Genomic DNA, 58,583 nt, shown 5'->3' with positions numbered 1-58,583 from the left:
GATCTTTTCTTTATTGAATTACTTGTGCAACTTTGTCGAACATGAATTGGGCATTTGTTTTTGTGACTTTATTTCCAGGTTTGCTATTCTGTTCCGTTGATACATGTCCATCCTTCTGACACTACTACACCATCTTGATTACCTTAGCTACATACTAAGTATAGAAATCAGGTGAGCTGATTATTCTTACCTTATTTATATTTTCCAAAATCATTCAGCTATATCTAACTACTTTGCCTTTTCACATAAATTTTAGAATAAACTTGTCTATGTCTAAAATAAAATCTTAACAGAAATATTTATTCCCCTCATGGATATGAATATAAAAACTTCAGAAATATAAATAGAATTCAGCTACATACACCACCACCAAGTGTGATTTATTCCAAGAATGCAAGTTTGATTCAGTATTTGAAAATCAATCATTATAGCATATTAAAAACCAAAGAAGAAAAATTAAATCATCATATCAATCCTTGCCAAGAAGGTATTTGCCAAAATTCCATACATAATTAAGGCATGGATCGTTTTGAGTTTATCCTGTTTGTGGTATGGTCAGTTTCTTGAATGCACAGGTTTATGTTCCTTGCCAAATGGGAAAGTTTCTTGCTATTACTTCTTTAAGGATTTTTTATTTCACTTTTTTCCCTCTCCTTTGAAAATGGCAGGAATCAAAGTGTTAGATCTTTTGTTATAACCCCACAGGTTCCTGAGATTCTGTTCATTTTTTTTTTCAGTCTACTTTCTCTCTTTTGTTCACACTGGATCATTTTTATTGTTCAATCTTCCAGTTCACTGTTCTTCTATCCTCTCCAATGTGTTACGGGGCCTATTTACTCAGTTTTCCATTTTGGTGGTTGTATCTTTCAATTCTAAAATTTACTTTTGGTTCTTCTTTATATATTTTATTTCTTGGCTGAGGCTTTCTCCTTTTTTCATTTTTTTTGTTATTGGTTCATAATGGTTATACATAATATTAGGATTCATTTTCACATAATTACAAATGCATGTCATACAATTTGCTCCAATTTAGTCCTCCATTCTTTCACTCCTCCTCCTCTCTCCCCCTGTTCCCTTTTCTCTACTTTTCTGATCTTTCTATTTATTTACATTTTTTCACTTGCTTCAACATATTCATAATTTCCATCTAAGCATTGTTATCATGGTTCCTTTAAAATATTTTTCAAATTGGTGCTATATTTGTAATCACCTTAGTGTTGGCACTAATTGATCGTTTTCTTTCATTCAGTTGAAATCATTCTGGCTCTTGGTATGATGTTGAATTTTTTTAAGAGTGGGACATTGTTGCATTGAGATTCTGGATTTTATTTTAACTAGTTTTCTTGTGTTTCTCTCTCTCTCTCTCCCTCACCCCCTCTCCTCTCTATCTCCCCTAACTTATTTAATCTAGTTAGTAAAATAAGTTCCTTTAAGATTTTCTAATTTAAGTGTAATATCAGTAATAGACTAATTTGTGTTCTCATTACTGTTAATGACTCTAATTAGAGATCTTTGCTTCTTCAGAACTTGTACACCTAGACCATCTTTTCTATCATGATGCATACCCATCCACTAATTTTAGAAGTTTTTCATAACTGAATTTTACCCCTTAATTGTGTTCCAGGAGTTTTTGTTTGTTTTGTTGTTGTTTTGGTTTGGAACATCATGGGCTTTCTTTAGGCCCTACTGGGGTCGTCTGTTGGAAAAATGGATACCTCTACATGGGTACTGGAAACTTCCTTTTCAGTCATATCATTATCACTTGTAGTGTTACTCTCTGGTTTCTTTTGCTTTTTTAGCATAATAAGCTTTTCTGAAGATCCTCCTCTCTTGTTCTATTTTATACTATAGAATGAAATGTTTTTACCTAATTTTTCATATTTATTTAAATACAACTTGTTGGAAATAGTGGTAGGGAAGTTCAACTGTTCAATTCTTACTCAAAGAATCAGTTTTGAATTAAAGCTATTCTTAATTTTAAGAGCTAATAGTAACTTCAATTTTTATTTCCTTTTTATTGTGAAATTAAAGAATATAAGTTTAATATGAAAATTAAAGTTTAGACAAAATAAAACCAGGGTTATTGCATTTACTTTTAAAATTTGATTATATCATTCAAAAATGTATATATTGTACATAGTGCATTTTTGACCAAATGGAATAATTCTTTCTTAATTCACAAAAGAATCTGGATGTACCCCTTATATAGAGAATTAAAAGGTAACTCAAGGATTATAAATGGTTTTAAATATGGGCTGGCATAGCAGACAGGCAAAGGGACAATCTTAATTTTTGCCTGCCTTGATACTGTTAGGTGAATATAGAAGTTCCCCATTCAGCCTCCATTTACCCCGGAGTGTGGGTGGGAAATCCTTATTACTGCCGGATTGAGAGTTCCTCCACTGACACTACGTTGTGGTGTCTCGCTGTCATTGGATGATTTTGTGTGTTCTGACTCTTCACTACATCTCCTCTGATCCATGCCAAGTGTAAGAGGAAGGGGTGCTCCATTGTGGCTAGGTAAGGAATAGAAATCTAGGTTCCCCATCTGATTTCCACTGACACCACCAGGGATGATGGTGGAACTTCATTACTCCCTGGGGTGATGGCGGGATGAAAAGTCCTGCCTCACTGCTTGACTTTTGTTGATACCCTGGTGGGGACACGGGGAATGACTCACCATAGTTCAGTGGGTACATATATTTACGCTTCCACAATGACCTTGTTTGCATGGGTGGAAGTGGGGCCATAGTTTTCTCTGCAATATTTCATAGAGTAGAAAAGTCTGAATTTTTCTGTCTATGAGGCTTCCTCTTCCCTGGTCCTGTCTGTGCCAGTTGATATTTTCCATCTGCGAGCCTCTTCAGTTCCAAATATGGAATATACAATGCAAAAAGGAAGCCTAGGGGACTCACTACTTCGTTGTTTCTTGAGTTCCTAGGTCCCTAGCTTGTCTTCTTCTCCCCACCTGTCAAGTCTCCTTCTTATGTAATATCCAGTGTTTTATTTGTACCAAGTAAAGGAAATAAGGACAAGTACTTTTACTCAGTCTTCTTGGAAGTAGAACTCAGTCAACAAGGTTTTCTGATTAATGTATTTTGATTAACAAATAAGCAACCCTAAATAGCTCAGAAAAAAACATGGACACACTCAAAATATATATCCAGAATCCTCTTATTCAAAAATTTATCTGATTACAGCTAAAAATCTTCCAAGGGCTCCCATGACCTTCAGAGTAAAAGCAGAAATGTGTACAGTGGCTTACAGGGCCTTACATATTATCTACATGTCCTTGCCTCTTATTTCTACCCTTCACTTCTTCTAATGCAGCCATTATGTTCCTGTCACATGTTAGGCCCATCCTCACCTCAGAATCATTGCACTTGCTCTTTTCACTGTTTTTGGAACACTCTCAATCCAGTTATCTTCATAGATAGCTCCTTTACATCCTATAGATCTTTGCTCAAGTATTACTTTCTCAGGCTTTCCCCAACTGCCATATTTAATACTGCAACCCTCTGTTACTCCCTTCCCCTCAGTGTTCCTCTTCTTACTTTATTTTCTCCATAGCAATTTCCCCTTCTAATATACTATAAAATTAACTAATTAATTTTGTTTGTTTTCTGTCTCTCCCCATTAAAATATAAGCCCATACTTTATTTGAGCATAGAGTTTATCTGCTGTTTCAATTCTATATTGACCACATCAAGAACCATGCCCAACCTACAGTAAGTGCTCAGCATATATTTGCTAAATGAATAAATGACCTAGTTCCAGGCTCCATCAAGGAAGAAATATTTCATGGCACACTAGTAGCTCTAGTGGTCTGATGACAGCAACTCTAAGAACATAAGATGAACCTATTATGTGTTCCTTTTGAAGCATTTGTACATAGATCCCTGTTCTAATGGTATACTACTCTATTACTTAGATATTCTTTCTTCCTCCACTTCCTTCTGTCTTTCTTGTTCTTGAACTGCTACCAACAGTAAGTATTTTTCCCAGAATCTCCAGATTTTTTTAAAGGAGAATCTGATCAATGCAGTGCCTTATCATCAGGGCTTGTCTTGACAAAACTCTTAAAACCAATTATGCCATAGGCTAGTAGTCATGGAGCTCCCTTGGTTCAGTCATGGGTCAGGTGCTATATAGTCACCTTTGCTAGAAAGACTGCCTAACATGAACCTCTACACAGCAGCTGGTGAACAAGGCAGAAGATCAAAGAAGAATAGATTCTCTTCTAATGTGCTAGACCCGTTGTAGATTTGTAAAAAGAAAAAGAAATTATAGATTTAAAAAAATAAAATCTTCAAATATTTCCTTTGACAGTTACATCTACTCAATCGATAAGCTACTGAGCCCACACCTTAGAAAACAGAAACAGAATCCTGGCTCAACACTTACCATACAGGATCCTTGTCCTCTCAGACATTCTGGCCAGGAAAGGACTTAGGTCCTTGAAGAAGTTAAGAATTTATGTAGTAAGTTTTCTTAGCAAACAGTTTGATTTAACTCAAATTTCACTTTTTAAATAAAAATGAATTTCAATATAGAACAAGTAGAAGGGCTTTCCTCTTGGGTTTAACCAGTTGTCAGAAAAATGACAAAACCTTTTGCTTTGAAGCATATCCTGGAGGGACCCCATGAGACCCTTGAGAGTCCTAGCAGGTGGGGGGATTCTGCCTCAGATCTTAAGGCTCCACTACAGTGCTTTTTTGAGTTTTCTTGGAAGTTTATAAAAACAAAAGAAAAATGTCAGACCAACTGCTGCCCGGCATGACAGGTAAAAGACAGCAGTTCAGAATCAGTGTGGATTTTGGATTTTTGGAAGGAATTATTTTCCTGGCCCTACTCAGGGAAAAGCTGTTTCCAACATACAGGGCAAAATTAAACTCATTGTGTAATCTCATGCTTTTTCTATGACAAGACAAATACATCATAAACAAACTATTCAGTGACAAGCAGCTTTCAAAACATAACAAAAAAGATGAGAAAAAAATAATATTAAGCCCATTTTCTTCTCTGGGAAATTTCTATCACATCCAACAGCTGTTTGTTATTACGTTGTTTGGTGAGCTTTTTCCCTCGTCTCAAGAGATGAAAGGGAAAAGTCATTATAAACAAACCATATAAAATGAAGCCCAAAGACCAGTGGAATGATTTAATATGAGTATATTTAATTTTAGAGAAATGGGACCAATTTTAAATTTCAGCCAGCCCTTTGGTTTTCATTTTTCTTCAGAATCATTCTCTTTCCCTCATGGAGCACAAAGTATTGATTATTAAAGAAACCTTTTTCTACTTTTCATTGCACACTTCTGAGAGTAGAGCCCAAGAGTTTGCCTTTGGTTGGTGACACATAGGCAGGTGCTATTAAGCAAATGCACATGCAAATAGGGAAGCCTTTCCTGTTCTTCTACCTTGTGTAACATTCCTTTATAATTGAGTGAGTTTTTTTAATTCCCCTGATTAGAGAACGGCATTGCCCGAATTGAAAGACAGTAGCATGTCTGAACTCGATGAATTATCTGCTGATGAGAACAGAATGACAAGCGATTACCAGGCCTTTTTCATCTCCATTTGCCCAATTATCTTACTTGTCTAATTTTCCTGGATAGAAAATTAGGCCAATAAAGTTTTCAAGACAGAAATTTGCATCATTTTAGTGCAGCTAATATGGATAAAACAATAGCCAAGTAAAATAATCAGGACACAATGTCAACATTATTATACTGCTTTGCTAATGTGTTGTGTACTTTCTTCAGAGCTGTGTGAGCCAGGGTGAATCTGGCACAATCATTAATCAAAAGGTTTAAATGAGGTCAGGCCCCATGTTCTTGACTTTCCCCTTCTCTCTGACTCTAATGATACGCCGGGGTCATAAATTCCTGAGAAACGAAACTCCAAGTTGCCCAGCACCAAGCCTCAGAGAAGAATGCAACCCTGTCAAGTGCTGCTAGTGAAGGACCTGAGACTTCTCTGACACAATGCAGCAGTGCAGAGTGGAGGGGTCTGCACTAAACCCAAAGCTTCTTGAGGGCAGAGACTGTGACCATTTCCTCTCCATAACTTTAGTGCCTAGAACTGTGCCTGCCACATGGTAAGCCAACAATTAAATTTTGGCAAAGGTGAAAACATGTTGGAATAAGTTATCTTTCCCACTCCACATATGCAATACTCAGCCTTCCCTTTGATATCTTCCTTCTACCAAGAAATGTTTACTTTACACAGCCAACATCTAACTGGAAGCACCAAATGTAAGTGGAGCACACTACCTGCCCCTTGTAGACACCATCTAACACTCACTATCTCCCCATACTTAAAAAAAGCTAGTGTGCTTGCTCTCTCCATGTTTCCCAATACCTCCCACTATCAATATTTGCTTTTTCAACTCCCAGCACCAGCTTCCTCTTTACCCCATTTAATTCAACTCCCAAAGAAACAATGAAGACAAGGGATATTCTGGGGGTAGGGGAGAAGGAACTTGAAATTTTTCATTTTCTACTTTGAGGAACAATTTGTCAAAAGTGGGGACTGAATTACAAGTCTTGAACTGTCCTGTGAACTCTTTGGTGTGAAGGCATGGATTTAAGACTGCCTGGTTGCTATGGTGACTCCCTGTCCAACAGGAGGTTCTGTGCCAGCCATGGAGCTAATCAGTTCTTAACCTTGGATTCAAACATCAGTTGCTCAAGGCTAGAAAGTTATGGGCACAAGCTGATAATCATAATTGGGCTGCTCATACTGAATGTTTTGCTTACATTGAAGAAACTTTCTCACAATAAATCCTTTTGACATTTAAATCTATAAAGTACATGTGCTGAGCTTATTGTGTGTCACTACCTCCCTACCAGGGTTGTAGTAAATCACCAGGACCCAGCTTTTTCTCTGTTTGTGTGTCTGTTTGCCTTTTCTCTATCTCCTCATTGCCCTGTTTGGTACCTGAATTAATGGCCATCCAGGTTGTGGCAACAAATACCATCATTCAGATTCAGAAGAGAAGTGCTTGACTGGATTTTAGGATAAAGGAGTAAAAATACCTGAATCTCATCATAGTAGCAACAACTAAACATTTAATAAATGATGTATGCATATAAGATGCTGTTACTGTTGAGGCTTAAGATGGGAAACATTTCTTGGTGAGGGTTGCACCAAAGGAGTTCAGCTGTCCAACCATGAAGAAGACTCTCATTGCATGATCTTATTGTCACTTCACCATGACTTGGAGCTTAGCTATTGTCTGTGCAGTTAGGACTTGGATGCTGAATCATACGAAAGAAGACCGCCAGATTCTAACTAAGAAGTCAAAATGTCTACCATTAATTTAAAATTGGAAATATAAGTGGTAACTGGATCAGATACTTATTTGAACCTGACCAGTAAATTCTCTCCCTGTAGACAATCCACCCAGGAGACCAAATGATGGCATCGCCTGATGAGCATGAGGCTAGATCAAAGTGAGTCCCTTGCCTTTCTTAGCCTTATGCATCAGTTTCAGTAAGAAGGAAACAGTAGTCTTAGAAACTGGCCATACCCTCTAATTTTCATTTCTTTTCTAGGCTTTAGTGCTAATCTACCTCTTTTTCCCCTTTGACTACTACCTTGTATTCGTGTGTGTTAGTACATTAAATCTATATGTAACGATGTATATTGGCTCTAGATTATGATTTCTGGTGTATTTTAATGCACCTGTGTCAATTTCATCTAAATATTCACAGAATTGACAACTTGGAACTTAATGGGTTAAAGTCAGATGAGTCTTTAATGGTGAGGCTAAAGACAGCTTATCTGTCCATATGATGAAGGGAATTAAGATCTAGACAGACTTTTAATCCTTTCACAGTATAATAGTTTGCCAGAGCACAGCAACTTATGAATTTTGCATAGTCAAGATTATTAACTGTACTTTCTGAATCTTTCTCTTAGTGATTTCTTTGTATATTTATCTATTGATTTAGAAAGAGTTGTGTTAAAGCATGATTTTGGTTAACATTAATATAGCTCTGTAAATCTTATTTAAGGGCATTTGGTTAGCATATTTTTTTCAACTTTTGTATCTTTATGTTTTGGGTATATTGTTTATAGGTAGCATGTTGACAGATATTTTCCTCTACTTTCAAAATATTTATCTTTTAAGTTGAGAACTTAGTTTATTTACATTTGCTGAGGTTATTGAAATATATGAAACAAATTCTATTGTATTGTTTTCAATTTTTATTACTTTTTAAAATTCTTTTATATCCCTTCCTCCCCTTTTCTCCTCCTTACTTGGAAGTTGTTATCCTATTTCTTACAATGATTTTCCTAGGTATTTAACAATCATATTTAAATTAGCCTAAAGATACAAAGTCTATTTTTACTCCTCTTTAATAATATAAAGATTTCAAAACACGTTGATTATCCTTTCCTGATACATATGTTATTTTGGCCTACATTTTCTTTAATCCAGAAAAAAATTTTAATTTTTATAGTTTTATTCAATGCTTATTTTCAATTTATGCATAAATTTACAATTTTCTTTGGTCATATTTTTTTTTTACCACCACTCAGACCTTTCTTGAATCAAATTTCTTCTTCCTATAATTTCTCCTTAAATGTTCATTTTAGTAGTTCTAATAGTTGTAAACTCTATGAATAAAATAAGACTAAATTTTTTTTAAATGACTTTAACCTTATTTTTGAAGACAGTTTAGCTAGGTAGAAAATTCTAACTTGTCAGGTATTTTATCTCAGCATTTGTAGGATTTTATTCAATTACCTTCTGGCTTTTGTTGCTGCCTTTGAGGAGTCAACTGTCATAAACTAGTAATTTCTTTAGAATGATCTGACTTTTTTATCTGGCTACTTCTAAGCTTTTCTCTTGGTCTTTGGCATTCTACAGTTTAGTGATAAGATATCTAGGTGTGGATTTATTGGACTGAACCTGTGTGTTGGTTTATCCCATTTTTGGAAAATTCTCAGATATTTTGAATGTTGCAATTCTCCCATTATTTGTATTCTCTTCTTCAAGAACTTAAGTTAGATCTGTATAAAAATTCTTACTCTGTCCTCCAGGTCTCTTTAACATTTTTCCCCATTTTTTTATCTTTGTCTCTTTATACTGCACATCACATGTAATTTCTTCAGTTCCTATTAGCAATTAGCTACTCTAACTTATTTAATCTCAAACATTATATATACTTATTTTAATTTTTAATTTAGTATCTATATATTTATGTTATAAAATATATTTTTTAAACTTGGTTAATTTTGCCAATATATTCTCCCCTCTTCATATTTTTTTTAAAGAGAGAGTGAGAGAGGGGAGAGAGAGAGAGAGAATTTTTAATATTTATTTTTTAGTTCTCGGCAGACACAACATCTTTGTTGGTATGTGGTGCTGAGGATCGAACCCGGGTCGCACGCATGCCAGGTGAGCGCGCTACCGCTTGAGCCACATCCCCAGCCCCTTCTCTTCATATTTTTGATACCTTCTTTTATTTGAAAAAAATCAAATAGTTACACTTACACCTTATAATTATATCTTGTTAGGTCTGTACCGAATTTAAAATAATGAATAAAATAAAACTTCATCTGTTCAATGTTTATAATATACTGGAGATGCAAAAATGATTATGACTAATAAAGTATACAAAGTTGAGAAGCAGTTAATGTGATTTTGTAATATATAGGGAGGAGAAAGAATTCACAAAATGCTACTGAAGAGCAGATCAAAGGAGATCTCATGACAACCATGATGTTTAAACTAAATCTCAAGGATGGGAATGACTGACCACGTTAGGCAGAGGAAGTTAAATCACAGGGTCTTGAAAACATATTGCATGCTTGGGGAAGACCAGTAGTCCTTGGTGGTGGGTGTGTGGGAGACATTGTGAATGAGTAGAATTTGAAAGGTGTTTGAGATCAGGGCAAGGGACACACAAGATGCTTAGAGAAGTAGTTTGGCTCTTTACATCTAAATAAGTGCTTGTGAAATGATCATTCAAGAACCGTGGTATATAAGAATCACCAGAGCTCTTAGTAAAGATTTCTAAACTCTAATAAAAGAAAAAAAACTACTGTCAGAATTATTGGAGTATGTGACTTATATTTGTATTCTTAATCAAATTTTTAGGTGATTGTTAATTATCATTGAAGTTTTTTCAATTAATTAAAAAATTTTAAACAAATGGAGCACAACTTCTCATTTCTCTGGTTGTATGTGATGTAGAGTAATACCATTCATGCAATCATACCCGTACATAGGGAATAATGTCCATCTCATTCCACCATCTTCCCCTCTGCACACTCCCTCTCCTCTCTTTCCTCCCCTCTCCTTCCTCCTCTCTGCCCAATCCAAAGTTACTCCATTATTCCCTTTCCCAACCCCCATTATGGATCAGCATTAGATTAACAGAGAAAACATTCAGCCTTTGCTTTTGGGGGATTGGCTTATTTCACTTAGCATGATATTCTCCAACTCCATCCATTTATCTGCAAATGCCATAATTTCATTCTTCATTAAGGCCGAGTAATATTCCATTGTGTGTATATACCACCATTTCTTTATCCATTTATCTATTGAAGGGCATCTATGTTGGTTCCACAGTTTATCTATTGTGAATTAAACTGGTATAAACATGGAGGTGGCTGCATCACTGTAGTATGCTGATTTTTAGTCCTTTGGATATAGAAGGATGATGTATATTGGCTCTAGATTATGATTTCCACTGAGGAGTGGGATAGCTAGGTCAAATGGTGGTTGCACTCCAAGTTTTCTAAGGAGTCTCCATACTGCTTTCCAAAGTGCTTGCACCATTTTGCAATCCCACCAGCAATGAATCAGTGTATCTTTTCCCCACATCCTCACCAGCACTTATTGGTGCTGGAATTCTTGATAATTGCCATTCTGATTGAAGTGAGATAAAATCTTAGAGTGGTTTTGATTTGCATTTCTCTAATTGCTAGAGATGAAGTTGGACAATTAATCTATGCAATGAGAATTAGTCTTTGAAAAGAGTAATGGTCTAATCTGAGCTGTTTTAGACACATTCCTGATAACAAGCAAAAGACTTGAGGAAGAAAAGTCAATTACAAAGCTTTTGAAAGACACTGCAAGCCCAGATGTGCAGAGAAAGAAAATATGAGATATAGAAATAGAATCCACAGGGCATGGTCCTTTAACTGGGTAAGTACCAATGGTGCAGGATGAGAAAGAGGGATTTGTAACTGCCCAAGTATTTTATGTTGTTTTCTTCTTCTCCATTCTCACAGTCTGTTGGCTTAATCATTAAACTAGGACTAAGATGACTGTAGCCATTTTGAGTATCATGTCAGAAGCAAAAATCTCAGAGAAAGAGGAAGATAAATCCTTTCTCTGTAAGAGCCAGGCATGATGGTACATGCCTGTAATCCCAGTGGCTCAGGAGGGTGAGGCAGGAGGTTTGCAAGTTCAAAGCCAGCCTCAGCAAAAGCAAGGTGCTAAACAACTCAGTGAGACCCTGTCTCTAAATAAAATACAAAATAGGGCTGAGGATGTGGCTCAGTGATCAAGTGCCCCAGAGTTCAATCCCCAGTTCCTGATAAATTAACTAGACTCTCAATCTCTTTATTTAAACAAGAAAAGTTGCAGTCATAGTCTTTAACTTTTTTCATCAGACTTGTGAGAGAAGAAAACAGTGCCAGTGAGTCTTTCTGATATGAGGTAATAATCTTACACATATTTATATTGTTTTAAAACCCTGGGATGTTGATTATAACAACACCAGGTCAAGTAAGATGCCAACCAGAATTGTGAATTTTCCTTGTTATTATCATAGAGCATGGCAACAATCTTTAAAGTCTTCAAAGTCTTAGGAAAATCTTTTCTTGCAATGACACTTCCAAGGACAAATTTATATTAACAGAGAGAACAGAACAAGCTGCTAACAGTTATGAATATTCACACAGGTCTCCTTGTTGCACAGGAAACAAGATTGATATTCTTGTGAATGTTCTCAATTTAATACCTTATCAAATCAGACTATTTGAATTTGTTTTATGATGCAGAAAGCTTGTTTCTATCTTGTACTTCAGGAGAGAGGGGACATCTCTTCATCTCTTTTAGACTCCTTTTGTTAATTGTGAAGACTTTCATTTTCTTTAAGGCCAGATTCAGGAACTCCATTACTTGGCATAAAAAGTAAAAAGCCAACCTAAGACTCATTTTTATTTGCAGAAATGAAATAAGGCATGAATAGAATTTTATTTATTAGCAGTGAAAGAAGGAACATATAGCATCAATCTTCCACATTCTGATTTTGCAAATGAGGATTGTGTTATTGTCCCCAAAGTGTCAAAATTGACAAAAGAAAAGTCAACAAGTACAGGTGAAAGTATTTCTTTCTTAAGGTATTCAAAGGTTTAAAGACTTAGAGAATGATGAGAATGAAGTGCCCCTGGCAAAAGAGCAATTTTCCCTCTTCTCCAAGTCCTCTAAACAAGAGGCTGCAACTCCTGCCTCCCAGTTAAAGTCTCACTGTCTCACCTCTTCATTTTCTTTTTTTCTTTTTTTTGTTGTTTTTGGGGTTTTTATTTTGGTACTGGGGATTGAACCCTGGGGTGCTCGACCACTGAGCCACATCCCCAGCTATTTTTTTTTTTTTATTAGAGACAGGGTCTCACTGAGTTGCTTAGGCCCTTGCTAAACTGCTGAGGTTGGCTTTGAAGTTACAATCCTCCTGCCTTAGCCTAAAGCCACTGGGATCCCAGCCATGCACCTTGCAGCCAGCTCATGGTTCCTTTTCTCTAAGGTGTGCTCAGAGTTGACCTCTATGTGTCATATGATTTTCATCTTCGCTGGAACCATGTCTTCCAGGGCCTGCTGGGATTGATCAAATTATTTTGGATCAATAACAGCTTGGTGAATATTCAGTGAGTGATATTATCGTCAATATTTTGATATAAGATTGAGAGACTAGATGAAGTGTTAATAACTAAGCAATTAATTGTTGGTCTTTTAAAAACAAGGTTTTAAAATAGATATTTATTTAAAATCTGTAAATGTCTTACCCAATATTTTCTTCTAGGTGATTTTCTTAAAGTACAATTTTATCTTTTTGATTGAATTTCCTCTGAACTTGTGAATATAATAATAATTGTATACAAATTTAGTTTTCACTGTTATATAAAAATCTAATTTTTAATGTAGAAAAAATTATACATTTGTGAGAAATTTTAATATTTATTTTATCAAAACTTCAAAACTGCCTTTTTTTTTTTTTTTTTTTTTTTTGCTGGGTATGGTGTCGCATGCCTGTAATCCCAGTGGCTCAGGAGGCTGAGGCAGGAGGATCATAAATTCAAAGCCAGCCTCAGTAATTTAGCAAGGCCCCAAGCAACTTAGTGAGACTCTATCTTAAAATAAAAAATAAAAACGGATTAAGGATGTTCTCAGTGGTTAAGCACTACTGAGTTCAATCCCTGATACCAAAAAAAAAAAAAAAAAAGAAAGAAAAGAAAAAGAAAGAAAGACTGCCTTTTTTTTAATATATGAAAAAATTCTGAGTGTCATGGAAGAGAAATACAACAAGGGATCTCAGTTCTGCTGCCTACTAATGTTTGTGTGATATTAAGCAAGTTCATCTTTATTTACTTGGTTTCTTCATCTATAATATTATAATAATATCTATGTTTTAGGGTGATATACTATTTAATTCAGTATGCAGGTTTCTTCATCTATAATATTATAATAATATCTATGTTTTAGGGTGATATACTATTTAATTCAGTATGCAGGTAAGCATTTACTGTAGTGTCTTGCACTTAGCAAATTCTTAATAAATATTAGTTGTTCTTGTTATGGTTGTATTCTGCTTAGGCTGATTAGTTATGGAGTCTTCAACTGACTCTCTACCATCTTGTGCTTATTCTTATTTTCTAACCCTTGTAGGTGTGCCTTGCTTTTGAAGGCCCAGATTCTATCTCATGGCATCTTTTTAAATTTACCCCCACTGATTACTATCCAGGATATTGTGTATAGATGAGCTCATAAGATGAATCTACTGTCCTGATTCAAATACTCATTCCTGATCCCATCATCCATGAATTTCTAGTGTTAAGAAGCATCTGCCACAGACATGCAGGGACATTCTGGGACTCACTAAGTTGCTAGTCATAAGGAACAGCAGCCATTGAACTGCTTAGTCATGTCTGCTTGCAATTGATAAACAGCTGTAAGAGGCACGAGCCATAGGCATACTTAGCAATGACTGGTTACAACTGATAGGGAGCACAGCTCCATGGACATGTGCAGAGAACATGCCCAGTTGCAATTACATCACCTCACTGGACACAACCAGTGGACATTGACTTTCACTGGGTTTAATCAATCACCAATGTATACCACCTTGCTCCAAGGACATGGGTGAGACTGGCCATTTGCTGTCCATCCCTGGACTGACTCCATCAATCCCTGACATCCAGCCATCCCTGGAGAGAACCATCAGATAAGGACAACATCTTCTCATTGACTAAGAGAAATCATGTGACATCGGAGGCATTTTGGGACTCATGATTGCCCTAGGATTGTGTGATTTGCTTATGGTGTTTAATTAGTGTGCATTAAATTGTTGGGGTGCCCCAGTACACCCAACACTTTTTGCATTATTGTTTATATTTGATGATTGGTGTGATGGAATATATGTTTACATTTAAAGACAATACACCTCTGAGTAATTATTAATAGCACCACTTGTGATGCTAGTTAGTAGGATTTGGGGGTAGTTGGGGTGGTTTCCCTCAGAAGGGGTTAAAGCAATGACAAACAGAACTGAAGAGTATATTTTTGTTGAATTTATAGTCTTTCTCCCTTCTCTAAAATTTGATGTTCTCTGCTTTTTCTGTCTTAATATAGTTACCTGTATTGTTAATCAGATGAAGACAAAAGCTCAGAGAGAGATTTAAAGCAGACTGATCATGTGCCTTTAACAGAAATAAGTCATTTCATATCAAAGGGAAGTGAGTTATTGTTCATATCTTGAGATTTGGGGGACTTAACATTTTCAGTGAAATGCTCAAGATTTTGGAATTTATCTCTTTTCTAGTCATAAATTTTCTATTTTATTTTTCTCTGTACATTTTTTTAAGCTGAAATGGAAAAGCTTATGCTCCTTCTGGAACATAAGCTCTGGAATCCAAACTGAGTTTGCAGGTGAAGTACATATTCCCTTAATCATTACATGATGAGCAGTAATTCATAGCTCATTAACATTTCAAAGTGTACTGGTTAGCTTATGAAGTTACACTAAATTCAACTAAAAATATATTGTAGAATTGCAATAAAGTGGACTGAGTTAATAAAGTGACTTCTGCTTCTGGTCAAGATGAAATAACATCTTAGACTTACCCTTTGAATTTGCCCCTACTGATTATTATCCAGGATATTGGATAGTAAAATTCAGACAAAATAAATGAAACAATAGAACTCAAGACACTGAACATCAAGCAATGTAGGACAATCAATGGTTCCTGAAAGATGGATAAAAAATGAGATGAATCCTCCCCTTGCCCTATCGTATTGCCTGCAGAAAGTTTGCAGGCCCTGGCACAGGTAAAGGGAAACTAGGTTTGCAGAACAGAGAAAATGGAGTCATAGGAGAAGAGAAGTCAAAAAACAAGAAGAGTACTATAGAGGAGAGTGCTTGCATAAAGAAGAAAACAAGATATCTAAAGGGTCCCCCTCAAGCATTCAGTTCAATACTGAGTGTGTGCTAGTGATACTATCCAAACTTGGGGAAAGATCCATCTGAAAGAAAGAGAGAGAGAGAGAGAGAGAGAGAGAGAGAGAGAGAGAGAGAGAGAGAGAGAGAGAGAGAGAGAGAGAGAAATAGTGCCCATTACTCATAGAAGGCTGGGAATAGCATCTGTTTTTCAACAGCTGAAATGGAAAACCTTTTCATTCATTGGGGTTGGGGTTGGTACTAAGTACTAGAGAAGTTCTCATCTCAGTAGTAGATTTAACTAGGTCTACAAGCTGCTCTGGTCCTATCAGAGTTTGAAAGCAAGACTCTGAAAGATCAAATTGTGTCTAGTTAATTCAACACTTTACAAAACAGAGTTCAAAAATATTTATAAGAATGCAAAATTAGCTGTCACTAAAGTAAAATTCACAATATATTCTGCCTAATAAAAAATGACATTTAAAGGAAGCAGAAAAATACAACTCATAATAGAAAAATCAGTTGACTCAGACTGACAGAAATGATAGAATTTATATATAAAAAGATTAAAACAGTTACCGTAACTATCCCATGTATTTAAGAAGTTAGAAGAAAGATTAAATATTTTTTATAAAAGACTTGAAAGGTGAGGATGTGAGTCCCAAACTGAGTTTTCAAAGATAAAAACCAATTATATGAAATTACATAGATATATCTTATCCGAAACTATCACAGATAAGATATTTTACAAGAAAAGATCAATAAACTTGAAGAAACAGAAAGAAAAGCCATACAAAATTGGAAAAAAGACTGAAATAAAATGAATACATCAGTGCAATATGGGATAATTTGCAAATAATGGACTAACCTGAAAAAGAAGTGGGTGGTTACAGAAAAAATATTTAAAGAACCACCTGTCATTTTTTTCTAAGTTTGATGTAAATTGTAAACACATATTTTGAAGATGCTCACCAAATTCCTGTGTAAGGCACATTAAAAAAACCACCAAGTCATATTATAATCAAATTAGAACCAGTAATAAAAAAATCTTAAAACAAACACCATCAAACAGTACATAAAACACAGAGGGGCAGAGACAAGTCTGATCATAGATTTTTCATCAGAAGCAATGCAAGTGAGAAGATAGCAGAGCAGCATCTGCAGATAAATAAAAAAAAATCATCAGCCAAAACATGAATTTTTTTTAACTCAGAGAAAATATCTTTCAAAAATGAAAACAAATACTTTTTCAGATACACAAACATTGGTGTATTTCATCACCTGATGTATAAAAAATATATTTGATCAAATTATGCTATGTGCATGGACAAATCTGGTATCATGAATCCCACTGTTATGAATAATTATAATGCAACAATAAAAATAAATCTATAAATAGTCCTTAAAGCTAAAAGATACTGATACTAAACAGAATCCCAAATCTATAAAAAGGACTGGAGAATTACAGAAATTCAAACAGCATGGATAAGTATGAAAACACTTTTTATTATTATATAATTTTTTAAGATGATAATCAATCATTTAGAGGGAAAATCACAATGTGTAAAATATAAAATCTGTAATACTGGCCAGAAAGAAAGAAATTGAAGTATCTTATTCTACAGTTCTATACCAAAGTGACACATCATTTGCACGTAGACTGGGATAAATTGAAGATGTCTATTATAAGCCTGTTAAATTCCCCTTTCTCAATGGGTAAAGATAACAGGAGGTCTTTGTTTTTTAAATAACTGTATAGAGGACAATTTAGGAGTATCTTTCAGAATTTTAATGGCATGAATAGTTTGATCCAACTCTTCACCCTTCATAAATCTATCTTACAGAGATTTGCAATATGAACACCTTTTTAATAAAGCAATTCCTCTGTAAGCATTTAATCTAATAAGAAATTAGACAATTACCCAGACATGTAGAGAAGATTCTCATTCTAATGTTATTTGTAAAAGAAAAAAATAAGCTAAATATCCTTCAAAATATTTAAGTAAATTTGATTTATCCATCAACAGAATACCTGCAGACATTAAAATTATGGTATATAACTGTATTTTGATATAGTTAAATACAGCAGTGTGAATAAATCCACAATATATCCTTAAATGAAGAGAGTTTAAATAATATATATAAAATAATCCTCTTTTTTAGTGACAAATAATAAAGAAACAAGTGATGTGTTTTCATGGGTATGCTCAATAGTAAAATATCTAGAAGGATATATAGACAGTTTTCTATAGTAATTTTCTCTAGTTAGTGGAATTTCTAAATTTATTTTGGTATTAGTTTATTGTTGCAAGAAAGATACATTAATTTCATAATAATTGTTAAACTAATGAAGCTATTCCATTTGGGAAAATACCTCTTAAGAGGATTATCCCACTTCTCTTACATATGTATTTTAATTCTCCTACATCTTTCAAACATTTCTTTTAATTACAGAGTGTTTCACTTTGGTGAATGAGGAAAACTTTGTTGTTGTTGTTGTTGTTGAATTATTGGTTTTTATGATTCTTTTAACATGTTTCAGAACACATTTATGCTTTAAAACTTTTTTGTTTATTTCTCTCTTTGGTATTTTTGTAAAGTTTTGACTTTGCTATCAGGCTTAATTTGCAAGCTGAATTTTGTTGCACTTTTACTACTTAGGCAATTTTTAGGGGAATTCATATCACTAATTTTTATTTTCATTTGCACTTTATTTTTTCTCTATTTGTTCTTTTTAGATATACATGACAGTAGAGTGCATTTTGACATATTCTATGTACATGGACGTATCACTAATTTTAATGGCACTACATTTAGTGCATATGGATATAGTCTCTGAATAAGACGTAAACCACCATCCCATCAACAAATGATCAGACTGTCACTCTGACAGGTCATTCTGTGCTAGGTGGGGATCTTGTTTTCTTCAAAACCATCTCCAACAGGAGCATTATCATTGACTTGGATCATAATCTGCCTGGTTTATAGGTTCTCTCTTGGCACGAATCAGACCAAACAGTCTGATGGGGTCATCATGAATGTTTTCCTCTATTGCCTGGCTTTCTGGTGAGAAACTTTCTGCCAAGTTGGTCGTAGAAATGCTGGCACCCACTGCATGTAATTGCTTGTCTTTCTCCTCCTCTGACAAGTGAGCATTCTGTTTCTTGGGCTTCCTGCGCTTCCCCTTGAAGCTGTGATCAAGGGAGGCGTAGCACATCTGTGTTTCAGCAGGCACCTAAAGAGAACGGTACGTTGATTCTTCATTGTTAGTCTGTTCATTCACTTTCATAAATTCTGAAATTTGTATGTCTTATGAAAAACAAGTAACTTGGTTTTGGCTTCAGCTACCTAACCCATCAATTAGGATAACAGAACAAAAATCAATAACCAACTCAAAGCTTTTGAGTTGAAAAAGGTGCAAAGTTAACAACTATTCACCAAAAGAAAACTGTCTTTGATATTTTATGCACTCATACTTTTTATAAAAGCTGTCAAGTTTTGAATAATGTTTCGATGAAACTTTTCCCTGGATTTTTATTTCTTTCTTATGTCCACTCAAAGTGGACATAACTGTTTTAGATTGACTCTCACCAGTCCCTGTCTCCACCTTTACCTCAGGTGATTCTTACCCTACGTTGTTCTTACCAAGTAAAAATACCTCAGTTTGTTGGGAATAATCATGGTAGAAAGGGATTAAACATATGACAAGTTCTACTTTACATGTGCTTACAAGGTCATTTAATGGTACCCACAAAAGTCCCCATTTTTTTCCCTACACTTTAAGATTCATAAGTATCAAGATAACAACATCCATTTAAGTGACTGAATACTTGACAAAGAATTAAATTTCCCATCCTTCCCTGTTATTTCCTTCTTGTGTATCTGTGCCCAAATCCCCTTTGAGTTCATTTTAAGTTGGCCTTGGAGATGTCCATTCACATCTAATATGTAAGACAGTCTAGTAGTCTCTCTGGCCTAGAGCTAGGTCAGAACTATGACAAAAAGGATAAAATGCTAGAGCAACTTGGAGAAGCAACAAACCTGAGGCCAGGACCTTTAATTTGGTGTTAGAAAACCTAGAATTGAATTTCAACTCTACAATATACTAATCATGGAACCTCAAGCAACTTTAAAAAAATCAGTTTTAAAACCTCAGCTTTCTTGCCTTAAAAATAAAAATAGTAATGTCTGCCTCACAGTTATCAGTTATGATCAGTAGATAAAGATAATATGTATGGAAGCTGTAATTATTGTCCAAAAGTACAATGATATCATAATTATTAGAAGTTCCAGGCTAAAACTTAAGGATAGCCATAGAACCAACCAAAGATTTGGGTATTCGGGGTTTACTTTTAAGAATAGGCCAAAATTATATCAATTTGTGGATGCGGGAGTGAGGAAGTAACATTTGGATTAACAGATGTTAATTCTTGAGTAGATATCTTCCTATTGGTACTCATCTTCATGCTGAGAGTAGGATGTCTTATATTTTCTGTCAGGCAGAAGAGATAGTTCTGCTTACAAACTCTCTGGTTTCTTTGTCAAACTTTCTATTCTTAAAATAAATGATTTCTAAAAAAAATTGCAACAGTTGCCTAAATGGTATCCTTGCTTTAATCTTTCCCTTCTGCCATTAATCCCATGTACTTTGTTTAAAGTATCTTTGTAAGGCACAACTTTCATTTTATCATCCTATCCCCCAAAATCTTAGCATAAAGACTAAAGTCTGAAATTCATATCCTGCCCTTTAAGGTTTCCTATTTCCACTATGCCCCAACATAAATTTTGTATTCCAGGAAACTGGACAATTTACAGTTTCCTGCCATACCTTGTACTGTTATCTGCTTTGTCTTTGCCCAGACAGAAGAGCTATCAGTGAAGTTTGAAAGATATCAGGTAACACAAAAGGATGCTTATCTTTTTTTTTCTTTTTCTTTTTTGTCTATCGGTCACTTTGTTCTATTGTTCTTTCTTTGATAATTTTCTCCCTCTTCTTTTGGTAAAGTCTTCATATCTAGTTTTGGACGGGTTGTCAATTATAGTGCTATACCCCAAGTTCAGCAAAAGACTAAGCATGTAACCAAGTCTAGACCAATCATCAGTTGCCTCCGATCCCACTAGCAATAGAGGGTAGCTCAGGATGGGCATGTGATTTCACCAGATCCAATTAGATAAAATTTTTAGGATTGATATATACATTCAAGGATTGAAAGATGTCTTTTTCCTAGGGTTTAGAAAAACAAATCTGAGCTTTCCAGTTACTTGATCACCCTCAGTCAAAGAGTCTGTTGATAGGAGAAGATAATGAAGCCAGTAACTTCATGAGGAGACACGGAGGTCACCTCCATATTTAATCATCTCAAAACCAAAATACACCCTTAGATCTCTCAGTCATAGAGAGCAATGGTATTCCTTTTATGCCAAAGTGGTTTGAATTTGGCTTCTGCACTTCAAATAATTTCAAATTTCAAATAATAAATGCATTTCAAGTAATACGTGTCTGGTCAACACTTGGTCAACTTTATCAAATGCTGTAGAGTTCATAGAATGTGATTCCTGAGAAAGAACCAAAAATTATATATTTAATAATCACTTGAGGCTTCCATAAGTACTGTTTCAGTTGAGTGTACGTATGGATGACAGGGGTAAAGGAATGTATACCTACAGAGAAAAATGGAAACAAAAGAGGATGTTAAGAGCCAGTTGAGAAATTAGAGAGAAAACTGGTTAAAACAAGTTTTGTTGTTCTGTTTGTTTTCATTTTAAATATTGAGAATATTTATGCATATTACTAGATAATTAGTGATGATTTATTTTTAAAATGTAAGATGGAGAAGAGTTAAGTACTTGCAGGTATAGAATCCTGAAAGAAAAATGAGAAATGGTCAAGAGCATAAGTATGAGTATTGAATTTGACAAGGAGAGAGGGTGCCTGACATAGGAAGGAAAGCAGAGGTTGGTTAGAGATGGACATGAAGGCAAAAGGAAATAGCTCACACTTGTATCCCTCAAATTTTATATGATATGGGATTCCTGTGGATTCATTTTATTACTAGGTTTCCCGATCAACTCTTTCTAGTTATTGGAGATTGAGGTATTGGAATTATAATCTCGAAACCACATGCATCACTTTCAAAGGCTAAGAAGATTATTTATATTTTGTCTAACAAAGAAATATTCTCCCTCAAGTTTTACAATATAAAATTGAAGACTTTTTATACTTCTGTGGTTGACCAAAGTAACAAAGTATGATAATGGCAAGCTGAGTAGAACATGATTTTTCTAATAAAATGGAATTGAACAAATATAAATATATTACTTCTAATGTGTGAAACTAAATTTGTAAGAGGAATGTGATAGAACAGAGATTAATTTTGTGAGTGGTATATTTAAATATACAATTTATAAAAGAGCACACTTAACAATGTTATATGGCTTTGTGTAATTTCCACTTGAGTGAAAACCAGATGTAGCTCAAAAAAGCTAACTTATACAATTCCTATGTAATAACTTCTATTCAGAATTCTCAGTATTTTACAACTAAAGTCCTGCAAAATCCCTAAATTTCAGATGGGATGGTTATATTTTAATCTTATATGAGAGGTGTCCTTTTATTATCATGGATTTAGCAGATCATATTATATCATGCATATTTTATCTAAAAATATATTTACAATTATATGAACATCAGATGATAGATTTGAAGCCTTTATATTTTTACCCAACCTCATCACATCTTGATTGCTTAATAAAAATTTCAAGAAGTCTGATTTCTTAGGGAATTCACATAAATAAAAAAGAGAGAAATTCTACCTTAATGGGAAGTTTCTGAGATGTGACCCATTTGGGGGACAGAATGTTTTCCATTAGACAGAATAGGTTGGATTCTGTTTCCATCCTTAGTACCTGGGTGCCCCAGGACAAGATTTCCACCTTCACAAGCATTGGTAAAGTGGGAATAATAATGCTGCTTTTCTCATAGTCATCTAAAGAGATAGTACATATAAAGCAGAGAATATCAGGCCTGACACCTAACAATTGCTTAGGAAATGCTGTCCTTTATGCTATTTCAAGGTAGTAAGGAGAAATAATATAATTGAAGAGAACTATTTTAACTGAAATTTATGGCACTTTGGGAGCATGAAGGCTAAGACTTCTGAATGATTTTTAATAAAGGTTAGTGCTATGTTTGATGAGGTTGAACTGATTGTGGAAGGAAAAGGAGAAACTATATATTTTTCCTGAGTTTTTGTTTCTGCTTAAGTTTCTGTCCTGCCTGTCCACACAAACTGTGTGTATATTTCACAATTTCATGCCATAAGAGTACAGTCAGAGGGCTAGGGATGTAGCTCAGTTGGTAGAGTGCTTGTCTCCCATGCACAAGGCCCTGGGTTCAATCCCTGGCATCACACACACAAAAAAAGTTCAGTCAGAGAATCATATTACAATGTACACTCCTTTGCCTTTTAAAATAGAGGTATGCTGTTTATTCTTTCTCTTTTTCATGGATTTTTGAGGTCTGGTTCTTGTGAGTTTGTATGAATGTCAGCTTTTACATTTATCTTTGTGCTGCACATGAACTTTTTATTCTGAAAGGAAAATCATAATGCATTCTTTAGGAATAATCCAGCTTTTACCTTCAAATCTTGCCTTCGTATCTATACATAAGTTTGACTCCTTGAGTGTGCTTCAGATTTTGTTTACTTGCCTCTGATTGCTCTGTAGAGCTCAGGTCCCAGAACTTGATATTTGATTCATGCTACAAAATTTCCAGCAGGCTACTTTCAGCGTATATCAGAATGCAATGCTCTTATGCTCTTGAAACATGCCCATGTGCTTTGACCTAGACTGAACTTGGTTTTTGGTACAGAAAAACAAAACTCACGTGTGCAGATGGAGCAGCTTCTTGCATATTATTTACAGGTCTCTCTGGTCGGGCTTTCATTTGTTCATAGCAATTTTCATCCATTTCTTCTGGAGAGTTGAAAAGATTGTGATGTACAACCGAAAAGAAGTAAAGAATGTGAGCACAAATAAAAACACACTCTTCAGGAGAACAGCATGCTAAATGAAATAAACTAGACTCAGAAAAGCAAATCAAATGTTTTCTCTCATATGCAGAGGTAAGAATAAAGTAAGTGGAAAAGATGGGGAGATTGGATATCATAAAAATAAAGGGAAAATCAGTGAAGTGGAAGAAGGAGATTGAAACAGAGGGAGGAGGGAGAGGAAAGGGGAGAAAATGCAAAATGAACTTGACAAAATTATATTATATATAATTATATCACAGTGAATTCTACCTTTGTGTATACCTATAAAGCTTCCATTAAAAATAAATAAATAAATGAAAGGAAAACCAGTAGAGTCAAGAAAGGGGAAACAGAGGAGGGGAGAGAAAGGGGCGGGGGGCACCAGGGACTGAAATGGAGTAAATTAAATTTCATGCATGTATGATTTTGTCAAAATGAACCCAACTATTATGTATAACTATAATGCACTAGTGAAAGAAAAAATACATGACCAAAAAAACATTCAAATGTAAATAAGAAACCCCAAAGAATTACTTAACAATCTTTTTGGTGGAGTTGCAAAGAAGTTAAGGAAACACAAACTGCTACCTGCAGATCAGATAGTGAAGTCTTTTCTTTTCTTTTTATTTATTTTTAAATAAATGCTTAACCACTGAACCACATCCCCTGCCTTTCTTTATTTTTTTATTTTTTGAGACAGGGTCTCACTAAGTTGCTCAGGGCCTTGCCAAGTTGCTGACACTGGCTTTAAACTTGTGATCCTCCTGCCTCAGCCTCCAAAGCTACTGGGATGACAGGTGTTCACCACCATGCCAGGCTGACAGTAAAGTCTTTTGCTTCACAGCATTAATAATGAGACAAATAAAAGTCCTTGGGATAAAAAATGTTTACCATTATAGGATATGACAGTCTCCTCTTAAGCTACCATCTAGATGTTATAGAGACCCCATGTGTAAAGGATTACCTGTATTCCTTGTTACTTAGATATGATTGCAAATGATACATGGTGGCATAAAGTACAAGTTAATATATATATATATATATATATATATATATATATATATATATTATATAATATGTATATATCAGTAATTACAATTTTATAATTCTACGAGTAAGAATTTTTATTCATAGTCATGAATCAAACATTCTGATTTTGAAAAGAAGCCTTACATTAAGATTTTTTATCTCAATAGTCAGTGACAAGATAGCCCAGTCACAACCTAAAGGTCCGGGTCTGTACAATGCTGTTCCTATATATTTGGGACTTTTGTTCAGTGTCTAAAAGCCAGCAGACTTGTACATATTTCATCCTATGAGGATGAGTTTTTTGAGTCATTCATATCTTTCTTCTTCCAAATATGTGACTAGATACCCCCACTTAGGATGCACAGTTACCTAATAGAAATATGGACTGCACCAATTTGCCCTCAGAGAAAAAAGATCCATTACTATGATAAAAGATACCTAATAATCTTTCTACCCTTTCTGAAAAAGCAACACAGAAAAATAGTCCAAGGTTCTCAAAACATAGTCGATAAAAAAATCTGCATCAAAATCACCTGTTGTTAAATAGCAGGTTCATAAACCCAGTCCAGTACACACTTAACTCAGATTATGGGGAAATGACACCTGAGCTTACTTGTATATGGAAATTACAGGTATGGCCAATAGAATACTTGAGAATTTAAATTCTCAAATATTACTAGTAGGCACAACAATTCTGCAAAGGGAAACAAGAGAGCAAATTATTTTTAACAATGTATTTCTGAGTAATAGTTTCTGATTCTTTAGAATTCAGTGCTTAGAGGACATTTTGCAATTAAAGATATAATTAAGAAAATTCTTGGATCTGATAAAAATCTCACATTTCTAATTTTTGGAGGGTTCCATATTGTTTTGAGTATAGATATTCAGCTACATCTAGTACTTTATAGGAAATCTCTGTGTTTGGTCCTTAGAGATGAACAGGAGTTATAACCCCAGAGTCTTCTCTCTTGAATTGAGTGGAGATTGATAGGGAAAGGGCGGTAGCTTTTCTCACCAGTTCTGAGACTAGACCAAGGCTTTCTATTTCAAGGAATCTAGGGTGCTTTGTTTTTTAGGTGGTTATTCAAGGAATAAGGGATGCTGGTAACTGAAGAGCACTTGTTATATAAGAACAAAAATGTGTAAATCACCTAGTGATGATTTAGCTGTTCTTTCCCTATCTACCATCCATCCAGCCCCAGGTCGTCTATTTTAAAAAGAACCAGTTAGAACCCAGGAATCCAGAGGAAGTATTTATTGTTCCATATTATTTACAGCAGATTTGCTTTTGTTTATAGAGCACAAAGCACTGTTTCTGTGAATCATTTTCTTTTCTAGAAATAACTTTATTTCATGAATTCTCTGTGTGCCAAAATGCATGGTAAAAGGATCTTCCTGTATTCTCATTACTACTATAGTGAAAGAAAGAGAATATAGAAAAGCAGGATGATGATTTACTCTTAGTATCAATGCAATTTTTAATATACACCATTGGAAGCATATCCTAAATGAAATACTAAATATATTTGAATTTATAGTTACTCCAAGGAATTTTTTAAGTATGATTGTGTTTGAAAAATGAGTTTTGTCAAATTCTTTGTAGAATTATGTGGGTCTACTTATTGATAGGTTATGAAAGAATAAAACTTACCTGGGATTACATTATCTAAATTACCGTAAATTGGTGTGTCTTCAATATAATATTCATCAACCCTATAACAAGGAAAAAATTTACATGATTAAAGTCCATTTTATGAATAATTCACTACTTACGTTCCTAACTTAGCCAAAGTCAGTACTGAGTTAAATACTGCATGTTCTTATTCAGCCTCAACCAACCAAGGTAGATGTGTTTATCTGTGAGTGAGCACATCCATGTATGAATGTATGCATGTAAATTTAAATAGTTGAGAATGGGACTTTCTTTTAGGGAATGATTATTTAGTATTCATTGTGTGTCAGGTGCTACTTGAAGTGCATTTCATTTTTTGTTCATTTTATTCTCACAAAAAGTCCAAAAGATAAGAACTGTGTCCTTCCCATTTTACAGATAAGATACCCTAGGCACACAGAGGTTATAGAACTTGTTCAAGGTCATAAGTCTAATAAATAGAAGAGTTGAGATTAGAACCTATCTGTACTAACTGTATAACCATACTGTCTAATGATATTCTTTCACCTTGAATATCGCTCTTAACAGTCCTTTAAGATTATATTTACTAAGTATGTATTGCAGACTAATTAGATTGGCAGCTGTAATAAAATGATTGATTAGCTATTGCATCTAGATGCTAGGTTAAATGTTTTACATACATCATGTTAAAAACCTATGGAAATTCTGCAAAGACAGTGTTATTATTCCCCACTTTATAGAAGAGAAGCCTGAGATTCAAATAAATGAATTTGTTTTCCTTAGTCCTATGTGTAATGTCATCAACAATGACCAATTATGAAAACGTTCCACTATGCCAGTGCTCATTCAATCCTCGGGACAATCCTACAATATGCATATATTTACTTCTATTGTACATATAAGGAAATTGAAACTCATAGTGGGTAGTTAAATTTCTTAAAGACACACAGTAACTGGCAGTGCTAGGATAGTAATGCAAATTTGATCCTAAAGCCTGTTCTCTGTCCTCATCATGAGGAAGACTTGCAGAAGGTGGTACTACTAAACAGCTATAGGAAAACAGTCTAGGAAGTCATACCAGGACCATAGCTTTGTGCCCCTCTAGTCAAGAAAATTGACAAGAACACATGACTATTTGTTCTTGTTCCTTGATTAAGTTTCCTGCCAGCCTCATGTGAGTGATGCTATTATTACAATAGACATCCTACTATTGTCATCAGACTGTCACTCTACCTATGACATCCTCCCATTGACAACACCCCTAGTAACCAGCTTTCACAATGGCAAGCTGGGAACAGAGGAATGTATCAGGTGGTGAAAGTGGCATTTCATAAAATAGTACCAAGCGCTTTAACTTGGAGATTACATGTCACTGAGAGCTGGAAGGAATTGCATCAAAAGAAAAAGGAACTGTTATCTCAAGGCCTGACACCTGCATTACTCCCCATGCTTCTGAAAGAAGACACAATATGTATAAATTGTCAGTATCTTTAAAAAATAACAGTTCAAAGAATGCCTGCGTGAAATGGTTTCACAGTCCAGGTGCTAGCATGTCTTTCACTTAGCTTATAACAGAGGAACTCATCTGTAACCTTTCTTTCCAGCCAGTAATTCAACACATCTTAATATTAAGATACAGAGTGGTTTCTGCTCAGGTTTTTCAAATTTTTAATAAGATGACCCATCCATTTTCCTAGCCCATAACGATAGCAGACACAACCTGCAAATGATAAATCATGTCCAAAAAATGAATATTGTTTCATTCCCTATGAATGAAAATAAGATGTGATTTATAATGTGGTGCCCTATGTCTACAGGCAGGTCTCAAATGATTAATCATCTCAAATAAACTATTATTCAGGAGCAGTGCTTAACGAACAAATTTTTAAAATGTATTTTTACTTAGAAATGCCAACTAGCTCCAGCTTATTGCAGACATGTAAAAAACTTCAACATGTGTTTGGCAGTATTTTATGTGGCAGATTACAGTAATTACTTTTTAAAATAAATTAATATATCAGCCCATAGCGGAGAGGCTAGTGTACCTCTGTCTGAGTTTGGGCCTGAGTTTGAGACTCTCCATTGCTCTGAGAATGACTCAAGTGGCCCTTTCACCAATAAATACATTTACTTGCACACCAAAATTTAAAGATGAATTAATTATATCTTTTACTGTAGCCCAAATTTTGTGTTTTAACAGATTTTTCTCTTTATCTTGTTTTTTAAATTCTTATTTTTAATTTTGTTGTGAAATATCTTTTAATTAGTCAAATACTTTATGATCTATGGGGATTTAAGTAATTCATTCAATTTTTTTAAAAAAAGATCATTACTTCTTTCTAAATGCCCTTGGGCTTTAATTCCTTAAGTTTTAACTCTCTTATTTATAAATCAAGATTATTAAACTAGTTGATCTCTATTCTTTTCAGTTTCAAAATTCTATTATATAAACATAGGCTTCCAAAACCCAAATAAAAATTAAAGACAATTCTACAAAACTAAATGAAATTGGGGCTGGGGATAGAGCTTATTTGGTAGAGTGCTTGCCTTGCATGCACAAGGACCTGGGTTCAATCCCCAGCACACACACAAAAAAAAAACTTAGTAAAATTGTTTTAAAGAACTGAGAAATTGTCAAATTGAGAAAAAAAAGTGAGCTTAAGAATCTATCAGAAAAAATGCTCACCATCTCTAGCAGTCAGAGAAATGCAAATCAAAACCACCTTAAGATACCATCTCACTCCAGTAAGATTGGCAGCCATTATGAAGTCAAACAACAACAAGTGCTGGCGAGGATGTGGGGAAAAGGGTACACTTGTACATTGCTGGTGGGACTGCAAATTGGTGCGGCCAATTTGGAAAGCAGTATGGAGATTCCTGGGAAAGCTGGGAATGGAATCACCATTTGACCCAGCTATTCCCCTTCTCAGACTATTCCCTGAAGACCTTAAAAGAGAGTACTAAACGGATACTGCTACATCGATGTTCATAGCAGCACAATTCACAATGGCTAGACTGTGGAACCAACCTAGATGCCCTTCAATAGATGAATGGATAAAAAAAATGTGGCATTTATACACAATGGACTATTACTCAGCACTAAAAAATGACAAAATCATGGCATTTGCAGGGAAATGGATGGCATTAGAGCAGATTATGCTAAGTGAAGCTAGCCAATCCCTAAAAAACAAATGCCAAATGTCTTCTTTGATATAAAGAGAGCAACTAAGAACAGAGCAGGGAGGAAGAGCATGAGAAAAAGATTAACTTTAAACAGGGACAAGAGGTGGGAGGGAAAGGGAGAGAGAAGGGAAATTGCATGGAAATGGATGGAGACCCTCACTGTTATACAAAATTACATATAAGAGGAAGTGAGGGGAAAGGGGAAAAAAACAAGGGGGAGAAATGAATTACGGTAGATAGGGTAGAGAGAGAAGATAGGAGGGGAGGGGAGGGGGTATTGTAGAGGATAGGAAAGGCAGCAGAATACAACAGACACTAGTATGGCAGTATATAAAAATGTGGATGTGTAACCGATGTGATTCTGCAATCTGTATACGGGGGAAAAATGGGAGTTCATAACTCACTTGAATCAAATGTACGAAATATGATATGTCAAGAGCTTTGTAATGTTTTGAGCAACTAACAATAAAAAAAGAAAAGAAAAAAAGAATCTATCAGAAATTTTGGCAAATATTAACTTGATTTTCTTGACAGACATTTCTTTGAACAGGCAGAGATGTAAGTTTGGGTTCTATTGGCATATGTTTTGGGGAGCCTTGGAGTATGAAATCATTTATGGAATGAGTATGGGTAGGGAAGACATTCACTAGAGGAGTTCAGGAATGTTTTGTTATTTAAGGTCCAGGAACCATAGAAGAAAAAGGAGCTGCCAGGAAGAGAAGAGGAAAATCCAGAGGGCATAGGGTACAATGGCTCAAAATCCAGAAAAGCAAATGTTTCAAGAGAATGTTAGAGTGTCAGATGCTCCTGAGGGGTCCAGTAAGATGAGATTTGAAACAGTGGAATTCATTGATGTCCTTTGACAGGGGCTGTAGGTTAGAGAGGTCCAAAGACTGAATAGAGTAAATTCAAGACAGAAGAGGAAAAGAGGAGGAGGAACTAGAAAAATGTGTGACAGAATGGAGAAGGAAACTTCAAGGTTTATGTAAATGGTACCAAACAATGGAGAAGTATCTGTGGGACAATCTAGTATAGAGGGAGCATTTTCTATTTGTCTTAAGGTATGGACAATACAGTCATTTATTTATTGAGGGGAATGATACAAGAGGGAAAGAAAAAATACTGATGCAGGAGAGAAAAGGGGAGTTTAGAGTGATGTGTTCCTGAGCATGTGACTACTGAAGTTTTGTTTTTCCTGGCCGGAACTGTGCCATGGGTGTGTGCATCTTGAATTTAGAGTAAAAGGGCACCAGTGATGAAATCCTGATCCAGGAGAACAGTGTCAACTGCAGCAATGTTTTGTGTTGGCTGGAGGTTGAGAAGTGAATCCCCTGTGAAGAGACCACTGGACTCTCAGCCTCCATATCTTATACAAAGTTTTCATTCTCTTGATTGGGATTCAAGTTCCTCTCCAAAATGGCCGATTCTTTGGAAGTCTTTTAAACAAAAAAAGAGCTTGCTAGTGCATTGGGGTACTTAGAAAAGAAGGGTCTCTTGCCAGATCTGTGGGGAAAGCAGACTAAAAAGAACTACCAGAATGAAGACTTATAAAGAGACCCTGGAGCAGTGATATGGAGCTGGGCATGGCAAAGGGACAAGGCAGAATAATATTTTTTAGAGCACCTAAGGACTTCTTAGGGATTTCCAAAAATACTTATGAAGGGGGGGATCCAAGATGGCAGGCCAGAGGGAGGCGGCATTCTGTGTTGCTCTGTGACCTGGATCTCAACTAGTGGGAATACTGCTTCTCTGAGAGTGATTGAGGACCCCTCAACAGCTGCTCCCTCTCAGGAACTACAGCACCAGTGCCTGCGTGGGGCTCCAGACTCCAGTCTACTTGCCCATGCAGGTCTCGCGGGTGCCTTAGCTGGACCACTAGCATCAACACCAGTGCAAAATTCCCAGACACCACTCCCATGCAGGACACTCAGCCACTATCCACGCACAGGAACTCCAGCTGCCACTCCCGTGTGGACCCCCATCTACCAACATGGGGCTCCCCTCGTCACCTCCATATTGGGACTTGGCAGCTACTGCCATAGTCCCCTATGCACATAGTAGCCTGCCTGCACCTGCGGACATCGCCAAGGCTCTGAAGACAGCCAACAGCTACAACTCTACATGCCACAGAGCCCATCTCTGAACAGGTTGCACAATGCCATCAAGCAGCTCCCACCCACCTGACCTGACACCCCTTCACTGAAAGCAGCTGCCTCCATCTTGGGTCACCAACATCTCCATCTTTAGTTGGGGCAACTACCAGTTTGGAACACGGGATAGCCAGGTACCCATAGTTTCTAACTCCTCCCTCTCCCCAGCAGCTGCTAACCTAGCACCGTGACAGCCCAGTACAAAACTGCTGTCCGCAAAGGATGCACAGCTGTCAAAGGGCAATACATAAGACTTCCAGAGAGCAAGGTCCCTTATTAGGAAGTGGAAAGGAGAGGGTAAATGAGACACATTTTAGAGACTAACATAGAGACCAGGAACTGTGAGGTCTACAGGCACGATGAGGAGATAAGACCAGGCGCCCATATCACAAAAGTAGGCCCCAAAGGAAATCCTTGAGGTGCAGCCCCCCATCGGGACCTGTGAGTGCCATACCCCACCTCCAGGACCTGCACCCAAGTCAACCCTCACACCCTGGTAACCACCATCCTGAGGGCGGATATACCAGTTAAGAACAGACAACTCCACCTATTTAATGAGAAGCGAAGCAAAAAAGATGCAGATCACCAACCAAAACAATCCTTGTTTCTTCCTTCAAGTTTTTGTTTGTTTCCTTCTCCTTCTCTATTCTTCTGTCCTCACATTCCCAACATATGTGAAACCAAGTACTGTGCAAAGCAACTCTTAGCAAATACAAAAAAGTAAAGAGACTATCCTGCATTCTATCAGATCCTAATGGAATAAAATTAGAAATCAATGATAAAATAAAAAAATTACTTCAATACATGGAGATTAAATAATATGCTACTGAATGAACAATGGGTTGCAGAAGACATCAAGGAGGAGATTTAAAAAATTTTAGAGGTGAATAAGAACACAGATACAACATATCGAAATCTCTGTGACAATATGAAAGCAGTTCTAAAAGGAAAGTTCATTGCATGGAATTCATTCCTTAAAAGAAGAAAAAGCCAACAAATAAATGACCTAACATTACATCTCAAAGCCCTAGAAAAAGAAGAACAAAGCAACATCAAAATTAGTAGAAGACAGGAAATAATTAAAATCAGAGCTGAAATCAATGAAATTGAAACAAGAAATAATTGAAAAAAACCCAAAAGTTGTTTCTTTGAAAAAATAAATAAAATTCATAAATCCTTAGCCATGCTAATGAAGAGAAGGAGAGAGAAAACTCAAACTGCTAACATACATGATGAAAAAGTTAATATCACAACAGACACTACAAAAGTATAGAAGATAATTAGAAATTATTTTGAAAACTTGTACTCCAATAAAATAGAAAATATCAAAGGCATTGACAAATTTTTAGAGTCATATGATTTGCACAAATTGAATCATGATTTAAACAGATCAATTTCAAGCAATGAAATAGAAGATGCCATCAGAAACCTACCAACCAAGAAAAGCCCAGGACCAGATACACAGCCAAGTTCTACAAAACCTTTAAAGAAGAACTAATACCAATACTCTTCAATTTATTTCAGGAAATAGAAAAAGAGAGAGGACTTCCATACTCATTATATGAGGCCAATATCACTCTGATTTCCAAACAAGTTAAAGACATATCAAAAAAAAATTCAGACCAATATCTCTAATGAACATAGATTCAAAAATTCTCAATAAAATTCTGGCAAATCAAATACAAAAACATATCAAAAAGATCATGCTCCATGATCAAGTGGGATTCATCTGAGGAATGCAAGGTTGGTTCAACATACAGAAATCAATAAATGTAATTTATCACATCAATAGACTTAAAGATAAGAATCATATGATCATCTCAATAGATGCAGAAAAAGCATTTGACAAAATACAGACCCCTTCATGTTCAAAAAACTATGGATAACAGGAACATTTCTCAACATTTAAAAGCTATCTATTCTAAGCCCCAGGCCAACATCATTCTAAATGGAGAAAAAAATGAAGGCATTCCCTCTAAAAACTGGAACAAGACAGGGATGCCTTCTTTCTCCACTTCTATTTAACATAGTTTTTGAAACATTGACCAGAGCAATTAGATAGATGAAAGAAATTAAAGGGATATGGATAGGAAAAGAAGAACTCAAATTAGCACTATTTGCTGACAACACAATTCTATACCTAGAAGACCCAAAATATTCCACCAGAAAACTTCTAGAACTAGTAAATGAATTCAGCAAAGTAGCAGGATACAAAATCAACACACATAAATCAAAGGCATTTCTGTATATCAGTGACAAAACCTCTGAAAGGGAAACAAGGAAAATTACCACGTTTACAATAGCCATTGGCATTCCTCATGGAAATGGAAAGAGCAGTCATGAAATTCATCTGGAAAAATAAGAGGCCCAGAATAGCTAAAGCAATCCTTAGCAGGAAGAGTAAAGCAGGTAGCATCACTATACCAGACCTTAAACTATACTACAGAGTAATAGTAACAAAAACAGCATGGAATTGGAACCAAAATAGACTGGTAGACCAATGGTACAAAACAGAGGACACAGAGACTAACCCACATAATTACAGTTATCTTATATTAAACAAAGGCACCAAAAACATACATTGGAGAAAAGATAGCCTCCTCAACAAATGGTGCTGGGAAATCCATAGGCAACAAAATGAAATTAAGCCCCTATTTCTCACCATGCACAAAACTCAACTCAAAGTGGATCAAGGACCTAGGAATTAAACCAGAGACTCTGTATCTAATAGAAGAAAAAGTAGGCCTAAATCTCCATCTTGTCAGATTAGGCCCTGACTTCCTTAATAAGACTCCTATAGTGCAAGATTTAAAGCTAAAAATAAATAAATGGGATGGATTCAAACTAAAAAGCTTCTTCTCAGCAAAAGAAACAATCAATGAGGTGCATAAAGAGCCTATGTTTGGGGAGCCAATTTTTACCACATGCACTTCAGATAGAGCACTAATCTCTAGGGTATATAAAGAACTCAAAAATATGTGTAATATGAATTGTAATGCATTCTGCTGTCATATATAACAAATTAAAATTCTAAAAAATGGGAAAAAAAGAAATTTGCACCATTTTGCAAGAATAAGAATCATAAAGGTTTACTCTTGAAAAAAATCCTAAACAATTAAAATGGTTTTATACTATCTTCAGCTGGAAAACTTTTTATATCCTTTATCTGCTTACTTTATGGGTTGATATATTATCATCAATTAATTAAGTCATTTCTATCATCATAAAATGTCATCATTAGAACTGCAAAAAATACTTATGAAGGGACTAGACTTCTGCAGTTACACACGGGTAAGGCTGGGGTTATGGTTATTTGTACATTAAAACAGGAGGCTGGAAAGCTCAGAGACACTTGAGCAGCAGTCAGAGAAGGGGCTCATTTGCATACCCCACTGGGAGTGTGTTATATCAGGAAAACACAATCCAGGAGTTCCACTGTCTTCAGCATTCTCAACCCTGAGAAAAGGTCAAGAAGATAGTGGAGACTAGTTATATTTAGGGCACTAGTTATATTTGATGAGTGTATTTAGCACTGAGGGGAAATAAAAAAGCTCCCAACTTGCAGAGCTCTAACCATCCAGGAAATAGCCCTAAGGTTGAAGAGTAGCTGAGCAGAGATGTTTTGTAATGCTGGTGGGAACATGTCCCAAGCTTTCTGAGAGAAACTGAAAACTGAGAAGTCATGATAAACTTGGAAGTAATTGTAATCCAGGACTGCTTTCCTAGAGTAGGCTGAACAAGCTGCAAATGGGTATGAGTAGTCTTAGATTTTAATTCTCAACCAATAAAGTAGCACCTTTTTTTTTCAACTAACCTCTGTAAAATTCACCAATGCTTATGTTTCCAAAACTACAAAACTACCATTGAGAGAATTTGATTAAAATTCAGAGTAGTCTGGATCCTAGACCCATGGTATTCCCACTACACTAACTGTCTTACACAAATAAAAAGCCAAGAATTGTGTAGAATCACAGTTAAAATGAAAACCAAAGTGGCCCCAGGGTAAATACCAGAAAGCAAGTATTTGACTTTCTGTTAGATTTATGCTGTTCTTAAATTGATCATGTTTCTGACCTACAAGTACAGGAAGAGCAGGGATTTGGGGAAGCAGGACAATGAAGATGAGAGAAGAAAAACTTTTCCCCTTTTGGCCTAGCTTCCCACCTAGACAGATGCTGGGCAGGGGCAGGGAAGAAGCACAATGGAAAACCCAGTATGATGTGAGCTAACTACCTTCTTTCTTGCTATAAGCCACTTTGGAACTGAAAAGGCATGACTAATTCTAGACCTACCTTTAAAAGATGGTCTTGTTTCCACTTACTCAGTTTTAACATTTTTAATTTTAGTAGCTGTAGATTTTTTTCCTGGAGCTTTAAAGCTCCCATACAAAAGTGATTTTGTTTTCGAACTACATAATCAAGAGAAATAGAGAAGTTATGAAGTTTATACCTGGACGCTGTGAATTAGCATGCTTTTCTATAGATAACGTCTGCATTGCATATTCAGATTTTGCCTAAGTGGAGATTTATTACACAAGACAAGAGATGATTGAATCCTTGAAGGAAGGATCTGTGTCTTTTCATCTTTGTATTTCTATTGTTGCAGGACTGTTCTCCAGGTGGCCTTGAAACAATCAAGTTCTCCTCCTCTGTCATTTGTAATTCTCAAGAACAAGTAAAAATGTTCTAAAGAACAACCTCCAGGGATGAAGAGTAACTGGCTTCAGCAGAACAGACTCTAGTCCCCCACAGAGACAGGAGGTCCTTCATCATTAGCCCACCACAGCATTTTGCTCCAGGGTATAAAACCCAATGTGGAGCCAGCTCAGGAGGCTAAGGCAGGAGGCTCTTATTCAAACCCAGCCTCAGCAATTTAGCAAGGCCCTACGCAACTCAGTGAGACCCTGTCTCTAAAGGAAAAATAAATAAATAAATAATTTAAAAAGGGCTGGAGATGTGGCTCAGTGGTTAAGTGCCCCTGGGTTCAATCCCTAGTACCAAAAATAACAAGGTGGGCTGCTTTCTGAGGTCTCTTAATTCCAGTGCAAGGGAGTCACAAGCAAATGAGATACTATTCCTGGACAATTTTCCCGAGCACTGAAAAACTAACTCACAGTGATTTCTAGACTTTTGTTTTCCATTGCTTCATATTTGTGTGTAATAGATCTTCCACATGTAGCTCATGATGTGTGTTGTGTGTCTTGTCACACAAGACACAAGCAAGTAAAAACCACGCAGCCAAAGATGCAGCAGACTGAAGTGATAGAACTCTGTCTCTGGGTGGTTGCCATAGTGATGATCTTTGTTTTCCTCCATGTGGTGTGGATCTTCCCTTGGGTTTGGTTATTAGTGAGCTGGTTTTGCAATTGTCTAAAACTGTGCTTATTGTTGAGTGAATATTTACGGAATGAATGAATGTTATAAAGAACCAGGCACTATGGGGCATGCCTGTAATCCCAGCTACTCAGAAGGTTGAAGCAGGAAGATCACAAGTTTGAGGTTAGCCTGGGCATCTTAGTGAAATTCTGATTCAAAATAAAAAGTAAAAAAGCCTGGGAACATAGATCAGTGGTAAAATAACCCTGAGTTCAATCCCCAGTACCACCACAAACAAACAAACAAACAAAACCAGCTTCTTTTTCACATTTGCCCTGCATCAAAGAGCCTGTTTGCATGGAGATGGGTATTTTATCAAATTTCCCTTCCAACTCCTCCCATTCTAATTCACAAACCATTCTTTAGTTAAATGATGTAGTCATAGATTTCTATCACACTGCATCTTAATTACCCTTCAGATGATAATCAGTCATCAAGGAGATTAGCCTCTACTACATGGTTATATAGGATTATTTTTGTCATATTTTTGGTAATAAACAAAAAAGTAATGAGCAAATAACTCCTGATATGAACTAATGACTTGAAAATTATCTCATGCTTTATAGGAACTCCAATGCAAAAAATAAATAGTAATAAAACTAAAAATTTTGTGTGTGAGTAGGTCTGCCTGCAGCCCAGATCTTCCATCTGTTAGACATTTTACATAGAGAACAACTAAAACCATTAGAACCCCAAAGGCTTATGATATTATGCTATGCAGTTAGAAAGTTCTCTGTTTTTCAAAGGCTTTTCAGTCCACCGTTTCAGAGCCTTAAAGAGGTCTTGAAGGCCTCTAAGAAATTCTCTTTATTTAGATTGTTTTTTACTCCTAAAATGGAATCTCCACTAAAATGACACATTAGGGTTAGAAATACTGTCTGAAAAATGAAATTTCTTTATTATGATTTATGCTATAAACATTTTTAAAAGTATTAAACTATACAAATTTCTCTGTAACTAGATCAATAAATATTAAAGGGAATAAATATTAAAGAATAACTGTAACTGGATGCTCTATTAGAAAATTGATTCATTCCACTTACCTATTGATTCACATGACCCTTATAAACAAACAGCATGCCACTAGGCTTATTGGTATATGAGATATTGCCAGATTTTTCTCTACTCCAGATTCTGAAGTGCAGCATAATTCTGTATAAAATTCAGCTGTGCTTTTAAAATTTTAGTTGAATCATAATCTAGTATATCTGCTTTTGGAATTAATGAGAACTATAGATGCGAGGTTAGAGTTTCATTTCATTCTTCACTTGGCTATTTGATTGACTCAGGATTTGTTAATAACTAGAGTGGATAATAATGTTAGAGCATCTAATCTTCAGATGAGAGTAAAAATAATTAAAATTCACTTTCATTTTATTTTAACCCAGGTGCAACATCCCTGAATCAAATCTATAAGCAATATAGCCTTTGATACTTTCCCTCAATAATTGGGAATCATAAAAGATGATTCAATTTCAACATACCTGGGAATGAAGTCATCAGAGCATCTGTACATTTTATCTGAAAAATATCCAAAATATACAAATTAAAAGAAACTTTGGCATACATTTGCTAAATCTTCTACAGAGTGTTCTGAGGGGAGTTTAGCCTCCGTGTAATTTAACATATTTGATCATGCCATTCAGGCCACCACTAATTGAACTTGAGATGCTATGGTTTGAATATGGTTTGATTGTTCCCCGAGGGTCCATGTTTTAAATGCTTGTTCTTCAGAATGACAGTATTGGAAAGTGCTGTGGAACCTTTAAGAACTGGTGCCTGGGGTGGGGTGGGGGTCCTTGGACATTAAGTATATTACCCTCAGAAGGGATTAGGTATTTTCTCAGGAACCCCTAAGTAGTTCTCAGCAGAGGGTTAATATAATAGAAGTAAGACTGGTCACTCCCTCTCTGCCTTCTGGCTGGAGCAGCAATGACTTACTTCAACCCAGGCTCCTGCCATTGTTATCTGCAATGAGGTGATGTGGTCAAGGGGCAGCAATATAGAGCTTGCGTTATGCTGTTTGCATTTTGAATCATCAAGACCATGAGCTAAACAAACTTGTTTTCTGTATAAAGTTAGCTGCCTCAGGCATTTCATTGTAGTGATTGAAGCTGACTAATACAAGAGATGAAGACATTCTGCTATTTGGGCCAATCAGATTCTATCATGGTAATATGAGATGATACAGAAGCCAGAGGCAAGGCCATTTTATGCAGAGGAAACACTAGGCAGAGAAAGCTGGAACTTCTATTCCTGCCTTCCTTGTGGCTCCTGTCCATTGTGGAACATGGACACATTTTCTGCCTTTGAATTCCATCAACACTTCTGCATCCTTTTGTTAGCTTCCTTCTTTGCCATATTGGTTTGAGTAGGCTTTTATTTGTTACCCCTCAAAAAATAATAATAATAATCCTAAGAGAAAGTCCTTTTACTATCTATCTATCTATTTATCTATCTATTTTTAAAGTGTTAACATTTCTTGGCATCTGAACAACAACATAAAAGTGATGCTAAGAAAGTTGTTCCAATCATAAATCCTTCTTATCTACATGCAAATAGTGGTAAGTAAAGGTGACAGTTCTAGGGAGAAGAGACTGAGGAAGAGGTGAAACTTAACCTCTAAAATTAATCAAAACAATAAAATACCTTTTAAAAGAAATAGTTTTCTTTAGTCTGAAAATACAAGACTGACCAGGAATATAATATTGGACAATGAAACCATAAAAACAATGATGTGCCAAATCTCAGGAAGTAACCCACTGTTGAACCTTGAAACTTGCACATCAAAGGTAAATAATTTCTAGTTAAATATATATTCAAAAGATATTGGAAAATACAGTTTTAAGAAATTTATTTGGTGAAGGCAATCAATTCATAATGAATTGTTGGAGTATATTAAGAAATATTCAGGGAACATTTTTGGTAATTAAGATCAATATTGTGATTTTCATTATCCATCCATCAATTAATTTTCTTTGATTTTGAACTAGATATATAACATGATATTTATTATATTTTAATTTCTTATATTTTTAACCTGACATTAAATAAAAGCTAAACCCTTTCAGAAGCTATTCTATAAAAATAGAGACCAATATTATCTAAGTCTATGGCAATGACCCAGAGACAGCAGTAACTTTATCTTTTAGTTTTAATATAGGAAACACAGTGAGAGTTGGTAAAGAACTAGCAATAACATTTTCAAATAATTGAGAAAGTCACCAAGCAGCTGTGAAGATTATTTTTAGCTAGATTTAGTGCAACAATGTTGTTATCCTTCAGAGGAGTTATATACTGGTAAGGTAATATTAGGGGAACAATATATGAAAAGAGTCAAATTGCCAGATGAAATGAACATGTTACATTATGATGCATTTGGAAGAATTCTGTGAAGGACCAAAGGAGGAAAGGTTTTGCACAGCATATATACTAAGCTGCTATGGACTCAAAATAATGAATGTAACCCATTGGGACCTGTCAGAAATACACTTCTTCCAGCCCACAGGAAATGCCCTACCATGAACTGCATATAATAGAGGCAGTTATTTTCAACTACTTTCAGATTAGACTTGTGAATGTAAACACACACAAATGCCAGTGAAAGCCAAAGGTGATCTGAAAGATGCTATACAGTAGTTACAAGTTAGTGAGCACCCAGCAAAATCAGGAAGCCTGAGAAATATAAATTAATATGTCAATATTATTAGAAGGATAATAATTATACAATAACCAACAATAATAACTAATTAGTTATTATAGACCATAAAATTGTAATGTGGAAAATAATATATATATATATAGTATGTGTTGATTTCTTTCTGTGAGAAAGAAATGTTCATACTCATGCCATAAATTATTATTCAGATTTACCTATAATTAAAATGATGTACAATAACTTAGTAAAACTGTTGTCTGATATATCATAGAACAAATTTAGGGTTAGGAATCAGAAGATACTGGATATGATACGAGCTCAGCAATACATTTGTTATGTGACAACATGCAAATTATTTAAAAATTCTGATTCTCAGCTTATTCACAAGGTAGGAATAATCTACTCCTGTGTCATGCAGTATATTTAAAAAACAAATGAGATGATTTCTGTGAAAAAATTTTACAAAATGACAAAGTTACTTGTTCATGTTACATATTCTAAATACATACCACATAACAAGCCACAATTTAATTGTGTTCAGTTGAATTGGGACATTTCCTTATTAAATGAGCTAGCTGAAAATAGACTGATATTATTAAGATGGTATTTCAACATTGAAGTTAAAAATATTTATAAGTAAAGCTTGACCTGCAATAAAATTGTTGAAATCTCCACTTTGATAAGAAGACAGTCACCAGATGAACATTAATATGAATATATATATATATATATATATATATATATATATATATAAATTTGAAAATAAAATGTGAATGAAAAATATTTGAAAATAAAATAATATCCTTGCTTAATAAGGATAGGGAAAAAAGATAGGTAGATAGTGGAGTAAGTAAAAGTATTTCCCCAAACTAATATTTTTAAAAGATAATATGGGCTCTCCAAGGAGAAGTACTTGAGTATGAATATTGGAAAGTATACTCATATAATGAGCCCCCTTGTGTCACCATGTAAAAGGGAAATATATTATAAGGAGTAAAAGGCACAAAAGGAGGAGGAGGCGGAAAAGGAGAAAGAGAAGGTGGAGGAGGTGGAGCGGGGGAGCAAAATCCACCACAAGAAAGTATGAGCAAAAAGCTTTGTGGGGAAAAGGGCATAGAGGTAGCTGTATAAAGAACACAATAGAATAATGTGTGAGGCTTCCATGAGAGGAAAGGGGACTGAATCAATGTGAAAGAGAAGAAAATAAGTGATGGAACCATTATCCATCAAGATCAACTACACTGAAGCAGCACACTGAGAGAGTTTAAAGACATCACATTCTGGGCTATTCTTAGAATTTAAATGTGTAATCTGGAGCTGGACCATCAATATTTGGATGATTTTAATTTTACAGTCCTTCCTAAAGGAAGGTGAACAACTATAATCTCTTTAAATGGGAAGTAGTAATGGAAAATGGAGGGGTGACAGCTAAGTGTGAAGGTCAGCAAGCTCAGGCTTCTGAAAAGAGCTGGCTCTGGCATGAGAGCTGGTGAGTTTATTTAAAAATAGATGGTATGACTTAAAGGCTGCCTAGTCATTTCAATCATATTTAACAAAATTACAAAGTGTCTGCTTTGTGATAAAGTGGTGAAGGGTGCAAGATGGTGTGTGAGAAGAGCTGGGTGAGTTTTCATGATCCTCTCCTGTGATTCAGATGCAGACTCTTGCGGTCGGGTACACAGAAGAGAGGATGAGAAGCAAATGTATTTGCTTTTATGTTTTCTTCTTTAAAAGGTACACCCTTCTAAGCACTATACACTACAACAAGAAACAATAGCTCATAGTTTAATCCCCACAATAGAATCTTTCTGATTAATTTTCCATGAGAAATGTGAAAAATGTGTATTATTTTCTAGAGAAGAGGAGATACACTGACAGGACTTTGATGTATGTGCAAACCGTGCACTTGTTTATCCTTCTCGAAAGAATTGGAGAAGTAATGTTCCTTGGATTTAAAGAAGGAAAAAGCTAATACATTCCTATCAGGAAAATGAATAAATATAATCCTCCTAAAAGTACAGATTTGGACAAAGAATCACATAAAAATGAAAGATTTGTTTGGGGAGGAAAAGAGAACTCTATTTCAAAGCTTCTACCCAGCTGCTACAGAAAACATCAAGGAAAGGCTTATCTTGTCTATCTGATTGAATGTGCAGATATTATATTGTCACAAGGATGGAGATTTTCTTTTGTAAGCTATTTAATAACACCAGCAAAACTTATTCACCCACTGTTTGCCAAGGTGGAGTCAGACCTTGCAAGTTTCTTAGCCACAAAGAGTAGCACAGAAATGCAAACACAATAAGTTGCATGAGGTCAGATGCAAGAGCATTGCATTTACAGACCAAGTTTTAGAAAAGTTGACTGAGAGGGCAGAATCTCTTGTCTGTGCAGGACAAACAGGTCAGAGGGCAGTCTCCAGGGAGACCTGGGCTCGAGTTAGACATGTCAGTCCACTGATTATCTTGTCCCACAAAAATCTTAAAAGAATACCACCTGGATCAACAGAAAAGTGAGGCACTAGCTCAGATGATCGCTCTCGTCATACTTACCACCTTAAATTACTTCACCTCTCTAGCTCTCAAATTGTCTTTCTCTAATTCAGGTAATATCATCATCTGCCTTCATAAAAGATCTCAAATAAGAAATTAAACTCTCCTCTACTACTTTTAGCTTGTATTTTTCTATAAAAGAAATAAACTTTGTAAAAAAAAAAAGTCTGATGATGAGTCATTTATACATCTGCCTTATAAAATGTGGTTGTTTGAAGATACATTTGTTTTTAACAATAATTATGGAAAGCTTGTAAGTGAAAAAGCATTGCTTGCCTGGCATTTCACCTTAGACACAGATCTGATGTATAGAGGTCCTAAAAGAATGTTAGGTTTCCGAGTGAGGACATTTCATCAACACAAAAGCATATGTACTGGTAGAAACATTTTGCACAGAGAATTAGAAAAATGAGGCACTTACTCAGATTTTGCTATTGAATCAATGCATGACCTCACTATGTCACTTCATTTTCTAGTGTCTCTAATCTTTTTTCTCCATATTTCACATTATCATTTCCAACACTTAAGAAGCTACTCCTGAGAGGGCCAAGGACACTCCCTGCAATGTGACCACTGCTCTCAATTGATTCAAGTTTTCTTGGACATATGTGTCTACCTTACCTTTGTTAGCTTAGTTTTATTTCTTTTCATCTGTTAAAAAAGAATGCTTTTATCTTTTCTTGTCTTTATTTTTGGCCCATGTAGGGTCTGTCCCTCAAAAGTTTCTTAGACCTAGAATATTGATATCTCCCAGAAATGGTTCAACTTTCATTCTTCCATCCCATGAATCCATGTACTCAGCATGCCTGTGTTGAATGCCTACAGCATGCTGTGCTAGTTACTGACCTTTACACTACTTTAATCATGGTATATGCAGATAAAACACATGGTTAAAACTGCTGTCCAGCCTGTTGAAAAAGAAGCACTGACAGTAGCAGATCCTCTTGGTCTGTTCTCCTAATCCCTGGGATGGGCTGATTATAAGCCCATGTTCAATCAATGCCCTTTCCACTTCTCTTCTGAAGCCACCTCACTCTGTGGATCTGCAGAGGGCCCACTGACCCCTAGAGGATTTGAATAGGCTTAAACCTTAAAGAGATACTCCTCTCTCTTCTCTTCCTGTTTCAGAGAGAACTTTTGTGGCTGCATTTTGATGAGTTGTCCAATTGGAGGGGAAAAAGTTTTTTACCAGGATAATCCCTTGAAAGTCTATACCCTAAGGCAAAGGTAAAGCTAAATTTGGTGGGGTTTTTTTTCACATTTCTAATATGATCGCATTGTTAAATTAAGAAAACACTTGGAATTAAAAAAAAATCAAATAGATTTTCTGCAGAGAAAATATTCTATTGGATGACATTTCATGAAATTGTCTACTTCTGTAGGCTTTCCAGTGACTACACTCTCCATTCAAGCAGATACCATATATGTCAAAATGTCTTACCTTGTCGTTGCTTTTCTACATAGTGAGAGATATTGAAGATCAACGAAATAACCAGAGCCAAACCCAAGAAGGCTAGAAGTCCCCAGAGAAAAAAGGGGCATTCAGAGTTTCCTGGAAACAAAAGGAAATACACCCATGATATAGTAGTTAACTCCTCATTTTTTTGATCTGGTTGGTCTCACAATGAAAATGGCTGCATTCATTCGTAATAAAGGAAAAGTCCTCCAACAAGAAATTAATCATCATTGACCAAAAGCTTATTACAGATTTCAAAGTGGGTGTAGGCAGTAAGTCCTTGAATTCAGCATGGGCAAAAGGAAACAAATTTCCCAAATTCCTACTGTTGATGACATGGAAGATATTTTTTTTAGTCTGGCTGTTAAAAGGTGGTCACTGATTATAAAAGCCTTCATTCAAAACAAGAATATCCTAAGGATCAAGAATCATAATTTGCCATCTTTTCCCTTTCTTTAATATTCAGACTAAAATCATGTGTGCTTTCCCTGCTTACAGAAATCCACTGGTTCTCTTCCATCAAGCCTTGCAGTGTCGCACATCAGGTACTGAAGAACAACGATAATTCTGGAATCAAAGCAACTCAGTTCTGTTAGGACTGGCCCCAAGGAGCTCTCCTCATACTATTTAGAACTCCATGAATGAACAGCAGAGAGTTCATTACACCACTCTTTCCCCTCTGTGAAGAGAAGCACAAACTCTCTTTGTTTCATTTCTGAGTCATGAAAGACATTTTATGGGATATTATGTAAGATGCACTTGATAGTTTATGATATCTCTACAACTATATGAAGGACTGTCAGATGATTAACCTAATTTGACATATCTTAGTAGTCATATCCCTGTAGGGCCCACATCATTTGCTGACCCCAGAAAAGTAACTTGTAATTCTGCATTACAACATATATATTTATTCAACAAATATCAATGAGAAATCACTTCTGTAGCAAGAACTATGTCCTATACTAGGGATCAATGATTTAAAAATGAACAGAATGCTTGTGCTCAAGAACCTCTACTTAAGTTGTGAATGTAGACGTTAAACACTTTATTAGAAATACAAGGTGAATATAGCTATAACAGAGATCATATTCTTTCATGGTCCCAAACCTTGTGCTATGAGACATCTAAAATCAGAGCCCATTTTAGACCTCTTCAAAGAAATGAAAATACTACTATGTTAAACCCAGTAAAGACTATATAAAGTCGTAACAGTGGGGAAATTAGTTTTGCTTCCCTACTCTTTTTAAAGTATCCAACAAAGACTTTCTAAACCAAAATAACTTTTGTGCTGTTCAGTACTCCTTATTTTCTGAATCTCACTCTTGACATTTGAATTGTGTACTTGAGTTGGCATCATTGATTTTTAAATGAGCATAGTTAGGCATATGAGTGATTAAATACAGAAAATGGGTATGTGTATTATGATATAAATATGTCTATACATATATGCATCTAATTTACATGTCACCTGTTTGTACATATGTACATTGTTTTCATTCAAATTCAAATCTCTTTTAATGCCAGAAAAATTGTCACCTGCTCATGCTTCCTCTTTAATTTAGTACCATGTTATTTCTATATGTTTGAAATATAATAATCTTTACTGAGAATTAGGCTATTATATCTTTTATTCTGTGATGCCATTATGTGTGCTTTAAAATATTTTTCAAGAATAACTAATAAATAGAAAAAAAACAACTAATGATGATGATAAAATGTGTGGTTTTATTTCATTTAAGGGAATGTTTACATTTCATAAATAATAAGAAAATTTAAAGACTCAAAAAGTCTTTTTACCTCTGCAAGAGACCTGCCAATTCATTAATACCAGATTTTTCTGGAGAGAGGAGGCCAATTTATTTCTCATAAACATGCCTTCATTAAGTATTTATGAGGATTTGACAACATAATTAACTACATTAAATATACAGAAATTCTGGGTATTGCATGCTATTGTATGTATTTCTAGAATTATTTATTTGATTTTTTTACAGTTTTACCTATTTGTTTAAAAAAATTGCTCTGTGATAATAAATTTTTAAAATTTCAGCAATGCCAATATAGAGTAACCTGGAAGATCTTCTACCAAAACATAAATGGAGACTATTATACTAATTAGCCTTTCTTATTATAGTGTGTTTATGTTATTTTTAGTGGCTGCCTAGATTTTTTCAGTGTTGCTGTAATGTCTAGTCATTTCCCTAAATGGGCATTTCCCATTAGATGGGCATTCTAATTTTTTTAAAACATTTTCTCTTACACACAATGCAGAAAACACCATTGAACATTTTTGTGGATATGTGAGCTTATTGTACAAGAGTTCCTGGGCGTGGAATTGCTGGGTCAAAGGGTACTTTGGGAATTATTAAGAAAGCTTTCAGAGAGAGATTGCTCCTCACCTGCTCATCTTGCCCCGACCTTCAGGCCCACCCCACATTGATGACTGTCATTTTCAGGTGGTTGATCCAACTATAACTATGCAGAGGAAGCCAGCTAGTGGTCTCGTTTCCCAGACAGGTCTGAGTTTCCCTCTTTCCTATCACAATACAGGGGTAAAGGGGGTGATTTCTGTCATTAAAGACCCTTGCTCTTTTCCTCTTCTTGCAAATGTCATTGAAGCACCCATAGTCTAGGTGGAGTTCTAAATTCTTCCCCCATGTTAAAGAAATCTGAGAGCACACACTACATATTCCATTGAATTATATTACAACTCTCATTTCAAATTATTCAGTCAAGTTCACCCTCTACGGTCTCTGTATTGGTGACACTTAACAAATTTTACTTGCTACAGAAAGGCCAAATGTATTACACACATCATTCGTGTTCGAAACAAAAAATAATTAGTAAATTAATAAGTCCAGATAAGCAAAAACAAAAAGATAAAACAGGCTTAACCATATTATCAAGAGACAATCAGTGTGAACACTTTGGTTACTATATAGACCCTTGAACAACATCCTTGAACTGCAAGGTCCACTTGTACCTGGATATCATTTTTTGGAGATTTGCAACAATTAGAAAAAATTTACAGATGAACCCCATGGTCCAGATATTGGAAAAAAAATTAGGAAAAAGATATGTCATAAATGTATAAAATATATGTAGGCAATAGTCTATTCTACCAACTGCTTCCATGAAATATATACACAACTCCATTACAAAGAGTTGAAATTTATTAAAACTTTATTCACTAAACATAGACTATCCATAGAGCCATTCTCAATTGAGAAAAAAGTAAGCAAACATAAAGATGAAATATTAAATCATAACTGCATGAAATTAATTATAGTAATACTATACTACTGTAATTATTTCATAGCCACCTCCAGTTACTATTGCTATGAGCTCAAGTGTCTGCTTAAAATATCCCATGACACTAATCATCCCTGTATAAGAAATTTGTTCTTCTTGCCAGCAAGTTGCAAATGGCAGTGAGCTTCTCACATATTTTTCACCATCAATATTACACATGATATTTTTAAAATGTCTTCATCAACTCTTTATGTTATTGCTCATGGTCAACAGCAAGCTATAAGTAGTTACATTCGGGGGAGCCAAAAGTTATATGCAAATTTTCAACTGAGTAAGGGGGTGCACCTAACCTCAGAGTTACACTTCCAAACCTATTTTTCTTTCTGTAGAAATTGTTATGGATGCAGACATAAGATTCCATTAAACCCTAGATTGTTATCTATTTCCCACCCCCCAAATAATTTTACTATGTCTTTCTTTTCCTAAGAACAAAATGTGCTTCCATTTCTTTGGGCAGCCTAATATTCCATTTTATGAACATTCCATAATTTATTTAAGCAATCTTTATCATTTAACACTTAAGTTGCTTCTTTTTTTTAGTTATAAACAAATTGCAACAAATGTTTTTATAGCTAAAATATATACATAGCTTCATATTTCAGGTTAAAAAATTTTGAAGATGAATGTTTGGACCACAGTATATACTTAAATTAAAGAACTTTGATATCTTTTTTTTAATTTAATTTTTTTATTGGTTGTTCACAACATTACAAAGCTCTTGACATATCATATTTCATACATTAGATTGAAGTGGGTTATGAACTCCCAATTTTACCCCAAATGCAGATTGCAGAATCACGTAACTTACACTTACACAATTTTACATAATGCCCTATTAGTAATTGTTGTATTCTGCTACCTTTCCTATCCCCTACTATCCCCCCTCCCCTTCCCTCACATCTTCTCTCTCTACCCCATCTACTGTAATTCATTTCTCTCCTTGTTTATTTTCCCATTCCCCTCACAACCTCTTATATGTAATTTTGTATAGCAATGAGGGTCTCCCTCCATTTCCATGCAATTTCCCTTTTCTCTCTCTTTCCCTCCCATCTCATGAACTTTGATATCTTGATATCCAAGTTTTTAAAATACCACGGTATGTGGACTTGTTTAGGCCAGTCTGACCTTTGTTCCCATTAGGTCATGGTGCTTATGCTTATTTGCTCTTTCCGATGATCCATACCACATTAACCACCGTTCCTGACCAAGCTGTCTTCCTGTACACTATATCCCTATACTCCCCTCTCCAATGGACTCTGGAGCAAACTGTCCCTTTAAAAAAATTTCTGTGGATTGTGACATAGATTCTTTAGGAAAAGGTACCTGTTCCTACCTTTGCTTTAGACACAGAGAACATCACCTCTTTCATTCCTTACCAAAAACTATTTCCACAAAATGATACTTCAGATTTCCAGCATATCTTTTGGGATTTACTTCACAAACTCCCAATTATATCCCATTATTATTATTCTGAAGCACTTGCAATTTTCAATAGATGTGTGCTTTCTACTTCATGTGCTTATATCTCTGTATATTCACTCCTTTGCCTAAAATGCCTTTCCTCTTAGTCATCTAAAACATAACTAGGCACCCTACAAGGTTACCTTCTCTTTGAAGCTTTCCCTCAGTGCTGCCTGTCCTCTACCAGGTGACATCTCACAGACCCCTCTACATTTAAACAAATATTAAGGTAATAATTTTGTGTATCAATCAATTTCCCCTAGTAAACTGTGAACTCCACAAAGGGAAGAAACTGCCTATTCATCTTTGTCTTCATGCCCTAATTTCCTCATTGGTAAAAAGAAAAAATAGTGATAATAATAGTGCCTGTTGTGGAATTAAGTGAAGTAAGATGTAATAAGATTTTTTAGAATAATGTTTCTCACTAGTAAGATGCTTAATAATCAGTAACTTTGATTAAAAACTTACTGGTAAGACTCCTACTATTGTATCTGCAACAAAGTCAACAAAATGTAACTTCTCACTACATATGTGTCAGCTCCCTGAAGAAATGAAGATGAAATAAAAAAAAAAGGTAATGTAATGAGTAAGGGCCAACAGAAAGGTTCTGACCAGATATGTTCTAGTCATATCTACAACCCAGAAAAGGAGTGTTTGAAGATTCCCTTCCACTTACCTCCAGCATTATTGAGAAGAAAAGATCTAACCCCAGCAGCTGGGAAATCCATGCTTGTGAATAGAAGAGTAACTCATTAAATCACTGTGGCTTTGGCAAAAGTACTTATCAACAATGCCTTAATTCTGTCTTCCCTGAATCTATATTTACCAAGAAAACTTAAGCTATTCATTTATTTTCCAGGAAACTTGAAATAAGGAAGTTGGTGTTAACAGCTGGCCATCAGAATAGACCAGAGGAGGTGTCCATCACTCTAAATGTAAATATTTATTTTCTTTTGAGAGTTTGCTTAGTGTCACTAAATTATGTGGGAAAAGCTATTTGGAAACTACTACTGGGCTCTGTGAGCTCTGTGAGAGAGCCCTGGGAAATACATGGCTGCATAAAACCAGGATGTCAATCACAAGAGTCAGCGTGAGCAGAAATACTCTTCTGACAGAATACATAATAATTTGAGAAGCATAAAATGGGCATATGTTTTCACTTTCTTCTCAATTTTTTACCTTAAGATCCAAAATGTTTACCTGTACTAGTTAAATTCTACCGTCCTACTAACAAGAATGCTGTCCTATACGCTAGTAACATGGTTCTTTCTTCATAAACCAGAGTGGCTTCCCAAATATTTACTCTGTCTTGCTATTGTCAGAGAAAGAAGGATTAAAGTACCAATTAAATCCCAATTGTTTTTTGGCAGATGTACATCTTTCTTTTTTAAATTTTAAATCTATCAATTAAGTAGGATAAGGATGATTATTGAGTATATATAGTACAGAATATCTTTCCTAAGAACACATATTACAACTAACTTATTATAAAGTTGAGCAGAACACTACATTGCTTAAAATTAAGCATTTAATTGATGTATTAATAATTTACCTTTGGCAATGTGGACTTGTAACTCTGCTTTGGAAATAATCCAGCATGGAAATGGTACATCAAATCCCTATGGCATATAATTTGGGAACATGCTATTTTGCTTGTCATGTGTGAAAAGGATGTAGAATTGATTTGGGATAGTAATTTTGACCCTGCCTGAATAAAGTTATCTGAACTTTCCCCCAAAAGGAAGTTAAGTGGGCTTGCTTTGATGGCTTCCTATTCTATAACATGTTATGTTCCCAAAATTTCTTTAAGAGGAGGATATCAACACCACATCCATCTGATAGATCACTAAAGCACACAATCTACCCCAAGGTGGCAACAGAGAGTTGAACTTCAGGTTGTATTCAGAAAATAGAAGCTAAAACTCTCTTTTACTCTCCTTACTCTTTTAATTTCCATATTATCTACCTTTGTTATCAGGGAAAAATAATATATGTTTTAAGAAAAAGAAGCAACCTATGAAACTTGCCATAAAATTCATTAATTATAGTGTAGTAAAGACTAGAAGGCATTGCTTAATATATCACTTAAGGACCCATGTGTCTCCTTAGGATCTGGTACATTTTTATGTTTAGAGCCCATGTGAATATTTTAATTGATCACCATCTCTGACTTTACAGTTTTCCTTAAGTAAATCTCTAGTATTACATGACTCTCACTTTCATGGCCCAATTGTGTCCCTTTACCCTGACTCATTTGGTTATCTTTTACACTATTATTATCCATTTCTAACACCCCTCTTTCTAGGGGAGGAAAAAATAAATACATAGAAAATAATAACAAATCTTTAGCACTTATGATACTTGGGAAAAGTAATAAAATCAATCTCATTTCTAGTTAGAGGTTTTTATCCATTTCCTAATTTATCTAGTATTTTGCATACTCTCAATAAATAGTTATGGTTTGGGTAAGTAAAATATAGTCCAATATAAAAAGTCATACTTCAAGGATGTAAGCAGAAAGCCCTAATCTTATTTTTAAAATTACACTAAATCTAGCTATAAATCATCCTATCACTTGGACAAAATTATATTTCAAATAGAAGTTTTAGTTTCTGTCTTCCACTAAAGGGAAGCTTGGAAAAGTCATAACAGTCCATTAATTGCTTCAAGGAGATAATTTTGCTCTCGTTACAAAGAAACAACCAAATCAATATCATAAACCTACATTCTACACTAAAAATTTTAGGAAATTTTCTAATAAATTTCATGGAATATGTCAACAATATTAAATCAAGAACTAGGACCACAGTGTGCAGTATTTAAGGATTGTGTTTTTTTCATTTATTGAAACAGCAAATCTGTTCCAAATAAGTAATTGGAGGCCTTTTAAAACCCACGCTAAATCATAATAGGCAGAGTGTGACTAGCCATGTGCAGAAGGTAGCATAACAGGGTCTCCAGTTCTCTCTTGATTTTAGGAGTCCCTAGTTCTGTTTCCCAAGATTTTTTTTTCACTAGTAATGTGAACTGAGTTTTCAATGGGAGGATTTTCATTTATAAGCTTTGTATTTCATGACATTTTTGATACCTTCCACATATTTTTGATTACCAACAATAAACACTCCAACTTTGAAGAACAAAACAATACACATAAAAACACACAAGAGCAGATATAGAGTAGCTAAATGGTGGACATTTTCAACAAGTCTGTAGAAATACACAAACAACACACACACACACACACACACACACACACACACACACACTCCCTAGTCCTCTTATTCAAGAACTCTCCATATGTAGAATTAATGTCTCCCATAGCCTGTGGGAATCTACTTGGGATGGGATGGTGCCTCTTAAAACACTGTATGCACAAAGTACTTAAAACTTCTTGCCCAACAAATGCAATCTTTAGAGTCATTATTCATTAACTGTAGCTACTTTCAATTATATAGCTTTTATCAATTTCAAAAGAGCATCCACACAATTTGAATTCAACAATTTACACTATTAACAAGCCAAAAGCCTTGAAAAATTATTAGTAATCAAATGACAGCTAGGAAAATCATGATTTAAGTTTCTACCTAGCTTTCAAATGCCAGGGGCTAATATTTTGAGTCTTTTAAGCAAATAACACACTGTTTTTAATGCAAGATTGGAAACCCACCAAGTTTAATGAATGTCTGTCAATGAACGGAGGATTTTTGAGATGTACATGGTGTGGGCTGTGGAGTAGGCTGTACTGGGGAGGGAAAAATAGCAAATACTGGCTTTGAAATGTCTTCCAACAGTACAAGAAAGAGAATGAGAGTGGTCAATTCACTAGCCGTATGACTGGTTGTGTGCCAATCACTGAAGCTCACTAAACTGACTATAAAACAGGAATTCATGTCTTCATCTGTGTGACATCAGGCCACCCCTTTCTAACACATCATGATTCTTCTCTATCAGTACTTATGGAATTTAATTAAGAAAGTGTACACATGGGAGTGAGGTAGTGGGCAGACTTTAAGAGAGTGTGTTAAGATTTCTCCAGTGCTAGTGTCCTTGCTGCTTTCACAATTAAATTTTAATTGAGATTAGTAAACTTCAGAAATCCTGTTGGGCTTAAAGAGCTGCCAAAAGCCCTTCTGTCAATGAACTTCTCTTTATCTGTAGTTAGCTACTTCATTTTATATATGTACTTATTGTTTTCTTATTAGAGAAATACCTTGGAGAGACTCTGAAAACTGCATGATGGCATGAAACCTTTAATCCCACAAAATACTTACCTACTATGTTTCTTTTAATGTTTCGAGTAAGTTCTGTTAATTTTATTTTACTTTTAATTTAGGAATGCCAAGATAATTACATGAAATTTTAAATGTTTATAGAATTACACATTAATGAGATCTATTACCCACCAGCAATTTCTGCACACATTTTTCAGAGTCATGGCCTTCAAATGTCAATCTTTCCTGGATTGACTTTTCTTAACATCACAGCCAAATATGACTTAAATTACCTGGTGGAACTTTCTTTTTTGATCCATCTTTAGTTTAAGAACATCTGCATTTATGGCAGTATGTATAAATGTGGATGTGTAACCAATGTGATTCTGCAATCTGTACACGTGGTAAAAATGGGAGTTATAACCCACTTGAATCAAATGCATGAAATATGATATGTCAAGAGCATTGTAATGTTTTGAACAACCAAAAAGAAGAAGATTCGGAGTCTGTAGCTCAGTGGAGGAGCCTTTGCCTAACACATGTGAGGCACTGGGTTCGATCCTCAGCACCACATAAAAATAAATAAATAAAATAAAGGTATTGTGTCTATCTACATCTAAATATATATATATATATATATGTGTGTGTGTGTGTGTGTGTGTGTGTGTGTGTGTGTATACATATATATATATATATATATATATATATATATATATATATATGATGATTCATACATTAATCTTACTTAGTCTTTAAAAGAAAGGATTTGTTCTTCTCAAAGAGGTGATTGAGGCTTATGGAAAGAAAATTAGTAAACACAATGAGAATCCTATTTTAAAAACAATAATGTGTAAACTAAATTGTAAATCATTGTTTAAATTAAATTATCAATAACCAAACTGTTTTTACCATTTGATTCAGCTAATGCTGATTTTTTTGTGTGAATGTAGAAGTATAGTATGAATTGTGATAGCAGCACCTTTATTGATGATGTAATAACTACAAAGAAAAGGAAAAAAGTTTGCATCTTTCATTTCAGACTTTTTTTTTTACTTAATTAAGAATAATTGTGTTTTTGTGTCTGTGTGCGAATGTATTTTTTATCTTATCTGAATTTGAAAAAGTCTGGTTCTTTTCTTTCATATTATTTTGTTTTGGCTTTTAAGATCTCTGAGGCTTTCAGGGCAAATACTAAATTTGTATCTCTTCTGTGAAATTGTGAAAGGTCTCAAATGACATGAAGGAGCTCCCTATCGCACCTGAAGGGACACTCTGAACTACAAAATGCTATGGAGGAAACTTCATCACATTCCTTCTTCATTTAGAGTCGTTAGTTCTGGAAGTAGTGAAAGGTTGTGTTCAGCCTTTGGCCTTCTCACTCTCCCACGCTCCCCATCATCAGCTCATGGCAGTGACAGTACTACTGCTCTGTCAATTTCTTACAGTGCACTAGCAAATTGGAGCAATCGCTTTTGTTCTTTGCTAAGCTAAGATAAGGAGAAGGAGGAGAACTGTGAAAATCACATGCTAGCTTATGTTCCCTGGGTGATTTATCCAATCCATTGATTTTAAGATCCATCAAACAAAACACTGGGAAGCAAATTCACAGAAATTAAAACATGTGATACCTTCACTCTGTGACTGCCCCTTATGCACAACAGTGAAGCAAAAGATACAATCAGACAATGTACAGATGATAAAATTATAAGCTGTGAAAAATCTATGCAGGGGCTGCAGTTGTGGCTTAGTGTAGAGCACTTGCCTAGCATGTTTGAGGCACTGGATTCAATCCTCAGCACCACATAAAAATAAATAAATAAAATTAAAGTATTGTGTCCATCTACAACTAAAAATATATAAACTAAATCCATGCAATATATCTAATGTTCAACCTCATTATAATCAAAGTAATGCATATAATCAAAGTAATATAATGGTCTACCATGTCTTACTTACGAAAATTTTTAAATGAGACCAGCCTGTTAAGGAGGAACACTGCTAGGATAAGAGGGGATTTGCATCATCCTTGGAGAAGCAATTTGGCAATAATGAGACTTAAGATGCTCATAATCTCTTATTCAGTATTTCCAATTCTACTTATCTTTCCTTAAAAAAAATGTTCCTTAATATAGGAGAAACTATTGAGTTGGTCATTTTTCTGTCTTTTAAAATATTTAAGAACTGGATACAACATAAATGTCTAAACAAAATTGAATGACAAGAAAATTGTAATTAACAAAATACATGTATCTTGTGAATTCATTTAAAATGATTAGGCTTATAATAAAAAGGAAGTAATTAGGTTTGTTAGTGAAAAAAGATGGATACATGATTTTATGCACATTATTATTTCAGTTATAAAATGCAAATTACATAGAATGTATAAAAATAAAAATTACAAGGAACTATACAACATAATATTGGTAGTTTTTAAGATGATGAAAAATATCTAAGATTTTTTAGTTTCTTTTTTACAAATATATTTCACAATTTTCCAACTTTACATGGTAAGCAATTTTTTTTCTCTTAAGCAAAAAGATGTTTGTTAAAGAAATGAAATGTACATAAAGACTGCAGAAGGAATGAAGGATCAAATCTACGTTGATTCAAACTTTATGATGCATTGCACGAGAGACTGAATTTTCACTGACTGTTTTAAAATTGTCTCTCTGAATGTTGACAATTGAATTGATTACTAAGAAGACACTGTAGTGCCTGATTTCTAAAAAATTAGAATGTAGTTACTCCTCTCCTGCTTTATATCTAAACCAAAAAGTAATATGCATGCTCAAAATAAAATAGTTTCTTAAAAAATAACAAATACTTCAGATGGCATGATTATCAATGAATACTTATTGAACAGCTACAACAAACTTTTTATTATAAAACAGTGCCCACTGTGTTTTCATTCAAGAGACAATGGTCAATTTACACTCAATTTATGCTCAGTAATGTATTTCAAAATATTTTCTTTTTTTTATGGTTAATTTTTTTTTATTGGTTGTTCACAACATTACAAAGCTCTTGACATATCATACTTCATACATTAGATTGAAGTGGGTTATGAACCCCCAATTTTACCCCAAATGCAGATTGCAGAATCACGTCGGTTACACATCCACAATTTTACATAATGCCCTATTAGTAATTGTCAAAATATTTTCTAACTATAATAAACTTTAATGCACATTTTAAAAATAATTGTGCTAACTAGTTTACTTTCCAAATATTAAGAGACTTTTAGTGAGGACTTGGCAATTAAGTGAAATTTTGACATGAAAAGGAACAAAAGAATTGAAAATGCCACTTACCTGACATGCTTCTTTTTTTCAGAGAACTCCTGATGTAGCCATAAAGCAAATGGATGGATTAAAAATGCTCCCACAAACTTTTTTTTTTCTAAGTAATGTTGATCGGTTATGTTAGAAGCAGCATGACACTAAAACTTATCTTTATCAGCGTCTCAGGTTATTTTTCTTCTCTTCTGTTTCTTAAAGTCTTTTGTGTGTACTTTGTTCAGTTACAAACAGGAAATGTGGTGATGGAGGCTTCTAGATTTTAGATCTGAAACCACTAGACTTAATTGTTGAATAACGTGGGAAGAAAAAATCCCTCAGACCTCTATACTCTGGTATTTGAATTTTTGTCAATACCTGAGTCTAATTTTAAAATGAATAAATAAATCAAATTTGAGTTAATCTAGGAGGACTCTTTCTTATCTCTGAAATCTAGGTATTTCCTCACAAGGGAATTCACATGAAAATAAAGTAAAGAATGCAAAACTAATGATGAATTGTAAGCAGCCCCAGGTGTGCTCAGCTATTTTTTGGGTTTTCTTTGAGACAATGATGGAGGAGAGAATTAAAACCTTTGAGTATTTATTATGCACCATATGTCTACTGTACAGTAACCCACTGGAAGACTAAGAGCCCGACTTATTTTCTGCTAGTCTCACATCAGCCAGCATAAATCTCTCTAAGTTGGAGCCACCTGTTAAACAAGCTCAACTGCCATCCCTGAGTCTCAATGTTACAATTTCTTAAATGTTAGTATACATGAGTATGCCATGTGGCACTAGTTTAAAATGCACTGGTCAAAAACTCTGGGCCCTAGTGAAGCAGAATATTTAAAGTAGAGCCCTAGAATATGCATATTCTAGCACCCCTGTTTATTTTATTATTTTTCGTATGCCATTGGTAATGATGCCCAGTAGACAGATTTCTTTCCAATGCCCTTTTTTTCAATCTCTTATTTTTATATCTCTAACAATTCCCTCTTTTAATAAAATTTTAATTGGAGCAATATTTGTACATGTTTATCGGATACAATATAATTCATAATTCAATATATGTATGCAATATGCGATCAAATTAGGGTAATTAACATTCCCATCTCCTCCAACATATATAATTTCTATGTGTAGAGAAAGTTTAGACTCTTCTTTTTTAGTTACTTTAAAATATATCATAAATGGTTATAGAACATAGTTACCCTATTTTGTTATAGACTACAGAATTCTAAAATTAATTCTTCCTATCTAGACCTATTTTGGTACCTAACCTCTCTTTATTCTTTCTTCCCTTTCCTCTTCCAATTCCTGGTCTGTAGTAAGCACTACCCTAACCTCTTCTTCTAAAGAATAAACTTTTTAGCCTCTATAAATGAGTGAGATTATGTGGTATTAGTCTTTCTGTACCTGGCTTATTTCACTCAGTATGATACCCTCTAGTTTCATCTATCTTGCTATAAATAACAGGATTTCATTTCTTTTAGTGGCTGAAAAATATTACATTGTATACATCTTACACTAATACCAAAAAAAAAAAAAACCCAATAGCAAAGTCTTCTGCTTT

At 35.0% G+C, this 58,583-nt stretch overlaps 1 protein-coding gene across 1 annotated transcript; it reads right to left on the bottom strand.

Moving 5' to 3' along the window:
• Positions 1-17,719: 17,719 nt before the first annotated feature.
• Positions 17,720-57,128, bottom strand: TRAT1 (T cell receptor associated transmembrane adaptor 1). Its single transcript, XM_081301840.1, has 6 exons — positions 57,042-57,128; positions 44,729-44,839; positions 38,562-38,598; positions 26,388-26,449; positions 23,563-23,651; positions 17,720-18,912 (listed from the first exon to the last, which is right to left on the bottom strand). Exons 1-6 carry the CDS (start codon positions 57,046-57,048, stop codon positions 18,631-18,633), a joined length of 588 nt encoding a protein of 195 aa, XP_081157966.1. The 5' UTR covers positions 57,049-57,128; the 3' UTR covers positions 17,720-18,630.
• Between the last annotated feature and the right edge of the window lie 1,455 nt (positions 57,129-58,583).

The sequence above is a fragment of the Spermophilus citellus genome (assembly GCF_964194105.1).
Source record: "Spermophilus citellus genome assembly, chromosome: 7".
In the NCBI taxonomy this organism is placed as follows: Eukaryota; Metazoa; Chordata; class Mammalia; order Rodentia; family Sciuridae; genus Spermophilus; species Spermophilus citellus.
Note: the sequence above shows the minus strand (reverse complement) of the source record. Positions and strands in the feature narration are given on the sequence as shown.

Excerpts from the sequence above, each read along its gene's own strand:
- TRAT1 (XM_081301840.1), bottom strand. Across the intron at positions 38,599-44,728 it reads TGTAGAAAAGCAACGACAAG|ATAAAATGTACAGATGCTCT; the intron begins GTAAGACATTTT and ends GATATTTTTCAG. Across the intron at positions 18,913-23,562 it reads AAGCTGCTCCATCTGCACAC|GTGCCTGCTGAAACACAGAT; the intron begins GTGAGTTTTGTT and ends CGTTCTCTTTAG.